The sequence below is a fragment of the Ranitomeya variabilis genome, chromosome 5 (assembly GCF_051348905.1).
Source record: "Ranitomeya variabilis isolate aRanVar5 chromosome 5, aRanVar5.hap1, whole genome shotgun sequence".
Classification (NCBI taxonomy): domain Eukaryota; kingdom Metazoa; phylum Chordata; class Amphibia; order Anura; family Dendrobatidae; genus Ranitomeya; species Ranitomeya variabilis.
Window position 1 is genome coordinate 499,967,685 of NC_135236.1, and position 72,089 is coordinate 500,039,773.

The following is a 72,089-nucleotide window of genomic DNA, read 5'->3' on the forward strand; positions in this document are numbered from 1 at the left end:
AAATGGTTGCATTGGTCCCACACATACATGAAGACTAATTTCCAAACAGTCTTGTTTACTGATAAGTGTTGAGCAACCCTGGATGGTCCAAATGGATGGAGTAATGGATGGTTGGTGGATGGCCACCATGTCCCAACAAGGCTGCAACGTCAGAAGGAGGTGGAGGAGTCATGTCTTGGGCCGGAATCATGGATAAACAGCTGGTAGGGCCCTTTAAGGTTCCTGAAGGTGTGAAGATGACCTCTGCAAAGTATATAGAGTTTCTGACTGACAACTTTCCTCCATGGTATAAAAAGCAGAATTGTGCCTTCAGGAGCAAAATCATCTTCATGCATGACAATGCACCATCTCATGCTGCAAAGAATACCTCTGAGTCATTGGCTGCTATGGGCATAAAAGGAGATAAACTCATGGTGTGGCCACCATCTTCCCCTTACCACCACCCTATAGAGAACCTTTGGAGTATCATCAAGCAAAAGATCTATGAGGGTGGGAGGCAGTTCACATCCTAACAGCAGCTCTGGGAGGCTATTCTGACTTCATGCAAAGAAATAGAAGCAGAAACTCTGCAAAAACTCACAGGTTCAATGGATGCAAGAATTGTGAAGGTGATATCAAAGAAAGGGTCCTATGTTAACATGTAACTTGGCCTGTTAGGATGTTTTGGAGTTAAATAGCTTTTTTGTTCAGTGAATGTGACCTCCTAATGCTGCAAATTCCACAAATGAGCATTTTCAGTTCTTTAAAACATATCAAATGTTTAGAAATTCTACTGTGCCTAATAATTTGGAACAGTGCATTATGAGTTTTTATTCATTTTGGAGATTATACTGTTATCACTGGGAGGTTTCTTCAATAAAATTCGATGTATACTCTAACGGGTGATGACTTTTATTAGACTGACTGCCATTTGCACCGACCATTTAGGAAAATCCGAGAAAAATGTCATTTGCATAATAATTTGGAACATAGTGTACGATTGTTGGGGTGACCGATTCCCTTTAATGGGACTAAGGAGGTAGAAAAAAAAATCAAATGCTCACCTCCTGGTCCAGCATAGCTCTATTCTCAGTGCTACATCCCACACGGGGCTCCTGCCGTCAAAATCTGGCTAGAATAAACACTGTTTCTTCTGGCTCAGACCAAAAGAAAACACTGCATCCAATCAGTGGCCATTGATGCAACTGTCAAGGTACGTGCCCTCCAGATGCTGATCGCAAACCAGCTCAGTACAAAGGAGCGATCCAAGAGATGAGCATAGTTTTTTTTTTTTTTTACCACCCTGGGTCCTTTAAATATTCTGATTTTATAACCTTTTGGACTGACCGACATCACTGTAGTTGTTCAGTAATAAAATTATCAAAAATTCATATTGCCTAACAATTGTTCACACAGTGTATACGTAATATATATCTGGTCTGTCTGATATATATCATATTTGGTATATATCTAGAAGCCCTCTTTGTTTTATGGAGCTGTTCCTATGTCCATTGTTTTTCCTCAGACCGAGCGGGCTACATCAAACCATAGAGAGTTCTCTTAAGATGCCATCCATGTGCAGTCTCTTTTTCACAAACTTTGATATGAGAAACCTACATCATTTTTTTTTATTCGAGAAAAACTGATGAAACTCTAATCAAACTCTAATCAAAAACCCTGAGGAAACTCAGCCCTTTTTTTTTTTTTTTGCATACAAGAAATGTCACTGACATTGGAAGGAGCCATAACAATGGACAAAAGTGTCCTTCTACCTTTCATAGGCTGGTGTGAAGCTCCCCCACAAATAATGGCTTATGGCAGACAACAGCAAAGAGCTTTATGTAACTGACCCTAACCCTTACCCCCGGAGTCTTTCCTATTTGCTTTTTCCCCTCCCCTTCTTTCAAGAGAAGTACATATTTAATTTTTCAGTCTCCATAGCTGTATAATAGCTTGACGAGCTGTAGTGTGAATGACGCCGGTCAATGTATTGGAAAAAAGCTTCCAAGTGTGGTAAAATTGGGATTTTTTTATTATTATTTTTTTTTTTAATAGCCGGCATCTGCTGTGTTTGGAGAAAACTCTACTCCTGAACCCTTCCCATACACGATCACTCCCCACAATCACGTATAGGTATGCCATATTGTTATGGGGTTATAGACACACTCCAGTAGTTTCTGCCTTTATAGTGCAGCATATGCTATTTCTAAACAATAATGTACAGCTGTTTGTATGTCTTGTGTATACATCTCTTATTTGATGTTATGTCTTTGTTGTCAGCCATCTTGATCCTTTTTTTCCCTCTCTAATATGATTGATACATTGTTTTGGTACATATATGTTTCAATGGTTGCAGTTGGAGGATTCACACAATTTCTTGTCAGCCATGTTGTTGCACGCTACGTGGTCTCGTACTCCGTACATTTGACTTCCGGTCTACACATTAGCGCATATACTAGACTGGCTGTCAGACTTGAGATGACGAGACAACTTCTTATTTAACAGACAGTATTAAATAAATTAGGTTAAGTTCCCACCATGTGCTAATGGAGAGCTTCAGCTCCTTAGGTCACGGTCACACATTCAGTATTTGGTCAGTATTTTACCTCAGGATGTGTAAGCCACAACCAGGAGTGGGTGATAATACAGAAATGGTGACGTGGTTCTATTATACTTTTCCTCTGATTGTTCCTCTCCTGGATTTGGCTTACACATACTGAGGTAAAAAAAAAAAAAAAAATCAAATATTGAACTTGTGAACGTGGCCTTACAGTTCCAGCAGAATGCATGAGATTTATAGAAATCTGATCACAGACTATACTTTTTTTTTTCTTCTAATAGTGCACTTCTGAAAATCCACCACACGTCAGTTTCTCTTGTGGATGCACAGTTTTATCTGTGGATTTTCCCCATATAATTGCATTAGAGGCGAAAAAAATCTGCAGTGGAAAAAAAAAACCACGTTTCAGTGCGTTTCCACTGTCGAAACGCACTAAAAACTATTGTAATCCGTATGACTATCGATAAAGTTTTGTCAAAGCCAAATACCAGGAAGTATCAAAAAACAAAGCAGCTTTATGCAAAACATGACAATGACACGCCAAAGAGACAAAAATAAAGCAATAAAATGAAAAAAAAAAAAAAAGCTGCAGGAAATCTCCAACATCAAAACCTCAAATACTTATCGTAGGAACGTTGCCTTAACCCCTCTCTGACCTTAGACGTACTATCCCGTCGAGGTGACCTGGGCCTATCTGACCCTCGACGGGATAGTACGTCATAGTGATCGGCCGCGCTCACGGGGGGAGCGCGGCCGATCGCGGCCGGGTGTCAGCTGACTATCGCAGCTGACATCCGGCACTATGTGCCAGGAGCGGTCACGGACCGCCCCCGGCACATTAACCCCCGACACACTGCGATCAAACATGATCGCAGTGTTCCGGCGGTACAGGGAAGCATCGCGCAGGGAGGGTGCTCCCTGCGTGCTTTCCTGAGACCCCCAAAGCAACGCGATGTGATCGCGTTGCTCCGAGCGTCTCTTACCTCCTATCCCTGCAGGCCCCGGATCCAAAATGGCCACGGGGCTGCATCCGGGTCCTGCAGGGACTACTTCCGGGTCCACAGCAGGCGCTGGTAAGCCTGCACGGCTGTATGTCAGATCGCCGATCTGACAGAGTGCTGTGCAAACTGTCAGATCAGCGATCTGTGATGACCCCCCCGGGACAAAGTAAAAAAAAAAAATTCTACATGTGTAAAAGAAAAAAAATAAATAAATTCCTAAATAAAGAAAAAAATAAATAAAATATTATTCCCATAAATACATTTCTTTATCTAAATAAAAAAACAAACAATAAGTACACATATTTAGTATCGACCCAACCTATAAAACTGTAAAACTAGTTAACCCCTTCGGTGAACACCATAAGAAAAAAAAAAACGAGGCAAAAAACGCTTTATTATCATACCGCCGAACAAAAAGTGGAATAACACGCGATCAAAAAATATAGTTCTTACCGATAACGGTATTTCTCTGAGCCCATGACGGCACCACGGAGAGAGGGGATCCGCCCACCAAGGACAGGAAACCTACGGATAAAAAGGCGGTACCACTCTCCCGCATCAGTTGTTTTACATAGAAAATGATGGGAGACTACTAAAACATTTGTTAGTTTTAACTGTTTAGCATAACGAGATACCGCGTGACTTTAAACTATTAATAAACTATGAATAAATTATGGATAAATTATGGCACTATTTAATGTGAGCACCCATAAGTGAAGGGAGGGAATGTACGGGTGCCGTCATGGGCTCAGAGAAATACCGTTATCGGTAAGAACTATATTTTTCTCTGATCGCCCATGACGGCACCACGGAGAGAATTGCATAGATAGTACATTCAGGGAGGGACCACCGCTTCCAGAACCCTTTTACCGAAGGTAAGGTCCGAAGAGGAGTTTAGGTCCAATCTATAGTGCTTATAGAAAGTAGATGGTGAGGACCAGGTAGCAGCTCTACATATCTGGTCTATAGGAACTCCGGCCTTCTCCGCCCAGGAAGATGCCACTGCCCTTGTTGAGTGCGCCTTAACCTCCCCAGGAACGGACATCCCACTTGCTGAGTATGAAAGACTGATGGCATCCGTAATCCATCTTGCTATGGTGGCTTTCGATGCTTTTTACCCCTTCCGGGGACCCTGGAAACACACAAACAGAGAGGCATCCTCCCTACTCTCCCTAGTGACTTCTAGGTAGCGTAAGAGACATCTTCGTACGTCTAGTGTATGTAATGTTTGTTCCTTCTTGTTTACAGGGTTGGGACAGAAGGAAGGGAGGGAAATCTCCTGAGACCTGTGGAACTTTGATGCCACTTTCGGGAGGTATGCTGGGTCTGTTTTTAAAATGACCCTATCCTCTAGAAATTGTGTGTAAGGGGGGTTAGCCGAAAGAGCCTGTAAGTCGCTGACCCTACGGGCAGAAGTGAGGGCGACTAGCAGAGCGGTTTTGCCCACGTCGATCTGGTAAGTCCATAGGTCTCCCATCAAGGACAGGAAACCAACTGATGCGGGAGAGTGGTACCGCCTTTTTATCCGTAGGTTTCCTGTCCTTGGTGGGCGGATCCCCTCTCTCCGTGGTGCCGTCATGGGCGATCAGAGAAAAGACGGATTTAAATAACCATGGTACCGCTGAAAACGTCATCTTGTCCTGCAAAAAACGAGCCGCCAAACAGCATCATAAGCAATAAATTAAAAAAGTTATAGTCCTCAGAATAAAGCGATGCCAAAATAATTATTTTTTCTATAAAATAGCTTTTATCGTATAAAAGCACCAAAACATAAAAAAATGATATAAATGACATATCGCTGTAATCGTACTGACCCGAAGAATAAAACTGCTTTATCAATTTTACCAAACGTGGAACGGTATAAACGCCTCCCCCAAAAGAAATTCATGAATAGCTGGTTTTTGGTCATTCTGCCTCACAAAAATAGGAATAAAAAGCGATCAAAAACTGTCACGTGTCCGAAAATGTTACCAATAAAAATGTCAACTTGTCCCGCAAAAAACAAGACCTCACATGACTCTGTGGACCAAAATATGGAAAAATTATAGGTCTCAAAATGTGGAGACGCAAAAACTTTTTTGCTATAAAAAGCGTCTTTTAGTGTGTGACAGCTGCCAATCATAAAAATCCGATATAAAAAACGCTATAAAAGTAAATCAAACCCCCCTTCATCACCCCCTTAGTTAGGGAAAAATAATAAAATTAAAAAAATGTATTTATTTCCATTTTCCCATTAGGGTTAGGGCTAGGGTTAGGGTTAGGGCTAGGGTTGGGGCTAAAGTTAGGGTTAGGGTTGGGGCTAAAGTTAGGGTTTGGATTAAATTTACGGTTGGGATTAGGGTTGGGATTAGAGTTAGGGGTGTGTCAGGGTTAGGGGTGTGGTTAGGGTTACCGTTGGGATTAGGGTTAGGGATGTGTTTGGATTAGGGTTTCAGGTAGAATTGGGGAGTTTCCACTGTTCAGACACATCAGGGGCTCTCCAAACGCGACATGGCGTCCGATCTCAATTCCAGCCAATTCTGCGTTGAAAAAGTAAAACAGTGCTCCTTCCCTTCCGAGCTCTCCCGTGCGCCCAAACAGGGGTTTACCCCAACATATGGGGTATCAGCGTACTCGGGACAAATTGGACAACAACTTTTGGGGTCCAAGTTCTCTTGTTATCCTTGGGAAAATAAAAATTTGTGGGCTAAAAATCATTTTTGTGGGAAAAAAAAGATTTTTTATTTTCACGGCTCTGCGTTGTAAACTGTAGTGAAACACTTGGGGGTTCAAAGATCTCACAACACATCTAGATAAGTTCCTTGGGATGTCTAGTTTCCAATATGGGGTCACTTGTGGGGGGTTTCTACTGTTTGGGTACATCAGGGGCTCTGCAAATGCAACGTGACGCCTGCAGACCAATCCATCTAAGTCTGCATTCCAAATGGCGCTCCTTCCCTTCCGAGCTCTGCCATGCGCCCAAACAGTGGTTTCCCCCCCACATATGGGGTATCAGCGTACTCAGGACAAATTGGACAACAACTTTTGGGGTCCAATTTATCCTGTTACCCTTGTGAAAATACAAAACTGGGGGCTAAAAAATCATTTTTGTGAAAAAAATAAATTTATTTTCACAGCTCTGCGTTATAAACTGTAGTGAAACACTTGGGGGTTCAAAGCTCTCAAAACACATCTAGATAAGTTCCTTAGGGGGTCTACTTTCCAAGCTGCTCCACCGCCGTGACACAGGATTGTGTCGGCTTCCTCCACTTCGCCACCAACGCTTGCCCCCTGCCTGCACAGGAGACAGAGACGGACGCTATCCCCAGCTCCACCTGCAGTATACCACATCACACAGGGAGTCCACTTCCGCAACTATATCCCTGAATACGTCTGTGCCCCTGAATGTATAAGTGATACAGCACCACATGTCTATGTTCGCTCCGGGACATTCCAGAGAACGCAGGAAGGACACAGCCTGAAATGCATCTCTGATCTTACTCGCAGGACAGCCACAAGTCTTTTTCCAGCCGGAACCACGGCTATAGAGCATTGGCAAACGTTCTCTACCATTCCAGTTGGGTTATGCAACTACATCTTTTTATCTGACTCACCGAGCATACAGGGTCCTTTCTTTATAAACAACAGAGTTCTAACAGGCGATTTTGTGATCAAGGCCACGGGTTGGCCGAAACGTCAATTCGCCAAGTACCTCTTTTCACTGATCCAAGTCAAATAAACTTTTGATTAATGCAATTTGAAAATATATGAGTGCAGTGATTTCTTCTACTTTATTACTTTCCAAAATGGTGTCACTTGTGGGGGGTTTTAATGTTTAGGCACATCAGGGGCTCTCCAAACGCGACATGGTGTCCCATCTCAATTCCAGTCAATTTTGCATTGAAAAGTCAAACGGCGCTCCTTCCCTTCCGAGCTCTGCCATGTGCCCAAACAGTCGTTTACCCCCACATATGGGGTATCAGTGCAGCGCCCCAGAGTCCTGGTCGTTGCAGTACTGTGGCTCCGCCGCTAAGGGGAGCCATGGTGCGTTCGATGGCACTGAAGGAGTTCCTCCAATCAGGTATCACAGACACCAATATGTTTCACAGCTGGGCCTCCGGGGGGAGCTAAGGGTGCTATTCATTAGGCCACTCCCCACCATAGTGGGTAAACTGGGGGTCAGGCAGGAAGTTAGTAGAGAAAGCTGACTGGATCGAACGAAGCAACACCTAGTGAGAGAGGGTGTTGTGGAGGAAGAGACAGTAGGGTCTCTGCCAGGGGTGGGATCCTGGCAGAGGCTTGGCATTGAAAGAACGTAACGGGACCGTGCCTGCTCAGAATAGCGGCGGTGCCCTAAGAAAGGATTGGAAGCGAGATAGATTGTGCTGAGTGAGAAACGAAATCAAGCAGAAGGAGAATACCAGCAGGGGTTTTGTTGAAAGAGGCAGCACCTTGCTGAGGCGCATTACCGGTGGCCGGAACGCCGAGGGAGTGGAATAAGATACAGCTTTAAGCCATACTCCAAACAGCGGCAGGACAGTCAGTCTCAGGCGGGCTGTCTACCACATATCACCTATGAAGTCTTGGGGGGCAATTGCGGGAGAGGGGCGTCTCTAGGGTCCCGGAAGAACTCCAGGCCTACCTGACAAACGGGTGCCGTTCTTACTGTAACATCAGGAAGGGACGGAAGATTAGCAGAAGATCAGTTAATCGAGTTGTGAGGGAACTTAAGAAACAGACACAACAGTTGTGGGGTACTTTCCGTAAGCACAGCAGGGAAGGACTACAACACAAAGCGCTAAGAAGGAAGGCACTGATTTCCACTTGTGAGGAGAACTCTGGAAGTGCCATTGGACCGGCCGGACTTGCGCAGCCTGGTGGACCGGATTCTGGACTGAGGACCGAGAGATCTCCAGTAAAGAGACTGCAACCTGGTGTCCTCGTTATTTACCGCGACCTGCACCCCAACAACTGCACCGCTATACCACCGTTAACAGTACCTATTTGCAACGGACGTCCCCCACTGACAGACAGGGCCACGGACCGGGTCTAGCCACCGTGACAACCCCAGGACTGCGATCCCCGAGGCCCGGCTCCGGGTACCCCTCGGCCCTGCGGCGGTGTGGGGGCGCTCCATCAGCGTACTCAGGACAAATTGCACAACAACTTTTGGGGTCCAATTTCTTCTCTTACCCTTGGGAAAATAAAAAATTGGGGGCGAAAAGATAATTTTTGTGAAAAAATATGATTTTTTATTTTTACGGCTCTGCATTATAAACTTCTGTGAAGCACTTGGTGGGTCAAAGTGGTCACTACACATCTAGATAAGTTCCTTAGGGGGTCTACTTTCCAAAATGGTGTCACTTGTGGGGGGTTTCAATGTTTAGGCACATCAGGGGCTCTCCAAACGCAACATGGCGTCCCATCTCAATTCCAGTCAATTTTGCATTGAAAAGTAAAATGGCGCTCCTTTCCTTCCGAGCTCTGCCATGCGCCCAAACAGTGGTTTACCCCCACATATGGGGTATCAGCGTACTCAGGACAAATTGTACAACAACTTTTGGGGTCCATTTTCTCCTGTTACCCTTGGTAAAATAACACAAATTGGAGCTTAAATAAATTTTGTGTGAAAAAAAGTTAAATGTTCATTTTTATTTAAACATTCCAAAAATTCCTGTGAAACACCTGAAGGGTTAATAAACTTCTTGAATGTGGTTTTGAGCACCTTGAGGGGTGCAGTTTTTAGAATGGTGTCACACTTGGGCATTTTCTATCATATAGGCCCCTCAAAATGACTTCAAATGAGATGTGGTCCCTAAAAAAAAATGGTATTGTAAAAATGAGAAATTTCTGGTCATCTTTTAACCCTTATAACTCCCTAACAAAAAAAAATGTTGGTTCCAAAATTGTGCTGATGTAAAGTAGACATGTGGGAAATGTTACTTATTAAGTATTTTGCGTGACATATCTCTGTGATTTAAGGGCATAAAAATTCAAAGTTGGAAAATTGCAAAATTCTCAAAATTTTCACCAAATTTCCGTTTTTTTCACAAATAAACGCAAGTTATATCGAAAAATTTTTACCACTATCATGAAGTACAATATGTCACGAGAAAACACTGTCAGAATCGCTAAGATCTGTTGAAGCGTTCCAGAGTTATAACCTCATAAAGAGACAGTGGTCAGAATTGCAAAAATTGGCCCAGTCATTAACGTGCAAACCACCCTTGGGGGTAAAGGGGTTAAACAGCTAGAATAGTGATGGTAAGTATTGTATATGCAACACAATGTCTTTGTTTTTTACTTTACACAGTTTGACAGCACCTTTGCTCCCTTACCTAATGTTACATCAGCCATGAAGAGAGACAGGTAGAATTCTAACAGGAGGAGGCATTCTGGGACTAGGGAACTGTACCGCCCTTCACCATCTTACAGCAGGACTTAACCCTGGATGGTTCTTTTATATCATGGAGCTAGGCATACATAGTAGCAAAGTAAATGGATGCTCCAAACATATTAAGCAGGGCCCCTATTCACTAGACTGCGCCAAAATGACACTTTATGGCCTATGTTTGGAAGGTATACATCAGCAGATGTTTTCAGAATAGAGAATATGCGGCAAATTGCGCTAGGTGTGTTCTGGATGAGATTTTACAGATTTTCTCTAAGTGTAAGTCATGCATGTCACTTTCTACTGTGGATTTCACTGTTTGCAAAACAGAGAAAAAGGAGTGGCAAATCCACATCGTTTTTACATGAATATCTGTATTTTTCTGCTGCAAATGACCCAACTATACATCCTTATAGGGGTTTTCCCACGAACAAAAGTTCATTTTAATCAATAGATCTTAGAATAATAATAAATTCCACAAGTGGAGTTATTAAAATAATAAAAAAAAGTCCCTGTGCCGAGATAATGTTATAACTATACCTGTTATGTACTGTGTAATGGCTGTGTCTGATCGTGCAGGGACATGGTCTGATCTTACCACATCTCCTGGGCAGAGGAGGACGCAAAAGAGGATACAGACGGGACAGCACAAGATCACAACTGATTCTTTTTGTGAGGTAAAACATTTCAATGCCTGTTTTTAAACAATGTTTTACCTCACAGATAGCAGCAGCTGTGATCCACTGCTGTCCTGTCTGTATACTCTTTTACTTCCTTCCCTGCCCAGCAGATGTGGTAAGATCAGACCATGTTCCTGTACGGTCAGACATTGCCATTACACAGTACACAGCAGGGACACAGTTATAAAGGCTATGTGCACACGTTGCGGATTCGTGTGCGGATTTTTCCTCCAGTTTTTAGTTTTTGCAAAATCCGCAGGTTAAACGCAGTGCGTTTTACCTGCGGATTTACTGGGTTTTTTGTGTGGATTCCACCTGCGGTTTTACACCTGTGGATTCCTATTGAGGAGCAGATGTAAGCCGTTGTGGAATCCGCACAAAGAATTGACATGATGCGGAAAAAACAAAGCTGTGTTTCCGCGCGGTATTTTCCGCAGCATGTGCACTGCGGATTTAGTTTTCCATAGGTTTACATGGTACTGTAAACCGCATGGAAAACTGCTGTGAATCCGCAGCAGCCGATCCGCTGCAGATCCGCAGCCAAATCCGCAACATGTACACATAGTCTTAGAATATCCCAGAACAGGAACATTTTATTTAAAGACATCCAATTGTGGAAATTATTATTATTCCAAGAGCAAGTGATTAAAATGATCTTGTTTGTTTGTGGGAAACCCCTAAAAGCAGTGTTCTTCAACTGCAGTCCTCAGGAGCCAACAACAGATCATATTTTCAGGATCTCCTTAGTATTGCACAGGTGATGGAGTTAACACCTATGCAATACCAAGGAAATCCAGTAAAACATGATCTGTTGGTGGGCCTTGAGGAATACAGGGGTTTTCCCATCTTCAGACATAGATGAATAATTGCATACCGCTTTCAAAACAAGCACTTTTACAATTTACTGCGTATTAACCTTTGCAGCTGTCCTTGAGATAAACACTAAATAAAGTGTTCAAGAACGACTGAAAATGTTAATCGATACATTATAAGAGTCTCAGTATTTCCAAGTACTATCCAACAAAACTTATTATGAAGATGGGAATAGACCTTTTAAAATTTCACTTATAAGATATAGCACAATATTGCAAATTTCTATTTAGATATCGTGCAATTTAAGCTGGACACTAACAAAACTGAACTGTGCGCAGAAACTGTAGTATTATATCTGTATGTGCGACTATATAATATAGTGATAGCGCCATGCATCCCCAAGAGTAGGTAGAAAATTACAGAAGTGGGGACGTGTTTCTATTATACTTTTCCTCTGACTGCTCAATTACGGATTTTGGATTACACATACTGATGTAAAGTACTGAACCCATGAACGTGGCTTAATAGTGCAGTTGATTTCTCACTGATATGATCAGACAAGAACGTTTTTGTACCCTGGGTCCTTGGCACAATAATAGAAAATTATGTACAGGGGTATACATCCCATCTCCAAGATTATGTTGGCTTTTTATGTGCCTGTCATGGGGATAGCATATGCATTATGCCAAGAACAATCTTGAAATTTTTTTGCAAGATGAAATCCATGGAAATTCCAGCAGCTGGTTGAAAACAGTGGATGTGAATGCCATGGCAAAATGTGATGTGGCCCTTTGATGGTGCAGTATACCAACAGTTTTATTAAAGCTGATGTATTATATGATGCCCCAGCCTTGACTGTTTAATGAGTCAACACAACTTTTTATTTTCTCTCTTTAATGGGTGGCCAAATATCCGACATACTTACAAGGAAACACCTCCATATTTCTGAAAAACGCAGTAGCAGAAAATCATTCCCATGGATTTATGTGATATGTAGTGCAGACCCAAGGCAAAATTCTTCTTTCTTCATTTCCGATTTTTGTAAACATTTTATATCAGCAAGGCTGATACAGAAATCAAGCTAAGATCAGAGCTCTTTGATTTCAGCGGTGACTGACACTATTTGCATGGAGCAGCTGTTCCAATCCACAGGATTGAGCCCCGAATAGGTGCAACAGATATCAGTGGAAATTGAAGATACTCTGCTAAACATCCCTAGCAAAAGTTTGTAGATTCAGCAATCAAGAAGAGATATATGAAAAACAATGCAGCCATGTACCTTCCCAAAAATATACTTAATGAACACTCCAGTTAAGTCAGACATTTATATTAAAAAAATAAATCAAATCAGACCTTCCCCACAGGAAAAAAAAAAAAAGTGGTCTTTAAAAAGTGATTCTTCCTCTCCCACCCACCTTCTTGATGGCATTCATTCCCATTAACGAAAAATATGAAAATACCACTTAAATTATCTCCTTAACACCCATATAAGAAACATTTGTACAATCCGTGTTTCTTGGGGGGGGAAAAAAAGTTCACATTTTGGCTTTGGGTATATTGCCAGAACATACAGTTAATAGAAACGCTTGTTTCTTTCCTGACGTTTCTGAAAGACAACAGCTCCCACCACAGCACAGACTATGATTCCCAAGAGAGCAGCGAGCAGCAGAAGAAACACCTTCCAACCAGTCAGAGGACCGCTGCGGAAGTTGCCAGTTGGATCGTCGACATTATCTGGAGGACAAGAAGGGAAAAATGTAAGCATCCTGAACAAAAAACAATATACCGTATATACTCGAGTATAAGCCGACCCGAGTATAAGCCGAGACCCCTAATTTTGCCACAAAAAACTGGGAAAACTTATTGACTCGAGTATAAGCCTAGGGTGGAAAATGCAGCAGCTACCGGCACATTTCAAAAATAAAAATAGATACCAATAAAAGTAAAATTAATTGAGACATCAGTAGGTTAAGTATTTTTAAACTTCCATATTGAATCAGGAGCCCCATATAATGCTCCATACAGTTCATGATGGGCCCCATAAGATGCTCCATATTAAAATATGCCACATATAATGTTGCACAAATGCTGATTATGGCCCCATAAGATGCTCCATAGACATATTTGCCCCATATAATGCGGATTATGGCCCCATTAGATGCTCCATACAGACATTTGCCTTATACAATGCTACACAAATGCTGAATATGGCCCCATAAGATGCTCCATAGAGATATTTGCCCCATATAATGCTACACAAATGCTGATTATGGCCCCATAAGATGCTCCATAGAGATATTTGCCCCATATAATGCTGCACAAATGCTGATTATGGCCCCATAAGATGCTCCATACAGACATTTGCCCCATACAATGATACACAAATGCTGATTATGGCCCCATAAGATGCTCCATAAACACATTTGCCCCATATAATGCTGCACAAATGCTGATTATGGCCCCATAAGATGCTCCATAAACACATTTGCCCCATATAATGCTGCACAAATGCTGATTATGGTCCCATAAGATGCTCCATAAACACATTTGCCCCATATAATGCTGCACAAATGCTGATTATGGCCACATAAGATGCTCCATAGAGATATTTGCCCCATATAATGCTGCACAAATGCTGATTATGGGCCCATAAAATGCTCCATAGAGACATTTGCCCCATATGCTATTGCTGCGATTAAAAGAAAAAGTCACATACTCACCTCTCGTTGTTCAGACCCCCAGCACTTGCTATAGTCACCTTTCCGTGTTCCACAGGCGGGCGTTCTCTGACCTGAGAGGACGTGGAAGATGGAGCCCGGCGGTGGAACGCGGACAGGTGAATATCGCGCAATGCCCCCTTTATACTCAACTGCTCCTGGCGTGGTCCCTGCACGTCCCTGGTTCTCCGGGCGCCGGCAGATTCTTCTTGTGTTGAGCGGTCACATTGTACCGCTCATTACAGTAATGAATATACGGCTCCACCCCTATGGGAGTGGAGTCAGGTCCATATTCATTACTGTAATGAGCGGTACCATGTGACTGCTCAATACTGGAAGAAGCTGTCAGCACCCGGAGAACCAGGGACCGCACCAGGAGCAGAGCAGGTGAGTATTATTAGACAGCTGCCGCTCCCCCTCCCCTGCCGACCCCTGGGAATGACTCGAGTATAAGCCGAGAGGGGCAATTTCAGCCTAAAAAAAATGGGCTGAAATTCTCGGCTTATACTCGAGTATACACAGTACGTGTGCTTGTAGAAGTTATACCATATCCTCTGCAGATGTAGGCAGCTACAGAAAAGCATTAAGCTACTTACGGGTAGCGGCATTTTTCGGAGGCCCATGACAGCACCACGAGAGAGGGGATCCGCCCCTTTAGGAACAGGAAACCCACAGATACAAAAGGGCGGCACCTCTCCCATGCATCAGTTGCATTACAGAGCCTGAGAGGACTAACCGCAGTTAATGACAAGCAAACACAATATTGCATACAATTAAACACAATGACTTTAATAAAGTAACACACGTGAGAAGATAACATCTCTTCTTTAAATTATTTAGTTATTAATAACCCCATGTGAAAAAGGGAGGGAACTAAGGGTGCTGTCATGGGCCTCCGAAAAATGCCGCTACCCGTAAGTAGCTTAATGCTTTATTCGGACTCCCATGACAGCACCACGAGAGATTTACAGAGATGTAAGACATTTTTAGGGAGGGACCACAGCCTGTAGCACCCTTAACCCGAAGGTGAGATCTGAGGAGAACCCCAAGTCCAATCTATAGTGTTTGAAAAAGGTGGAAGGGGATGACCATGTGGCCGCCTTACATATCTGGTCGACCGACACTCCAGACCTCTCTGCCCAGGATGACGCCATGGCTCGGGTGGAATGTGCCCTCAGATTCTGCGGAGCCGGACCCCCACCTGTCGTGTAAGCAAGAGAGATAGCCTCCCTAATCCATTTAGCTAGTATGTACTTAGATGCTCTAGCCCCTTTCCTTGGACCTTGGAAGGACAGGAATAGCGCATTGTCCTTCTTCCAATCATTAGTGACCGAGATATATTGAAGAAGGCATCTCCTGACATCTAAGGTATGGAGCTCCCTTTCTTTAGGGTTAGAAGGATTAGGGATAAATGAAGGTAAAATTATTTCCTGCGACCTGTGAAACTGTGATACTACTTTTGGTAAGTAGGCTGGGTCTGGTCTAAGGATGACTCTATCCTGAAGAAATTCTGTATACGGGGGATTTCTAGAGAGCGCCTGGATGTCTCCTATTCTGCGAGCTGATGTTATAGCTATTAGGAAAGCTGTTTTAAGAGACAACATCCTGACTGAGGCTTCATTCAACGGCTCAAAAGGGGGTTTTGTCAAAGAAGAAAGGACAAGGTTTAAATCCCAAGGTACCATTTTGTTTCTATAAAGCGGTGTAATTCTACCGACCGCCTTAATAAATCTCGACACCCAGTAGTTTCCCGCAATATTACATGAGAACAAAGCCCCAAGTGCAGAAATTTGTACTTTTAATGTGCTTGTGGAGAGTTTTAACTCTAACCCTCTTTGCAAAAATTCCAATATTTGAGTTATTGGTACACCGTCATTAATATTGAATTCTGAGGAAGTTAAGAACTTTCTCCAGGTTCTGGAGTAGATTCTTGTTGTTATTGGCTTTCTACTCCTTAAAAGGGTATCGACTAATTTAGGAGAGAAGCCTTTATTTTCTAATAATGACCGCTCAAACTCCAAGCCGTCAAATGAAGCCCCTTCACTTGTGGATGGAGTATCGGCCCCTGGGAGAGCAAATTTGGGATATCTGGAAGTACCCAGGGATCGCCCACTGACATCCTCCTGAGCCATGAAAACCAGGTTCTCCTGGGCCAAAAGGGAGCAATCAGAATGAGTCTCGCACAATCTTCTCTGACCTTCCTCACCACTAGAGGTAGTAGGTTCAGTGGCGGGAAGGCGTAGGCCAGAGAAAAATCCCATTTTATGAGGAATGCGTCCACTGCCAGTGGATTCTCCCTGGGATTTAGGGAACAAAAGTTTTTTACTTTTTTGTTTTCCCTTGTGGCAAATAGGTCCACTACCGGTTGACCCCACAAGCGTACAATCTGTCTGAAGATGTCTCCGTTTAGAGACCATTCTCCTTGCTTTAGCACATTGCGGCTGAGAAAGTCCGCTTTTATGTTGTCTCTTCCTGTGATGTGCAGAGCAGTCAAAGATTGTAAATTCTCTTCTGCCATCCGGAGGAGACGATCTGTGATCTGCATCAGAGCCTCGGAGCGTGTCCCTCCTTGATGATTTATATAGGAGACTGCTACTCGGTTGTCTGAAAGGATCCTGACGTGGTGGCCCTGCAGATACATGAGGAGGTTTTTAACTGACAATTCGATTGCTAACAATTCTCTCTGATTGGAAGAGGACGATGAGTATGGTTCCCATTGGCCTTGCACTACGATGTCATCCATGTGAGCCCCCCAACCTGAGGAGCTGGCATCCGTAGTCACAACCCGGGATACGTCTATCATCCAGGGAACACCCGCTGACAAATTATCCCTATCCAGCCACCAACTTAGGGATTTGAGAGTTGCTGGTTCCAGCGTTATTTTTTCTTCTAATACACCCCTCAATATCCTATCCTTAACCAAAATCTCTTTTTGGAGGGATCTAGTGTGAAAGTGTGCCCACCTTACCGCTGGTATGCACGATGTGAGGGACCCCAACAGGGACATAGCTTGTCGCAGGGTCATAGAGGGTGTATTTACTGCTTTTAGTACCTGATGCTGAATCTGAGATAGTTTGTTTTCCGGGAGATAACACTGCTGTGTAGTTGAATCTAGCAATAAGCCCAGAAACTTCTGAATTTTTTGAGGCTGTAATCGAGATTTTTCAAAATTAATTATCCAGCCTAGGTGTTCCAGCGTAACCTTAGTTAGATTTAGTTGGGACAAACAGTGTTCTACCGAGTTACCTATTATGAGGAAATCGTCAAGGTATGGGACAATAAGGACATTAGATTCTCGTAAGTGGGCCATCACCTCTGCCACTATTTTTGTGAATACTCTAGGGGCTGATGTTATACCAAAAGGAAGAGCTCTATACTGAAAGTGATGAATAACTCCTCCCATTAATACTGCTACCCTCAAGAACTGCTGGAAATCCACATGAATAGGTACGTGGTAATAGGCATCCTTTAAGTCGACTACCACCATGAAGCAGTTTTTGAATAGTATCTTTATTGTCGAGCTGATGGATTCCATCTTAAAGGTATGCTTAACCAAAAAACTATTAAGATGTCTGAGATTTATAATGGTCCTATATGAGTTATCCGGTTTCTGAATAAGAAACAAGGGAGAATAGAATCCTTTCCCTCTATCAGCCTCTGGAACCTGTGTGAGAACATTTTTGGAACAGAGAGACCAAACTTCTTCTTCTAGAGCAGATTGCTCTAGGGGATTAGAACGTAAGGGCGTTAACATAAATTTATCCCGTGGGGTATGGCAAAACTCAAGAGTAAGGCCTCGAGAAATAGTATCTTGCACCCAGACACTATTCGTGATCTCTGACCATTCTGAACCAAAATGTAAAAGTCTGCCCCCCACCGGGGTTCCTAGTCATTTGTCCTCCTTCTTCCTTTCTTTTGAGGAACGACGGAACATATATCCTGTACCTCGTCTACGTCTGTCGTCCCACCTAGACCGATCCCTCGAAGGTGAAAAGGTACGCTTCCCTCCGCGACCGAACCTTCTTTTATTAAAGGGACGACGGTAGGACCCCAGCAGGTTGGGGAACTTCTTTTTGTCATCTCCCGCTTTCTCTAGGAGATCGTCTAAGGTGGGCCCGAATAGGTACTCTCCTTTACATGGAATGATACAGAGTTTTGATTTTGACTGTATGTCGCCTGGCCAGCATTTCAGCCAAAGAGACCTTCTGGCCGCATTCGAGAGACCAGCTGCCCTAGCAGCCATTTTGACAGAGTCAATAGACGCATCAGATAAGAAAGCGGCTGCTTCTTGGATCAGTGGTAAGGCAGTTAGGATAGAATCCCTTGATGCACCCTCTTTTAATTGAGTCTCCAATTGTTCCAACCAGACCATCATTGATCTGGCTGTACAGGTTGAAGCCACCGCAGGCCTTAAAGAACCGGCCGCCATCTCCCAGGTACTTTTCAGAAAAGTATCCGCTTTTCTATCAAGGGGGTCCTTAAGGGTCCCCATGTCCTCAAAGGGGAGAGAGGCGCGTTTGGCCACCTTGGCTATTGCCGCATCTAACTTAGGGGCTTTCTCCCAGTTGGTGACCGCAGGATCATCAAACGGATATCTGCGCTTCTGCGCTGGGGGCAAGGAACCCTTCCTTTCAGGTTTTTTCCACTCTTTATTGATAAGAGCTTGGATTTTTTCATTGAGCGGGAAGACTCGGCGTTTTTTCTGCTCCAACCCACTGAACATTATTTCCTCCTTGGAAAGTTGGGGTCTCGGTTCCGTTATGCCCATCGTTCCTCTGACCGCCTTGACTAATTTATCCACTCGTTCGAGGGGTAGACAGAAGCGGGCGGTGTCCTCATCTGAAGAAGAGGATGACGCAGCCGAATCCGAAAAAACTTCCTCCTTATCCTCTTCTACTGAAGAATCGGAGGGTACTGACCTCCATCCTGATCATCTCCTTTAAGCTGGTGGTCATAGTAAGGGATTCCTCCGCCACCTGAGGGGGGTAAGTAAAGCAATCTAATCCCTGTAGATATAATGCTCTCCCCCTCTCCCCTTTACTGAGACCTCACCGTCTGCTGTATACAGGGGCCACATAACTTTTTAGGGCACGAATCAGGTAGGGGAACCCCGCAGATTCCACATTCCCTGTGTTTCGCCTTCCCGGCACATTTCTTCCCCTATAATGGAACATATGAGGGGAATCATGTTACTGAGTGAACTTTCACGAAGATCACTTACCAGCGCTGCCCAAGAAAAAGTACCGGAATACGAGGGGGATTTCTCCTGGCTGATGCTCCAGACCCCTGTCTGGAGGAGCTTTTGTGGCCAGACTCACTACTCCTTTTGTCGCGATCCTTCTCTTTGGGCTTCTGGGATACCTCTTCCAGCACCTGCACGTGCTCGTCCTCCATCTTCTCCAAATATGAGGCCAGAAGCAAGGGATCACGATCCGGAGTTCTCTTTATAGCCCCTCCTCCGGTCAGCAGCTGTACTCAGCGCTCCCCTGCTTGATTATACAGGCCTCCTTCTGGTGCAGGCGGTAAACCGTGGGGCTCAGAACGCCGGCGACGCTACACCGGTGGGCGCCGCCATCTTGGATGCACTGCGCATGCGCAGGACCCTGGAAACCCGGAAGTGACTGCCGGCTCCTCCCCCCGACGTCACCCGGTCTCCCAGCGCTTTCCATCAGCGCTCAGAGCGGCGAGGACGCCGGACAGAGCCGCAGCACCCCCCGGGTGGCGTCCCCAAGCGCCGCCGCAAACCGAGACCCCGGCCACCACAGAAGGACAGGGGACATACTCACCTAGCGCTGCCTTGGAGACAGGACACCACTGGTGACCGCTCCCTGCTGAAATGCCGCCGGCATGCAGTCCTGCCAGGACCATCGCGACATCTTCCAGGAACACCGCACCGGCCGAGGTAGGAGACCCCCTCGCTACCTGAGTCGGCCGGCCGGCCTGGGATCCTTTTGTAAAATCTGCAGGATCCCGTCCCATTAGGAACAGGAAACCAACTGATGCATGCATGGGAGAGGTGCCGCCCTTTTGTATCTGTGGGTTTCCTGTTCCTAAAGGGGCGGATCCCCTCTCTCGTGGTGCTGTCATGGGAGTCCGAATAAAAGGATCATGCCTGAATACACTCACACAATGTCCTGTTTGCATTTGGTTAGAAACCAGATCATATTGCCATTGTCAAAATTGTAGCGAATCCTGTTAACCTCCTCATGACAGGGTGATATTCCACTTTAGTGTTTCCCTCCCCTTCTTCCAAGAGCCATAGCTTTTTATTTTTGCATCCACGTAGCCGTATGAGGGTTTCTCTTTTGCAGGACAAGTTTTACTTTTGAATGACCCAATTAATTTTATCATGTGATGCACTGTAAAGCGGGGAAAAAAAATCCAAGTACATTGAAATTGCAAAAAAAAAAAAAATGCAATTACACAATTTACCATGTTCACTATAAAACACACCTGGCAATATGATTCTCCAGGTCAGTACGAGTGCGCAGATACCAAACATGCATTTTTTTTTTTTTTTTTTTTTAAAGTGGTGAAAAACAATGCAGAAATTTGTAAAAAAAAAAACCAAAACAAACAAACAAAAAAAAACAGGATCTTTGGTTGCTTACCGTAAAATCTGTTTCTCGGAGCCTCCATTGGGGGACACAGGAACCATGGGTGTATGCTGCTGCCACTAGGAGGCTGACACTATGCACAGAAAAAGTTAGCTCCTCCCCTGCAGTGTACACCGCACCGACTGGCATTATGCACTTCAGTTGGTGAGAAAGCAGTAGGAGAAAAACAAAAAGGTTGAAACATAACCACAAACATGAGAACTGTAAACGTAAGAACAGTTATAGAATATAACACAACAGAAACTGAATAACATGGGAGGGTGCTGTGTCCCCCAATGGAGGCTCCGAGAAACAGATTTTACGGTAAGCAACCAAAAATCCTGTTTTCTCTATCGCCTCTCATTGGGGACACAGGAACCATGGGACGTCCAAAAGCAGTCCCTGGGGTGGGAAAAACAGACTTCCATCAGGTCAAAGGACTCACCACTGCCGCCTGCAGGATCCTTCTGCCTAGGCTGACATCCGCCGAAGCGTAGGTATGGACCTTGTAAAATTTGGCGAACGTGTGGATGGAAGACCAGGTTGCCGCATTGCAGAGACGTAGGGCGGAAGCCCTGTGGTGCACCGCCCAGGAGGCGCAGACTGCCCAGGTCGAGTGAACCTTTATCCCCGGAGGGGGCACTCTGTTCTTGACCTGGTAAGCCTCCAAAATTGCCGTTATGATCCAGCGAGCAATAGTCGCCTTGGAAGCCGGCAGGCCTCTGCGCGTGCCACCAGGAATGACGAAAAGAGAATCCGTCTTCCGGAAAGCGGATGTTCTATCCAGGTACATCCTCACTGCCCTGACGAGGTTCAGCTTGGTCCAGAGGATGAGTTGGAGCTGAGCAAAAGGAAGGTAGAATGATGCCCTCGTTGAGGTGGAAGGTGGAAACCACCTTAGTAAGGAAGGAAGGCGGAGGCCTGAGGACCACCTTGTCCTGGTGGATGACCAAGAAAGGAGGTCGGCAAGAGAGGGCCGCCAACTCAGAAACGCGGCGGATAGAAGTGATGGCCACAAGAAAGGCCACCTTCCAAGATAGAAGTGACAGGGGAACCTCCCTGAGAGGCTCAAAGGGGGGAAACCCTCAGAACGTCCAGTACCAGATTTAAATCCCATGAATCCACAGGGGCCCTGTACGGAGGGACAGCATGGACCACTCCTTGAAGGAAGGTCTTAACCTGTGGCCGAGAAGATACAGTCTTCTGAAAAAGGATGGAGAGCGCAGAAACCTGGCCCTTCAGGGAACTAAGAGCAAGGCCCGAATCCAGTCCTGCCCGAAGGAAGGCCAAAATGGAAGGCAAGGAAAGGGACCTAGGTAAAACGCAGTTGGACTCGCACCAACGGAAATAAGCCTTCCAGGTACGATAGTTAATCCTGGAAGACGAAGGCTTCCTAGCCTGGATCATGGTGTGAATCACCCGGTCCGAAAGGCCGGACGCTCTTAGAACTGCGGTTTTAACAGCCACGCCGTTAAACTGAGCGACCAAGAATTCGGGTGGCAAATCGTACCCTGAGACAGCAGGTCGGGCCTGTCTGGAAGGTGCCAAGGGGCGTCCGCAAGAAGATTGACAATCTCCACAAGCCAAGCTCTCCTGGGCCAGTCCGGGGCAATCAGAATAACCGGCACCCCTTCCGCTTTGAACTTTTTCAACAGCTTGGGAAGTTAGGGCAGGAGTGGGAATAGATAGGGCAGCACGAACTGCGACAAAGGAATGGCCACAGCGTCGACGCCCCCTGCGAGGGGGTCGCGAGACCTGGAGACGAACCGAGGAACCTTCCTGTTCATTCGGGAAGCCGTGAGGTCCACGTCCGGAGTCCCCCATCGAAGACAAATCTGATGGAAAACCTCTGGATGCAAGGGCCATTCCCCTGCCACGAGACCCTCGCGGCTGAGGAAGCCGGCGGCCCAATTGTCCACGCCGGGGATATGCACCGCGGATATCACCGGAACCGTTGCCTCTGCCCAGAGGAGGATCTTGGATACCTCGGCCAAGGAGCTCCGAGTCCCCCCTTGATGGTTGACACATGCCACCGCCGTGGCATTGTCCGCTGGATTTGGATAGGAAGACCCCTGAGAATCCTTTACCAGTGACGAAGGGAGAGAAAGATGGCCCGAATCTCGAGGACTTTGATCGGTAGAGAAGACTCCTGCGCCGACCACCGACCCTGAACAGTCAAGTGGCGAAACACCGCACCCCAGCTGAGCAGGCTTGCATCCCTCATCACCACCCGCCAGTGAACTGGAAGGAAGGACCTGCCCTGGGGCATGAGAGGTGACGTCGGCCACCAGTTGAGGGACCGCTTGACCCGGGAAGAGAGTCGGATCGGACGATCCAGAGAGAAGACAGACCTGTCCCACTGTGACGGAATGGCCTGCTGAAGAGGTCGAGAGTGAAATTGGGCGAAGGGAATCGCTTCCAATGTTGCTACCATCCTCCCCAGAACCTTCATGGCCGATCGAAAGGAGAGAAGCCGAGGACCCTGGAGCAAGCGTACGCCCCGACGAAGGATGGATCTCTTATCTTCGGGGAGGAAGACTTTGGTCTGACGAGTGTCGAAGAGCATGCCCAGAAAGACGAGGCGCTCGGAGGGAACAAGACAGGATTTCTTCCTGTTGACAAGCCACCTGAAACGGGCTAGAGTGTCGAGGACGATGGACGGGCTCTCGGGAGCCTGAGAAAAGGACGGAGCCTTGATGAGGATGTCGTCGAGTTACGGAAAAGATGGCTATCAGCGCCGCCGTGATCTTTGTGAAAACCCTGGGAGCGGTTGCGAGACCAAAAGGCAGGGCGACAAACTGGGAATGCTCCTGATGTACCGCAAAGCGCAGGAATCTGTGATGTCCTGGAAATGTAGGGACATGAAATTAGGCGTCCAGAACGTCTATGGAGTACAGAAATTCCTATGCCTCCATGGAAGTGATTACTGAACGAAGGGACTCCATTCCGAAAGATGCAGACGAACCCTTTTATTCAGTAACTTGAGAACTGGGATTGGTTCAAGTAGAAGCCTGTGAATCCTTCTCTTTCTGGAACGGGAACGATTAGCTCCACGCTGAGGAGAGAGGCGATGGCTGCAAGGAAACCCGGAACCAAAGTCGGGTCTTTTGGAGGGCGAGATTCGAAGAAACGATCCAAGGGATGAGAAGCTAAATCGATTTTGTATCCCGAGAATATCACTTCCCTGACCCATGCATCCTCCATCGCCATAAGCCAAACGTCTTTGAAGAAAGGAAAGCGACGGCCTAGCTTGGGATATGCGCTGGGATTTCAGTGAGAATCATGCCGAGGTACATCTTCCAGGTCTAGACCTGGTGGATCTTCCTTGGGAATAGCAGGAGAGCCAGGAAGAAGTGGACCTAAAGGAAAACTTCTTCCTATCTTGGCGCGCTTGCGACCTCTGCTGTAGAGGAAGAGGTCGACGAGGTTTGGATTGGGGGAGAAGGGAACTTGTCCCCCCCCCCGGTCGTGTCCTTAATAATTCGGACCAGTCTGGAACCAAAAGACGTGATCCCTGAAAGGGCAAGGTGGTAAGTGCCTCCTTAGAAAACAGGTCCGCTTGCCAGGCCTTAAGCCAAACTGTCGGGCGGATGGCCACGACATTGCTGGATGCCTGAGCGGTACGAGATGCGGCATCCAGCGAGGTAGAGACCAAATACTCACTCGCATGAGAAATCTGGTTGGTAAGCTCTGCTAGCTGTTCTGGTTTGGCCCAGCCAGAGTGCCTTGACGGAGTTGCTTTGCTCATTTGGCCACAGACTTTGAAACCCATGAGGAGGCAAAAGCCGGGCAAAGAGTGGACGCAGCCGCTTTGAAGGCTGACTTCGCAAAGGATTCTAAATGTCTACCATTAGATTCCTTCAAAGATGCTGCACCAGGAAAAGGGCCCGACTGTGTAGTCTGGAGACTGGCGGGCCCACGGAGGGAGAAGCTGTCCAGTTGGCGGTGCTACGGGGAAAAAGGATATAACACGCCGAGGCGCTGTCCTCTTTGAAAGCGTCTGGCCGGATTCTATCTTTCTCTGGCCATCAGCTCCTCGAACTCAGAATGAGGGGCGAAAACTTTGGAAGGTGGTTTGGACCGTCTAAACGAAACCGCCTGATCTGCGGGTTCCATAGCAGAGTCTTTGATGCCACAGGTCTGGTTAACTGCAGCAATGAGGTTCTGAACCATATCCCTCATGCTAGCGATTTGGTTAGAATCCAGCTTCAACACATCTTCCGAAGGTGCATCCGAGAACGCTTCGCCTGACTCAGGGGAGGAAGACCGGGAAAAAAACCCTCAGACCAGCATTCCTGTCTAGATCCTTTGCGGCCAATCTTGGTAGACTCGGACAGAGCCTCCTGTGACCCGCTGGCCACAGCGGAAGTCGTCAGGGGCAACCTATCAAGCACAGACACTAGGGTCTGAGACACTTGGGTGAGATCGCAGGGATTGGGACAGAGAGGAGACCCACCCTGGGATAGGGAACTCACTCTCTCGGACAGCAGGGGTGTCCAGGGCGGTGGGCACCGTGGAGCTGTTGCAGTCCTGACAGAGGGAGGGAAATCTGCATATGTAGGGCGAACATACAAAGTGACGGACCAAAATAGCAGAAGAAGCAGGAGGACAGGAGCGTTCTCCCTTAGAATTAGACATGGTGCCAGAGGTTGCCAGAGGTTAGGGGACGGAGGCAGAGGGAAGTGTCAGTCTGCTGTGTAGAGATACTCACAGCACATGTCCTGTAGCTTCCAGGCTGTAGAGGAGCAGGTCCTGCAGACAGATGCACCGCTGGATGCGATGACCCATGGCGACGCCAGAGGAACCATAAAAGACGTGCTGGATGCTGCACCAGGAAAAGGAGAGCAAAAGGCCCGCTATAAAAACCGGAAGAGGAGCGGGGCCGACAGCGCAAGCCTGGGACAGGAAGATGGCGCCGGCTGTAGAGCGGTGGCTGGTTAGAAGTGGGCGGAGACAAGCGCACACACCAGGGTAACCAATATGGCGCTAGTTGTGGGCACTGCTATGGGGGGCGGAGCTAGGCGCCCTGCAGGAAGAAGGTACGGGCGGGAGAAAGCCCGCACGAAGGAGAGCAAATGGAGGCCGGAGTTACTGCGCTAGAGTAGGCCCGAGAAGCCGGGGCCTAGATTAGAAACCGGCGGCCGTCGCGCCTGAGTAGGCCAGAGAAGCCGGGGCCTAGGTTAGACGCCAGCGACCGCCTGAATGAGAGGAGGAGGCGAATAAGCAATGGCCGCAGCGAACATCTCGCCTGTGCCTCTGAAAAAGGTAGCCCCTCAAATAGCGTCGGAGCCCGCGTCCAGGCTTGGGGGGGGTATTGAGGGGGCCTGAGCAGGGCTAAAAGTGCTGCTGAAAGCCCTGGTATTTCCCCTAGGAAAAGGCTCCCCACCTCCCTAAAGGGAATCCCCTAACTTAAAGGTCCTGAAGGAAATAGATGGGACACCTTCTAAATACTCACCTTCTTCATCTGTATATCTTCTTCCGGAAAAAAACCTGAGGAAAAGGAGAAATATACCTCATTATTCCAGATGCAAAAAGACATCCTGAACTTGCTGGTGGATGTCCTCGTCTCCTCCAACCGACAGGCTCTGGTGGGCGAGGGGGGGGGGACGAAGCTAGGACCGGACTTCTGAGCACGCTTGTGTGCTAGGATCTTGGTCCTGCTGGGGGGATCTATGAGGATACGGGGTGGCAGTACATGCCGTACTCATAGTCCGCATTGTGGGATTACAGGTGTGACTGTTCACACTGTATCCCTCCAGAAAACCTGAAAGAAAACTACGCACATTGAGGTAGATAAGGGTCTAATGAAAGACCCGTGTCCACCTCCTACTGACACTAAGCTAAACTGAAGTGGGGTGTACACTGCAGGGGAGGAGCTAACTTTTTCTGTGCATAGTGTCAGCCTCCTAGTGCCAGCAGCATACACCCATGGTTCCTGTGTCCCCCAATGAGAGGCGATAGAGGAAAAAAAAATTAAATAATTTTGCTTGTGTAGCAATTTTCCAAGACCCGTAAAGTTTTCATTTTTTCAGGATATGCGGCTGTGTAAGACCTTATTTTTTGCACTAAGCTTACGTTTCTACCGAAACCATTTTGGAGGTAGATATGATGTTTTGATCTTCTCTTATTGCAAAAAAAAAAAAAGGAAAAAAAAAAAAAGAAAAAGCCAATAAATGCAATTCTGCAGTTTTGATTTTTTTCTTATTATGCCATTTTACCAATAGGATTAATGTTATATTTTGAAAGATTGCACTTTTACGAAAGCAGCAAAACCAAATATGTTAAACCAAAAAGTAGAAGTAAAAACGGCCAGGTAGCTGAAAAAATATGCAAACTTTCTTAAGTGGATCAGAGCAATAAAAACATATAACATAGGAGAATAAGGCACAGAAAAAACTCCCCCTGCCCAAAAGAGACAGAGTCAAATAGGATTACCGTAGCTCTGAGTCATGCATACACAATGGTAATAAATCCATCTATGTATTTAAAATGTTAAGGGACAGAATACATGTAATACCTCAGAACAGACATGGGTGGATCAAAGCTGAAGTGCATGTGCAATTACGGTTAAGCCATATTACATCAGTAAACAATAGATGGCATCACATAACGTAAATCACCTGATAGGAATTGGAGGGAAGATCAGGTTATTTACATTATGTGATGCCATCTATTGCTTACTGATGTAATTATGATTTGATTGCACTGTTACCTCTGTTGTCCAGTTGGACTTATACCCTTCACGACCTACGACATATACACACACACACACACACCATAAGTCGTGTATCCCCCTTTGATGTGAGCTTGCCGAAGCACGCATGTTTTCTGGCACATGACACCTGACTTAATCAGCTGTAATGTGCCCAAAAGAGCCCCGGCAGAATCGCGATCCACCAGTGGCTGGTAACTAGTTAAATACTCGCGCTTACTGGAAGTGCATCATAAGACCCGGCCCATCAGAGCCCGTTACATGATCGCGGGGTGCCAATAAGTTGCCCTGACAGTCAGGGGTCTGCAGAAGACCCCTGTTCTTGTCACCGCTGAAATGCTAAGGATAGTGTTCATAGCAGATGATTTTTGCTACACATAGCAAGGTTGAATGACACCTGGGCAATGCATGCGACTAGTTTCTCCATACAGAAGGCGTCTTAAAGCGGTCATCACCAAAAAAGGCTTTTGTAGCAAGTATTTACTAGATTTCAGTAAGTGTGTTCAATACTTTTTCCCTGTGTCATTTCTCATTATTACACATAACTGAATTTATGGACATCTTTAGTTTGATTTATTTGCCTGTGTGGATTGGATGGGTTGTTACAGACATATGGTGAGAATTTCATGTCAATAGCTCCTGTAGAAATCTATTTACTTAGAAAATTGGTGACGTGTTTCAATACTTATTTCAGCCACTGTATGTCCAATATGGTTTAATTGCACACACACTTGGAGCTGCGATCATCTGATTGCTTGTGCTATACATACCAGTTCATTTTCGTTGCTATGTATAGTGAAAATCACAATGTATAAATGCCAGCTACAGGCTGTCTATCACAGTCAAATAGTCATGACAAGCACAGAGGTCATCAGCAGATCCCCGGGCTGTCATGGCAACCTATGGGTGCTCAGTGATCACGTCACAAGCGCGTTGATAGGCATGTAAAATGATGTGCCCCCCTGCCGGTGAACGTTAAATGCTGCTGTCGAAGAAAGCAGCATTTAACAGGTTAACAGCCGCAGGTGGAGTGCTGATTAAGGCTACTTTCACACTTCCGTCGGTACGGGGTCATCGCAAACCGTCGGCCCGACAGACGTTGTGCTAAATTTAGCACAACGTGGGCAGCGGATGCAGTCTTACGACGCATCCGCTGCCCAGTGTGATGAGTGGGGAGGAGGGGGCGGAGTTCCGGCTGCGCATGCGCGGTCGGAAAAAGCGGAACTGACGGACAAAAAAAGTTGAATGGAACTTTTTTTTTGTCCCGACGGACCGCAAAAATACGAAGCATCCGTCGCACGACGGATGCGACGTGTGTACATCCGTCGCAATCCGTCGTCCATTGAAGTGTATGGCAAAAAAAATGGATCCTGCGGGCACATTTGCAGGATCCGTTTTTTTGCCGTAACGAAAGATTGCGACGGACCACAGAAGACGGAAGTGTGAAAGTACCTTAAATCAGCCATCATTTGCAGGGAAAGATGCAGGCTCGATGTGCGAGCCTGCATCAAAGTCAAAAACATGTTATAGGACATGTATGTCAAGTAGGGGTTAAAGAGGAACTTTCACCACTTTTTACAAGATAAACTGGCAGCATCATTGGAAAATGGCTTAAAAGCTCAATTTGTCTTTTCCTTTATTTCTTATTTCCTTTAAGGAGCGATTAGCTTGTAATGTCGAGATGCTAATTTCCCCTTCAACTAAGGAGACATTAACAGAGATTCTTCTCTGGAACAGTTTACTTTATTTTGTATGATGGTGCCCAGTCATAAAAAGGTAAAAAATAGCGAACACCCCCAGAAATGTTCAGAACTGGCAAGACTAATCTCAGTGCCAGCATTTAGTGTCATTACAAGTGCCAGGGGAGGACAATTGCACTGTGTCATTACATTCAACACTGTGGATCTATGCCAGGCTTCAGGGAATAGTGCTTTAGTACCTGGGATAAGAAAAAAAATACGTTAAAAATCAAGGTACTTGGCGCACAAATTGACCAATTGGTGACAGCCCAACAGCCAGAAACAAGGTGTACCCCTTTGTTGGGACCCTAGCATGCCTCTATCAGGCTAAAAGCCTACAATTTTAAGAGCAAGTAGGATCCAGCTCTAATTAAAAAATACCTTAGGCTGATGGGAGGAGTGTCAGTCTGTGGGAGTGTAATGGCTGTTGGGCTCTCATGATTTGGACAATTTGTGCGCTAAGTACCTTCATTTTTAACTTATTTTCTATAGCAAAAATGCAGTTCCAATTTCATATATTCAATGTTCGCATATTATAGCATTTCAGAGTGCAGATGTTTTTTTTTTTCCAGCTTCATTGACTTGGTCGTCTCAGCTTGCACCTGTTCACACTTGTCCTGTTCTGCTTGGAGGTGCTGGTCAGTCTTTTTGATATTTGCAGTACCTGGTACAGATGCAGAGTGGGATACGTGACACACTGCTCACCCTCCAGTCTCCTTTCCCTGCACGGATATGACATTACATTGTAAATGACATGACAGTGCTGTGAGATAAGAGCTGCAGCATGTAAGCAGTGTATCACATACCAGGGATAGATGTAAAGTTTGGTATGGGGGTATTATTCTCGGATACCTGAAATAGTTCCAGAGCTTTGTAAGCAAAGATACACAACACCACTGTCCTCCTCTGGTGCTTGTAATTACATTAAATGTCAGCAGTGAGATCTTAGTGAGACATAAAAGTCTTACCAGATCACCTTCTCTGAGAGCATTTTTTTCCTTGTATGAAGCTGCCTACTTATGATTGAGCACCATCATACTGGGTAAAAAAGCAAATACCCTCAAAAGAATCTCTGCTAATGCTCCCTTAATTGAAGTGAAAATTACCCTCTAAAAACTTTATGAGCCAATATCTCCGCAATGGAGGTGAAAAAAAAAACAAAACAAAACTGCATTTTATCATGATGTAGCCAGATTATCATGCAAAAAGTGGTTCTAGGTCCTCAAACACCATATCACGAAGACCTAAGTTTTCAAAGTATGCCATTTATTCTTTGCCAATGCATTTAGAGGCGTTCTAAGAACACAGACTGAGCGATATGGTATAAAGAATAATTGGACAGTATGACCTACACCACAGAATTGCTTGTCTGCACTCTGGGGAGTACTTGCGGTAAATGTCAATTTTTTTCACATTTACACGTTTTCATGCCAAGATTATAGCGTTTCCAGCTCAAATTGATATGCAGTCCCATAGTGTAGGTCAATCTAATAATAATAATAATAATAATAATAATAAACAATCAGAAGTGATAACCAGTCCTGAATAAAAGGTGAAATGTAACCTGCAGTCAAGTGACAAATGGCCACATGTGCAGTCACTTTGCAATGAACATTAGAAAATGGAGACAGTCAAGCCATTCAGCCACGTGCCATGAACGTCAGAAGCCTGGTATTGACTTCCTTGCGATGCACTAAATATAAAAATATTGAAACCTGAAAAAGTATATTTTATTGTACTGTTCTTGGATCCATGCATATGCTTTGTGTGCCATGTATACCTTTCTTGTATGGCCACACACACAATCACGCATTAGAATATTATATATTCTGATATAATAACCCACCTTTAGGAGACTTCAGGAGGCTAACACTGGGCTCTATTTTTGTCCAGTCGATATTTTCATCATCTGGTGAATGCTCTACCATAAGCTGGTATAACTTCATGGAAATAATATCATGATTATCTAGAAGAAATAAGATAAGATTTAAGGTACATCTGTCAGCGTTTATGCACAAAAATTTTACATTACTAAATAGACTTCTTAGGCATGATGTGACTTGTTATTTACTTTGACAATATATTTCAGAATGGTTGTATAATCCTGATAAGAGATTTATCCTAACATTTATGAGTATTATGGACAGCTGCAGCTTGCACTGAACAATGTGAGGTCAGCAGCAGGGAGGGGGGGCACTGAGGAACAGTCAATTAAGGTACCGTCACACTAAGCGACGCTGCAGCGATAGCGACAACGATGCCGATCGCTGCAGCGTCGCTGTTTGGTCGCTGGAGAGCTGTCACACAGACCGCTCTCCAGCGACCAACGATGCCGAGGTCCCCGGGTAACCAGGGTAAACATCGGGTTGCTAAGCGCAGGGCCGCGCTTAGTAACCCGATGTTTACCCTGGTTACCAGCGTAAAATGTAAAAAAAACAAACAGTACATACTTACATGCGTCCCCCGGCGTCCGCTTCCTGCAATGACTGAGCGCCGGCAGTAGCAGGGCACAGCGGTGACGTCACCGCTGTGCTATGCTTTCACTTTCACTTTGCGGCGCTCAGTCAGTGTGGGAAGCGGACGCCGGGGGACGCATGTAAGTATGTACTGTTTGTTTTTTTTACATTTTACGCTGGTAACCAGGGTAAACATCGGGTTACTAAGCGCGGCCCTGCGCTTTGTAACCCGATGTTTACCCTGGTTACCAGTGTAAAATATCGCTGGTATCGTTGCTTTTGCTGTCAAACACAATGATACACGGCGATCGGACGACCAAATAAAGTTCTGAACTTTATTCAGCGACCAGCGACATCACAGCAGGATCCTGATCGCTGCGTGGTGTCAAACTAAACGATATCGCTATCCAGGACGCTGCAACGTCACGGATCGCTAGCGATATCGTTTAGTGTGACGGTACCTTTAGGCTAGGTGGGCAGAGAATGGTAAAAGATTGTACAGACATTCTGACAGGGATAAATGCAAAATGCAGTAAATGCAGCAGTTTTATCAGGTCTAAGAGATTTAACTTAAATGCTTCCTTCTTGCAGAGTTCTAACCTGATAAGTCTCCAGTTGCTGCAGTTGCTCCAAAATAGTACCCTGTTGGCAACCGCACACCCGATATATCAACACAATTCTTCCATTCATTTTTCCCTTCAACGTCAATCATGATCTTCAGCAAAATAAAACAAGTTAACACATAGGATTACCATCATCTACTTGTCTTTACACATAGCAACACACAAGCAATGCCATGATACTATATATCTTCACTGGCAAGTAAAGGATTTGTAATCCAAATATTACACTTTTCTTACCGTAAGACGTCCACGAGAGTATCGAATGGCTAGAAATGTGTCATGGTTGCTATTCCGAACATCGGCAGTGCAGCCTGCTAGTTCTACTGTGCGCCCATCTTTGCCATGGTCATACTCCAAGGAGCCATTGTTTACCATGGCTGAGATATATGGAAAGACACGCTGAAAAAAAAAAAAAGTAGAATATTTTAGAGACCAGTTTCCTGAAATTAGTTGGAAAAAAACAAAACTGTTTAATAAGTGTAGTGACTAGAATACATAATACAATTATATAGCCCCATGCACTCAGTGGCACTTTGTATCTGGAAATATTTAGATACCTGCTGGTGACTGGTTTGAGCATCAATGCCCTTATTACCCTGGTATGATTTTGGTGCCAAGGATGTCTGAATGGTTTTATATTAAGTTTATGGTGCTGATTAAAAATAGGACTTCACTTTTGCCAGATTGGATTTAGTTTCTGAGATATTTAATTGTTAATTACAGTAGAATTCTGGCTTCAAAAAGTCACTTTTAAAGCATTATAAGCCTACAAATTCATGGGGGGGAGGGGGGAACGTTTCTCCTTGCAGAGAGTGACATGTCATGACGTACCAAGGTGAGGAGACTTAAGCCTTGCAATGCTCCTCTGGGAAAATATGCAAATTGTCTCTTCAGAGAGGAAGAGGATTATAACTCTAGTACCACCTTTTGGAAGTGACAATCCTACAAATCAATGTGGACCCTTTAACAAGCCTTGTTACATGACTTGGGATAAAAGCTGGAGTTCTAGTCCTCTCCCTCTCCTGTGTGCGCAGGCTGATAGCATTTCTTATGGACATGCAATACTCCTTTAACCAGGTGGCCTAAAAGAAGGTCACCTGCGTGCAACAGACAAGGGCTGAACGTGTTTCAGAAGATAGCCATTTTCCACTGCTGAATAAAACACATATGCTGTTTTTTTCATTGGGCAAGGGTAAAGAAACAGCGGTCAGACAATCAACACCTTTTTGGAAATATCTCGCATGTGACATTTATTTGAGGGCATATGCTGGAAATAAACATCCTTTGCTTTACTGCCCTTGCTTTGTTGTCGTGAGGCAAGAAATGGTGTATATGCAAGATTTCTGTAGGAATTGGGAGGACATCCTTATTCTCGGGAACATAAACCTGGCTGGCATTATGGCGCAACCACCTTGACTTTTCAGGACGTCTCCACCTGCTTGACTGCACTTATAGTGTGAGTTTTGGAAAAACTAGGCTACTGGTGGAAGCTATAGAAAGCACTGGACATGACTGTAGGATAGTGGTAACAGTTAGTGCAAAGGACATAAAACAACACACTGATTCTACTTAAAGCAATGATTTGATTTATGCATCAAAATATTTACCAACTCCACACTCACCTCTGTTGTTTCATCATTGGGGTAGGTATCTACAAAGACTGCCAAACCATGAAACTTGTCGTGGTTTCCAAACACGGGTCCTTAAGACATATAATACAATCATTAAGCGTGAAATCATTAATGAACAACATGAACAGAAAACCATCCCCAACAGAAACGTCACCTGGCTGTAGACGATCCTTTGCATACCACAGGGCAAAGCCATCTCCATGAAGGTTCTTTTTTCCTGTCCCATGGATCCGGAAATGTATATGCAACTCCCAGTCCTTCAAGAAGCATGGCTGTGGAGGAAAACATTATTTATACTAGCTAATACAATTTACCATACCAGTGTTACAATCAGCTATTAAAAAAAGACAACACAACTTACCATACTATTCCAAATGGAACCCTCCTTGCTCCGCTCATCTGGTGTCAAGCGCACATACTGACTTGTTAGCATTGTGCTGCCCATAAAATCCCATAGTGGCATAGAGCTGGAACCCACCCCTACAAAACAATGACATTATTGAAGCAGGTCTGTAATTTCAGGTGACTTTTCAGAGTAAGCATTCATGTGTATACATTAGGAGTAACACCATTTCTGACCATTATGACTTCTATCCTGCATTTTCCACCAGCTTCAACCCTACAGACTCTCTAATTTTGAGTGTCTTCCATACAAAATACACATAAAAAGAGCTCTGTGGTTCTACAGTGTCTGGGTAGCATATATTCAGAAGAAGCAGCATGTAGGACATTATTCAATAGTACTCAGCAGTGTAGCTGGGTATCCAGCAATGGGATGAGATTAAACAACACTTGGTAGAAAGCAGCACAGTCTCTCTGTTTTTCAATCCCACTGCTCCTTCCTCTCCTTTCTCCACCGGCTAACAGCTGGCTATAATCTGCACCTGTTTGACGACCGCCTGTCCTGTTATGGCCAAGATGAATTTAAGCTGATTTTCAGAGTGAATAATGAGTTTAACAGACAGTGAGAAGAAAGAGGTTCATAAGTGGAGAGAGAAACAGATTTCCCTAAAGAAATATACTACTAATATTAGTAATTTTGAATGCTATGATTCACATTACCATATTATGACCTTACCAAACTATTCTTCAGGACAGCATGATTGCAGTGATACCAAACTTGTATAGTTTTTATATTTTTGTGTTTTTTAAAAAAAAGTTCTGAACTTTTCTATTTTTCCCCTTCATTCTACTCTGTACGAGGGCTTAGTTTTTTGGTTGACGAGTTGTCGTTTTTTTACTGGTCTCGATTTGAGGACCATACAATGCTTTGATTACTTTTTAATGCATTTTAACGGGTTCTGTAGAGGCCAAAAAAACAGCAATTATGAAAATACGTGCAGGTTCAATAACTTTAGATTGTGATAAATTGTACAGATGTGATTATACCAATTATTTATTTTTTTACAGCGCTGCAGTCACTGAGCTCAGCAGCTTTGACTTTGTAGACCAAGGAAGGTTGAGTAAAAAGCAGTTTGTTTTTTTTCATAACACAACTATACTAAAACCAGAAAAACCCTTTAACTTCTTTACATTTGTATTTAAAAAATGGGGCAATTTAAACTTTTTATTTCACATTTTATTTCATGTTTTACTTTTAGTCTATAAGGACGGAGGTTGGTTGATTGCTCGCACACTATAATGCAGTAATGCATAACATAATAAAAGTAATGATTTCCTATGGAGACTAGCCACCTAAGATCATTTATGTTGCTGCTTTCTCCTTTTCCCGACTTTGTGGCCTGTTTTGTTCCCCAAAATGATGACTTCAGTCGCATGCGGAGCGCACAGGATTGTGTGAACATGTCTCCTACCTTTCCTCTGCAGTAGGTTGGACTAACACAGGTGACATCGAGAAAAGGTAGGGCACCAAGTATGGCATACGTCAGAAAAAGTCAGACAAATGTAATGTTGGGTGTGGTGCGTCACTTTAAAGAACATACTCCACCTCCCCACTGGAGCACACAATAGGATGGTATTTGCAGCTCACCTTAGAGGCCCAGTGATTGATGACGGCTCTATTGTACTACTGAAGACCTCCATAAAGCAGAGTAGTAACACTATGTATCCTGATAAGACTGCCTGCACTTCCCCTGACACTCCATCTTTGGGGTAGGGGGCCATACTTCATTACTGCCAACTAATAACCGATTTCTTTGTCAATTGACTTTCTCAGCTGACAAAGTGCTCCACCTTGCTGTACTGTGTATGACTGTAAGGAACTGTGCTCCTACAATATATATGCCCTCTGCAAACATTTTTAATAGTAAAAATGACTAGAACATGAAAAAAAAAAAAAGATTTATTCGGTTCTATATGCCTACAATTAATTAAAAGTCAGCAACAGCCCAACTTAAAATGCAGTACCCAGGGCAATAAGTCAATAGCCACGTGAACCCAGGGAGTTCAAGCCTCTAAAATATCCAGTTTACTGGTGGGGCAAAACTTTAAAATACTCAAATTATACATTTGCTTTAAAAGCATTTTTATTCTTATGCAAATTTCTTATTTAGCCCCCATGACAGGTGTACGAGTGAAAGATGAGGAATATTTAAAGAGGACCATTCACCAAATGTTTCATATTGAGCAGGACAGACGATGTAATAGTGGCTGCAGAGCAGAATTAAATAGTTTTTTTCTTTATTTTGCCTCTCCATTTGCAGAGATATTATCAAAGTATTTGGCACCTAACGAATTAAGAAAAAAAAAAATAATTGAGTACAAGTGGGCCTAAGAGTTTTCACTGGGGGCGTGTACTTCTTCCCCGTGTATGATGCTGACCAATCATAAGCAGGTACCAACACAAAGGAAAGAACACGCCCCACCATAGCTTAAAACAGATTCTCAGTGTGTGAGATGTATTGCTATAGCTCTGATCTCCTGGTCTAACCTCCTGCATGAGTCAGTGTGCTGGGAGGGGCTGTGCAGCTGAGATTAGCTGTGTCATATTCCAAACCCTTCTACCTGCTCTCCTGATTTCAAGTGTCAGTAATCACACATCTGTATGCTGTGCTCATGCAACTTGTAACTGCTCTGCAGTGAAATCAGGGGAGGCAGTTATTACACGTCACAAAGGAGTAATCTGCCTGCTCTGAACTATTCCTGTGTGAGATATAATGAGGGGTAGTACAGCAGAGGTGACGGTGCTAGGAGAGCTGACAGAAGGGCTTGCAATGTGGCACATCTAGACTCAGCTGCACTGTCACCCCACACTGACTCATGCAGAAGGTTAAAACAAGGGATTTAGTGCCCTCTTATTACATCTCATACAGTGAAATCTGCTCTTAACTATGGTGATGACGTGTCCCTCTTTCCTTTGAGTGTTAATGCTTGTTAATGATTGGTCGTCATCATCATGAAGGAAGACCTACACTCCCCAAGGGAAAACACTGATACCACCCACTTGGCCTTCAAACTCATAAAGCAGTTCTCAGTTATCTGGTGTAAAATTACTTGAAATATTGCACAATTTTGAGCACTTGTAGCTATGAAAAGAAATGTGCAACTTTTGTCATTATTACTCGTCATGGCTAGTTTCAACACCTTATTAAAAAATGGACAAAGCTTTGCCTGAGAGAGAGAGTAAGGGTACCGTTACACTAAACGACTTACCAACGATCACGACCAGCGATACGACCTGGCCGTTATCGTTGGTAAGTCATTGTGTGGTCGCTGGGGAGCTGTCACACAGACAGCTCTCACCAGCGACCAACGATCAGGGGAACGACTTCGGCATCGTTGAAACTGTCTTCAACGATGCCGAAGTCCCCGGGTAACCAGGGTAAACATCGGGTTACTAAGGGCAGGGCCGCGCTTAGTAACCCGATATTTACCCTGGTTACCATTGTAAAAGTAAAAAAAAAAAAAAAAAAAAAAAAAAACAGTACATACTCACATTCCGATGTCTGTCACGTCCCCCGCCATCAGCTTCCCGAACTGACTGTGTCAGCGCCGGCCGTAAAGCAGAGCACAGCGGTGACGTCACCGCTGTGCTTTGCTTTACGGCCGGCGCTGACAGTCAGTGCGGGAAGCTGACTGCGGGGGACGTGACAGACATCGGAATGTGAGTATGTACTGTTTTTTTTTTTTTTAACTTTTACAATGGTAACCAGGGTAAATATCGGGTTACTAAGCGCGGCCCTGCGCTTAGTAACCCGATATTTACCCTGGTTACAAGTGAACACATCCCTGGATCGGCGTCAAACACGCCGATCCAGCAATGACAGCGGGTGATCAGCGACCAAAAAAAGGTCCTGATCATTCCCTACGACCAACGATCTCCCAGCAGGGGCCTGATCGTTGGTCGCTGTCACACATGAGATCGTTAACCCCTTCACCCCGGAGCTTTTTCCGTTTTCGTTTTTCGCTCCCCTCCTTCCCAGAGCCATAACTTTTTTATTTTTCCGTCAATATGGCCATGTGAGGGCTTATTTTTTGCGGGACGAGATGTACTTTAGAACGACATCATTGGTTTTACCATGCCGTGTAACAGAAAACGGGAAAAAAATTCCAAGTGTGATGAAATTGCAAAAAAAGTGCAATCTCACACTTGTTTTTTGCTTGGATTTTTTGCTAGGTTCACCAAATGCTAAAACTAACCTGCCATTAAGATTCTCCAGGTCATTACGAGTTCTTAGACACCTAACATGTCTAGGTTATTTTTTATCTAAGTGGTGAAAAAAAATTCCAAAGTTTGCTAAAAAAAAAAATAAAAAAATAAAAAAATAAATTGCGCGATTTTCCGATACCCGTAGCGTCTCCAATTTTCATGATCTGGGGTCGGGTGAGGGCTTATTTTTTGCGTGCCGAGCTGGCGTTATTAATGATACCATTTTGGTGTAGATACATTCTTTTGATCGCCCGTTATTGCATTTTAATGCAATGTCGAGGCGACCAAAAAAAGTAATTTTGGCGTTTTGATTTTTTTTCTCGCTACGCCATTTAGCGGTCAGGTTAATCCTTTGTTTTTATTGATAGATCGGGCGATTCTGAACGTGGCGATACCAAATATGTGTATGTTTAATTTTTTTTTAATTGTTTTATTTTGATTGGGGCGAAAGGGGGGTGATTTGAACTTTTATATATTTTTTTAATATTTTTAAACAAATTTTTTTTTTAATTTTGGCATGCTTCAATAGCCTCCATAGGAGGCTAGAAGCATGCACTACACGATCGGCTCTGCTACATAGAGGTGAAGTACAGATCACCTCTATGTAGCAGAAAGGCAGGTGTACTTTGAGCGCCGACCACAGGGTGGCGCTCAAAGCAATCGGCCATCAACAACCATAGAGGTCTCAAGGAGACCTCTGGTTGTTATGGCAATGCACCGCTGACCCCCGATCATGTGACGGGGGTCAGCAGTGCGAGCACTGCCGGCCGCTCGGCCGGGAGCGCTAGTTAAATGCCGCTGTCAGCGCTTGACGGCGGCATTTAACTAGTTAATGGGGGCGGGCGGATCGCGATTCCACTCGCGCTCATTGCGCGCACATGTCAGCTGTACAAAACAGCTGACATGATGCGGCTTTAAGGTGGGCTCACCGCCAGAGCCCACCTTAAAGCAGGGGATCTGCCAGCTGACGTGCTATTCCGTCAGCTGGCAGAAAGGGGTTAAGCGGGATCGTTGCTACGTCACCAAAAGCGTGACGTTGCAACGATATCGTTAACGAAATCGTTATGTGTGAAGGTACCTTTAGGAGTTGTGGCCAATTACACACAGTAGGGTAATATCAATTTACGTCACAAAAGCTGCGTAAATTACAACAGAAAAGCATTCAGTCCTTTGGTCTTGGGACTGCAGGGGGTCCCAGAAGTCAAACCCCAGGCATTCAGCAAGTTAATTGCTATTGATGGGGGTTACTTCTAATATAGTAAGCTTCCCCTAATGCCACAAGGAGAAGCAAGGTCCCTGAAATCTTGTATGAGATACGTGCAAAGACTTCCAATTTAGGAGTCCCTGTGCTTAACCATCCTCCAAACTTTCACCAAGTGAATAGGACCCATAATAGAATTAGACTTATTTACTCCGACCAATTATCAGGAAAGAGCGTTTCCCAATAAACATCTGTGTAAACAAGCTGCCAATCACCTGCAAACAATCAGTACATGGTTCTCTGTGCATAGGCTGACCGCCTCTGCACAGAGAACCATGTACTGATTGTTTGCAGGTGATTGGCAGCTTGTTTACACAGATGTTTATTGGGAAACGCTCTTTCCTGAACTGTTCTCAGCAGCACGTTCAGTCTGCACAATACTATATATGCAGAGAATGACGATATCTAAGCAATATTTAACGCCTTAATGCCCCGCAGCTTTTTTCAGTTTGGTGTTTGTTTTTCACTACCCTTCTTCCCAGAGCCATAACTTTTTTTATTTTTCCATCAATATGGCCATGTGAGGGCTTGTTTTTTGCAGGACGGGTTGTACTCTTGAACAACACCATTGGTTTTACCATATCGTGTAACAGAAAACGGGAAACAAATTCCAAGTTCGGTGAAATTGCAAAAAAAGGGCAATCCCACAATTGTTTTTTGTTTGGCTTTTTTGCTAGGTTCACTAAATGCTAAAACTGACTAGCCATTATGATTTTCCAGGTCATTACGAGTTCTTAAGGGGGTGATTTAAACTTTTAAAAACCTTTTTTTTTTTTTTTTACTTTTTGCATGTTTCAATAGTCCCCATGGGAGACTAAAAGCTGCCATAACCCGATCGGCTCAGCTACATATAGGCGATGATCAGATCACCTACATGTAGCTGAATTACTTGTTATGAGCGCCAACCACTGGGTGGTGCTCCCAGCAAGCCAGCACTGACAACCATAGAGGTCTCCATGAGACCTCAGGTTGTCATGCCAACACACCGGTGATCCGCGATCACGAGATGGGGGTCACCGGTGTGCGTATTTCTGGCCCGATGGCCGGAAGCGCGATTTAACTGCTGCTGTCAGAGTTTGACAGAGGCATTTAACTGGTTAATAGTGGCAGGTGGAACGCAATTCTGTTCAAAACAGCTGACATGTTACCGGAAAGATGTCGGCTCACCGCTGGAGCCCACATCGGCGTACTATTTCACCCGATAAGTATGCCTGATGTCGGTAGTGGGTTAAGAGACCCTGTCAGCACAGAATAACTGTTCAAACCAAGTGCAGGCACTCTGTGCATCATGGAGGGGCCAATGATTTATATACACCTTCCCACCTGCTTGCTTTCCATCTCTCTTGACCATCCTCTAAGTTTATAAAGCCAGAGGTGTCAATCAAAGAGGGGAGGGGGGGATTGTTGGAAATCAAGCAGGTAGGACGGTGTAAAGAGGTTGTCCACTACTTTTACACTGATGGCCTATCATTAGGCTAAGTCATCAATGTCTGTTTGGCTGGGATCCGGCACCCCGGCCAATCTGCTGTTATCGGTGGCCACAATTACTTCCTTGCGGAGCTGGCTGTCTATTTGTGTCCGGGGATTGTTACTACACTTCTGCCTCCTCCTATAGTTTTGAATAGGAGGCGGATGTGCAGTACCCTACTGCGGTCACTACACTACCAGGGGATGGAGCCGCAGCCGAGTATTTCCATGTGGAGGCCGCCACCGATAACAGCTGATTGACAGGTCCCAGCCAGACATTGCTGACCTATCCTAAGGATCAATGTAAAAGTAATGGACAACCTCTTTAAATGATTGGCTCCACCATGATGCACCGAGCGCCTGTACTTGGTCATTCTGTGCCGACAGTACCTTTAAATGTCTTTACACCTAACAAATGCGCATCTGGATCATTCATCAGGTGATTGGCAGCCTGTTAACACTGGCCAATAATTAGCCGACAATCGCTACGGTAACCTTACTGCCATACCTACAATTCCAGGTTGGACACTGGTGTGAGAGCCTCATGCACACAGCAGTGCAGTTACCATGACTACCACGCACCAGAGAATCTGACTGTTCATGAGAATTTATGTTTAACTTTGGTTCCAAACTTGTTAAAAAGTGATGTTAGGGGCCACTGCAGCCAATCGGGTCACTGCTTTCATTGTCTAACCTTTGGTAGAACAATAAGCCCTGCAGTGTGATAGGCCACAGGAGGGGAGACCGGAGCCATACACTCTGCCCCAGAGGAGGACTATGTGGCGCACAGCTAGTGGCGCTTACCCTGGTACGGCTTAATAAGAGAATGCTCCCTCTTCATGTGCTCACTGTTACCGTCCGTGAGATCGGCACTGGCCCTATGTGACAGGAAGCCCAGGAGCAGTGAGTGCAGGAGAACAGGCTTCCACACCGCCGCCATCATCGCCAGCTCTCGGCAGCACGGCGCTTCCGTGTACGTCACTTCCGGCGGTTCCTTTGCCCACCCCAGGACTTCTCTGAACGCGACATGCGGCCACGTTATAAATCTGGGACCGTGCCTGACACTGGGGGCTGTACACTTTGCGTGCTGCGGGCGGCTGAGCGCCAGTCAGACAGCGCCAGCTTAGTTTCAGACCGTCAGCGATAATTTGCCCTTTATAAAAATGGCGCGTAACGTAACTGAGGGCTTGTTCAGCAAGTAGCTGCATGTGATCGCCAGGGAGTGATTCTGCTGGATTACAGGGCTGGCAGTAGGAAGCCATTTTGTTGCGGATATTCGTCGCAGTCTTTCGACGGATTTGGTCGCCATAAAAATGGCGCCATCAGCAAATATCTCTGGCATCGCTTGTCCTTGATTGTAAGACGAACACTTTGCTCTCTAGTGTCTGGAACTTTTTTTTTCTGTCATGTCGCTAGCCAATCAGTGAAGCGCAAGTAATCACTTCCAACCAATTGGAATCTTAATCTTTGCTGTGGGCTAAAGCAGCCGCCAGTGCTTCTGTGGCTCAGTATGTGGCGCATTCTATGGCAGTGGGTCACAGAGTTCTTGCTTTAGCTGCACTCTCATTATTAGTCTCCCACATGATACCAGTCACGTTGTACAATAATTATTTCTGTATTGCTAAATTCTGTCGTGCTGGAAACTGTTTCTATAATAAAGGGAACCTGTAAGCAGGTTTGTGCACAGTGTCAGGTTGGCACCGTTAGGCCAGGCTCACACTGCTGCCAGCACCTGGGACCAGAGTGTGCGGCTATATAGAAATACATGCAGCTGAACACTTTGGTCCTGAGTGCCTGGACTTGATGCGAGAAACTAGTGCGATTTTCTCGCATTGAACTCGCAAGTGTGACACCGGCCTTAGGTTACTGAGCAAAATCCTGCTGACAGGTGTCGAGTTCCTGCCTCTGCACAGGAGGAATCTTGAACCACCTCCGCTGCTGTCTCCCATTCTTCTCCAGCTGCAGTGGAGACTGCTCAGCAGAGATGTCAGTCCCAGTGCCTGGCTCAGACAGATACTGCACGTTTGGTTACTGCTGCCCTTCCAGGCTCAGCCATTATAACCAGTACTGTTGGGCGGCGAGCAGGCGCTCCTGGGACTAAGTCCTGCTTTTCTCCTTCTGAGCATGCCCAAGGGAAGACCTCTCATTGGAGGTCGAGGGTCACATGCTCACGTCCTGTAGCAGCTCCTATTGTTCCACTAGGAAGGTCCTGGAGACCTACAAGTATAAAAGGTTCGCATGGCTGCACGGCCATACACTAGTATCATTTGTGTTTGGCTGTTGCCAGTGGATACTCTGCCACTCAGTATATAAGTGGTATATAAGAGTCAGGATATAAGAGTCTGTTTAGCTCTGGGGCTGTACACTCAGGCAGGCAGCTAGCACCAGTGGGGGCAATTAGCCTTGGGCGGTTAGCACAGAAGAGTTCCAGAGCAAGCACAACCCTAGTTAGGGTATTATTCTCTGTGTACAGCGCGACTCTGTGAGGTAACAGAGCTCACTTTCATTTCAAACGCGGTGTCAGGACTCTGAACATTTTTTACCTTTTGTGCATTACTGCCCTTTTCCAACATGGCGTCTTTGGTCTCATGTGCACTTGTCTTCCTGCTATAAAACTCCACCCCAGCCTTCAGTCTGTGCTAGAGTATTCTGCTTTGCATCCAGCTCCTGATTACTCCATGGCCTTGCACCTGCACCTGCTCCTGTGAACCTGTGTTGGAGATCCTGCCACTCTGCTCTGAGTTCCTGCTGCATACACCAGTGTTCAGTAATCCTCCTTCATCTGCTGCTCATGTTACTTCCATCTGCATTTGTTGGACATGTAAGCTGTTTCTGCTCTGCAAAACCTGAGACTAATAACCAGGCCTCCCTGGTGGGGCTAAGATATGATTTGAACTTCCTTATAGCATATCTATCTGTGCCTGGACTAAGTCAAGGATCTATTCGTGTCAAGTTTCCTCAAGAATAACTGTGCTTCATAGACTTTCTGCTTGTTTGCATTTTCCTCTGAAGTTTCCTATTGACTGCTAAGCTGCGTTTATTATTTGCACTAAGTGTTGTGGACTTGAGTTTCTTTCTGCACCTGTTTGAATCACCGTGTGATAATATAACCTTTACCACTTATAAAACGGTGTCCTGTTGTCTTGTTCCATGCAAAGAGTCTCCTGAATTATCCCCTATAATTATTACACGGGGTGAAGTTTAACCCATGTGTGAGCTCAGTGTCCATCCGCCATTACTTTGCAGCAAGTATCTCTGCATGGTGGACCCCGGGCTGCGAACGCACCTGGTATATTTCTCTCTATCACTTGGTGCGTTCCGCTAGCCCTAACAACAGGTTCCCTTTAATAGAGTGCAATGTATTCCACAACACCTCAATCTGTGAGCGCGCCTCAGCTCCTGCAGCCAATCACTGAGTGCCATCTACATCAGTACTGCCGCCGAGCACAGTAATTGGCTGCAGCAGTCATGCGCACTGTACTTGTGTCATCAGCGCTGCAGCCTGTCAACAAGGGCTGGAGCAACAGCGGAGACGCAACAATGGACCGGGGGTGAATTAGTTTTACTGTGTTTATTTTTATCAGGTTATATACATTATTCTCAGACAATTCCTATCAAGTATTTGGAAGGCAAAGTCACATGCAACTTGCAGCCTGCAATAAAAACCAACAGTGTTGGATTTTTTGCAACAGTCAAAGGTTGTAATATAATTATACGCTGTGATGTTGCGCGACCTTGACGTTATTACAAGAAGAGGCCAGGACAGGGGAAATTATTACAGGTAGGGGCCAGGCTGGAGGGCATTATTACAGGATAATGGAAAATATTACTGGAAAAAGCCAGGATGGGGGACATTATTCCAGGTGGGAGCCAGGATGGCGGAAAATATTAGAGAAAGGAGCCAGGATGGGCGACATTACAAGAAGGGGCCTAGGATGATAGACTATAATAAAGGGGCCAATCTAATATATAATTGCCTAGAATACTACTTCCTGCAATTTGTGCCAACTTCCGTGGCTTTGTCCGGAGCTAATGTCCTGAGATAATGTCCGGAGCTAATGTCCGGAGATAAGTGACGTCACCAGTGTCCTACACCCAGGCAGAGCACAGGGGCCCCAGGCAGAGCACAGTGGCCCCAGGCAGAGCACAGGGGCCCCAGGCAGCATATGGGGCCCCAGGCAGAGCACAGTGGTCCCAGGCAGAGCACAGGGGCCCCAGGCAGCCTATGGGGCCCCAGGCAGAGCACAGTGGCCCCAGGCAGCATTTGGCGCCCCAGGCAGAGCACAGGGGCCCCAGGCAGCATATGGGGCCCCAGGCAGAGCACAGTGGCCCCAGGCAGAGCACAGTGGCCCCAGGCAGAACATGGGGCCCCAGGCAGAGCACAGGGGCCCCAGGCAGAGCACAGGGGCCCCAGGCAGCATATGGGGCCCCAGGCAGAGCACAGGGGCCCCAGGCAGCATATGGGGCCTCAGGCAGAGCACAGGGGCCCCAGGCAGCATATGGGGCCCCAGGCAGAGCACAGGGGCCCCAGGCAGCATATGGGGCCCCAGGCAGAGCACAGTGGCCCCAGGCAGAGCACAGGGGCCCCAGGCAGCATATGGGGCCCCAGGCAGAGCACAGTGGTCCCAGGCAGAGCACAGGGGCCCCAGGCAGCCTATGGGGCCCCAGGCAGAGCACAGTGGCCCCAGGCAGAGCACAGGGGCCCCAGGCAGCATATGGGGCCCCAGGCAGAGCACAGGGGCCCCAGGCAGCATATGGGGCCCCAGGCAGAGCACAGCGGCCCCAGGCAGAGCACAGGGGCCCCAGGCAGAGCACAGGGGCCCCAGGCAGAGCACAGGGGCCCCAGGCAGCATATGGGGCCCCAGGCAGAGCACAGGGGCCCCAGGCAGCATATGGGGCCCCAGGCAGAGCACAGTGGCCCCAGGCAGAGCACAGGGGCCCCAGGTAGAACATGGGGCCCCAGGCAGAGCACAGGGGCCCCAGGCAGCATATGGGGCCCCAGGCAGAGCACAGGGGCCCCAGGCAGCATATGGGGCCCCAGGCAGAGCACAGTGGCCCCAGGCAGCATATGGGGCCCCAGGCAGAGCACAGTGGCCCCAGGCTGAGCACAGGGGCCCCTGGCAGCATATGGGGCCCCAGGCAGAGCACAGTGGTCCCAGGCAGAGCACAGGGGCCCCAGGCAGCTTATGGGGCCCCAGGCAGAGCACAGGGGCCCCAGGCAGAGCACAGGGGCCCCAGGCAGCATATGGGGCCCCAGGCAGAGCACAGGGGCCCCAGGCAGCATATGGGGCCCCAGGCAGAGCACAGTGGCCCCAGGTAGAGCACACACCAAATTGGAGGCACAGGGCCCCAGGCAGCATATGGGGCCCCAGGCAGAGCACAGGGGCCCCAGGCAGAGCACAGGGGCCCCAGGCAGCATATGGGGCCCCAGGCAGAGCACAGGGGCCCCAGGCAGCATATGGGGCCCCAGGCAGAGCACAGTGGCCCCAGGCAGAGCACAGGGGCCCCAGGCAGAACATGGGGCCCCAGGCAGAGCACAGGGGCCCCAGGCAGAGCACAGGGGCCCCAGGCAGAGCACAGGGGTCCCAGGCAGCATATGGGGCCCCAGGCAGAGCACAGGGGCCCCAGGCAGCATATGGGGCCCCAGGCAGAGCACAGTGGTCCCAGGCAGAGCACAGGGGCCCCAGGCAGCCTATGGGGCCCCAGGCAGAGCACAGTGGCCCCAGGCAGAGCACAGGGGCCCCAGGCAGCATATGGGGCCCCAGGCAGCATATGGGGCCCCAGGCAGAGCACAGTGGCCCCAGGCAGAGCACAGGGGCCCCAGGCAGAACATGGGGCCCAGGCAGAGCACAGGGGCCCCAGGCAGCATATGGGGCCCCAGGCAGAGCACAGTGGTCCCAGGCAGAGCACAGGGGCCCCAGGCAGCCTATGGGGCCCCAGGCAGAGCACAGTGGCCCCAGGCAGAGCACAGGGGCCCCAGGCAGCATATGGGGCCCCAGGCAGAGCACAGGGGCCCCAGGCAGAACATGGGGCCCCAGGCAGAGCACAGCGGCCCCAGGCAGAGCACAGGGGCCCCAGGCAGCATATGGGGCCCCAGGCAGAGCACAGGGGCCCCAGGCAGAGCACAGGGGCCCCAGGCAGCATATGGGGCCCCAGGCAGAGCACAGGGGCCCCAGGCAGCATATGGGGCCCCAGGCAGAGCACAGGGGCCCCAGGCAGCATATGGGGCCCCAGGCAGAGCACAGTGGCCCCAGGCAGAGCACAGGGGCCCCAGGTAGAACATGGGGCCCCAGGCAGAGCACAGCGGCCCCAGGCAGAACATGGGGCCCCAGGCAGAGCACAGCGGCCCCAGGCAGAGCACAGGGGCCCCAGGCAGCATATGGGGCCCCAGGCAGAGCACAGGGGCCCCAGGCAGAACATGGGGCCCCAGGCAGAGCACAGCGGCCCCAGGCAGAGCACAGGGGCCCCAGGCAGCATATGGGGCCCCAGGCAGAGCACAGTGGCCCCAGGCAGCATATGGGGCCCCAGGCAGAGCACAGTGGCCCCAGGCTGAGCACAGGGGCCCCTGGCAGCATATGGGGCCCCAGGCAGAGCACAGTGGTCCCAGGCAGAGCACAGGGGCCACAGGCAGCTTATGGGGCCCCAGGCAGAGCACAGGGGCCCCAGGCAGCATATGGGGCCCCAGGCAGAGCACAGGGGCCCCAGGCAGCATATGGGGCCCCAGGCAGAGCACAGTGGCCCCAGGTAGAGCACACACCAAATTGGAGGCCGAGGGGCCCCGCCAACCAAATCGGAGACCGATGGGCCCCGCCAACCAAATCGGAGGCCGAGGAGCCCCGCCCACCAAATCGAAGACCGAGCGGCCCCGCCCACCAAAGCGGAGGCCGAGGGGCCCGGCCCCGCCCACCAAAACGGAGGCCGAGGGGCCCCGACCACCACATCGGAGGCCGAGGGGCCCCGCCCACCAAATCGGAGGCCGAGGAGCCCCGCCCACCAAATCGAAGGCCGAGCGGCCCCGCCCACCAAAGCGGAGGCCGAGGGGCCTGGCCCCGCCCACCAAAGCGGAGGCTGTGGGGCCCCGCCCACCACATCGGAGGCCGAGGGGCCCCGCCCACTAAATCAGAGGCCGAGGGGCCCCGCCCACTAAATCAGAGGCCGAGGGTCCCCGCCCACCAAATCGGAGGCCGAGGAGCCCCGCCCACCAAATCGAAGGCCGAGCGGCCCCGCCCACCAAAGCGGAGGCCGAGGGGCCTGGCCCCGCCCACCAAAGCGGAGGCTGTGGGGCCCCGCCCACCACATCGGAGGCCGAGGGGCCCCGCCCACTAAATCAGAGGCCGAGGGGCCCCGCCCACTAAATCAGAGGCCGAGGGTCCCCGCCCACCAAATTGGAGGCCGAGGGTCCCCGCCCACCAAATCGGAGGCCGAGGGGCCCCACCAACCAAATCGGAGGCCGAGGGTCCCCGCCCAACAAATCGGAGGCCGAGGGTCCACACCAACCAAATCGGAGGCCGAGGGGCCCCGCCCACCAAATCGAAGGCCGAGGGGCCCCGCCCACCAAATCGGAGGCCGAGGGTCCCCGCCCACCAAATTGGAGGCCGAGGGTCCCCGCCCACCAAATCGGAGGCCGAGGGTCCCCGCCCACCAAATTGGAGGCCGAGGGTCCCCGCCCAACAAATCGGAGGCCGAGGGTCCACACCAACCAAATCGGAGGCCGAGGGGCCCCGCCCACCAAATCGAAGGCCGAGGGGCCCCGCCCACCAAATCGGAGGCCGAGGGTCCAAGCCCACCAAATTGGAGGCAGAGGGACACCGCCCACCAAATCGGAGGCCGAAGGGCCCCGCCCACCAAAGCGGAGGCCGAGTGTTATGACCCCAGTGGACAGGGTCTCAGAGGAACGTGTAAGTCTGCAAGATACAAAAATCCAGCTCATAGGGCTGTGGTAACTGGGTTGACCAAATAGCTACTCCTAACGCCAACACTAGAAGTAGCCGGGGATCATGCCTACGGTGATCGCTAGATGACTCGCGCCAGCCGGAGAATCTAACTACCCCTAGGAGAAGAAAACAAAGACCTCTCTTGCCTCCAGAGAAAGGGACCCCAAAGCAAGATACAAGCCCCCCACAAATAATAACGGTGAGGTAAGAGGAAATGACAAACACAGAAATGAACCAGGTTCAGCAAAGAGAGGCCAGCTTACTAATAGCAGAATATAGCAAGATAACTTATCTGGTCAACAAAAACCCTATAAAAATCCACGCTGGAGATTCAAGAACCCCCGAACCGTCTAACGGTCCGGGGGGAGAACACCAGCCCCCTAGAGCTTCCAGCAAAGGTCAGGATACAGATAGGAACAAGCTGGACAAAAATACCAAACAAAACAAAAGCAAAAAGCAAAGAAGCAGACTTAGCTTGAAAAACAGGAACCAGGATCAGAGGACAAGAGCACAGCAGATTAGCTCTGATTTCAACGATGCCAGGCATTGAACTGAAGGTCCAGGGAGCTTATATAGCAACGCCCCTGAACTAACGGCCCAGGTGAGGATATAGGAAAAGACAGACGCTCCAGAGTCAAATCACTAATGACCACTAGAGGGAGCAAAAAGCAAAATCACAACAGTACCCCCCCCTTAGTGAGGGGTCACCGAACCCTCACCACGACCACCAGGGCGATCAGGATGAGCGGCATGAAAGGCACGAACTAAATCGGCCGCATGAACATCAGAGGCGACCACCCAGGAATTATCTTCCTGACCATAGCCCTTCCACTTGACCAGGTACTGAAGCCTCCGCCTGGAGAGACAAGAATCCAAGATCTTCTCCACCACGTACTCCAACTCGCCCTCAACCAACACCGGAGCAGGAGGCTCAGCAGAAGGAACCACAGGCACAACGTACCGCTGCAACAAGGACCTATGAAACACGTTGTGGATAGCAAACGACACAGGTAGATCCAGGCGAAAGGATACAGGATTAAGAATTTCCAATATCTTGTAAGGACCAATAAAACGAGGTTTAAATTTGGGAGAGGAAACCTTCATAGGAACAAAGCGGGAAGAAAGCCACACCAAATCCCCAACACGTAGTCGGGGACCCACACCGCGGCGGCGGTTGGCAAAGCGCTGAGCCCTCTCCTGTGACAACTTCAAGTTGTCCACCACAAGATTCCAGATCCGCTGCAACCTATCCACCACAGAATACACCCCAGGGCAGTCAGAAGGTTCCACATGACCCGAAGAAAAACGAGGGTGGAAACCAGAGTTGCAGAAAAACGGCGAAACCAAGGTGGCGGAACTAGCCCGATTATTAAGGGCAAACTCAGCTAACGGCAAGAAGGTCACCCAATCGTCCTGATCAGCAGAGACAAAACACCTCAAATAAGCCTCCAAAGTCTGATTAGTTCGCTCCGTCTGTCCATTAGTCTGAGGATGGAAAGCAGACGAAAACGACAAGTCAATGCCCATCCTACTACAAAAGGATCGCCAGAATCTGGAAACGAACTGGGATCCTCTGTCTGACACAATATTCTCAGGGATGCCGTGCAAACGAACCACGTTCTGGAAAAACACAGGAACCAGATCGGAAGAGGAAGGCAGTTTAGGCAAAGGAACCAAATGGACCATCTTGGAGAAGCGATCACATATCACCCAGATAACAGACATGCCCTGAGACACCGGAAGATCAGAAATGAAATCCATGGAGATATGTGTCCAAGGTCTCTTAGGGACAGGCAAGGGCAAGAGCAACCCGCTGGCACGAGAACAGCAAGGCTTAGCTCGAGCACAAGTCCCACAGGACTGTACAAATGACCGCACATCCCTAGACAAGGAAGGCCACCAAAAGGATCTGGCCACCAGATCTCTGGTGCCAAAAATTCCTGGGTGACCTGCCAACACCGAGGAATGAACCTCGGAAATGACTCTGCTGGTCCACTTATCAGGCACAAACAGTCTGTCAGGTGGACAAGAATCAGGCCTATCAGCCTGAAATCTCTGCAACACACGTCGCAGATCAGGAGAAATAGCTGACAAGATAATACCATCCTTAAAAATACCAACAGGTTCAGCGACTCCAGGAGCATCAGGCACAAAGCTCCTGGAAAGAGCATCGGCCTTCACATTCTTTGAACCTGGTAAATACGAGACAACAAAGTCAAAACGGGAGAAAAACAATGACCAGCGGGCCTGTCTAGGATTCAGGCGTTTAGCAGACTCGAGATACATCAGATTTTTGTGATCAGTCAAGACCACCACACGATGCTTAGCACCCTTGAGCCAATGACGCCACTCCTCAAATGCCCATTTCATGGCCAACAACTCCCGATTGCCCACATCATAATTTCGCTCCGCAGGCGAAAACTTCCTAGAGAAAAAGGCGCAAGGTCTCATAACAGAGCAACCAGGGCCTCTCTGCGACAAAACGGCCCCTGCTCCAATCTCTGAAGCATCCACCTCAACTTGAAAGGGAAGCGAGACATCAGGCTGGCACAAAACAGGCGCCGAAGTAAACCGACGTTTCAACTCCTGGAAAGCCTCCACGGCAGCAGGAGCCCAATTAACCACATCGGAGCCCTTCTTGGTCATATCCGTCAAAGGTTTCACAATGCTAGAAAAGTTAGCGATAAAACGACGGTAGAAGTTAGCGAAACCCAAGAACTTCTGAAGACTCTTAACTGACGAGGGCTGAGTCCAATCAAGAATAGCTCGGACCTTGACTGGGTCCATCTCCACAGCAGAAGGGGAAAAAATGAACCCCAAAAAGGGAACCTTCTGTACACCAAAAAGACACTTTGAGCCCTTGACAAACAAAGAATTTTCACGCAAAATTTTAAAGACCATCCTGACCTGCTCCACATGCGAGTCCCAATTATCAGAAAAAAACAGAATATCATCCAGATAAACGATCAGAAATTTATCCAGATAGTTCCGGAAAATGTCATGCATAAAGGACTGAAAAACTGAAGGGGCATTAGAGAGCCCAAAAGGCATCACCAAGTACTCAAAATGACCTTCGGGCGTATTGAATGCGGTTTTCCATTCATCCCCTTGCTTAATGCGCACAAGGTTGTACGCACCACGAAGGTCTATCTTGGTAAACCACTTGGCACCTTTAATCCGGGCAAACAAGTCAGACAACAGCGGCAAAGGATACTGAAATTTGACAGTGATCTTATTTAAAAGCCGATAGTCAATACAAGGCCTCAAAGATCCGTCCTTTTTAGCCACAAAAAAGAATCCCGCACCAAGAGGGGAAGAAGACGGACGGATGTGTCCTTTCTCCAGAGACTCCTTGATATATGAACGCATAGCGGTATGTTCAGGTATCGACAGATTAAACAGTCTTCCCTTAGGAAATTTACTGCCTGGAATCAAATCTATTGCACAGTCACATTCCCTATGAGGAGGCAATGCACTGGACCTGGACTCGCTAAAGACATCCTGATAATCAGACAAGTACTCCGGAACTTCCGAAGGCGTAGAAGAAGCAATAGACACAGGCAGGGAATCCTCATGAATACCACGACAGCCCCAACTAGACACTGACATAGCCTTCCAGTCAAGGACTGGATTATGGGTCTGTAACCATGGCAGCCCCAAAACAACCAAATCATGCATTTTATGTAGAACGAGAAAACGTATCACCTCGCGGTGTTCAGGAGTCATGCACATGGTAACCTGTGTCCAATACTGCGGCTTATTTTCTGCCAATGGCGTAGCATCAATACCCCTAAGAGGGATAGGATTTTCTAATGGTTCAAGAATAAAACCACAGCGCTTAGCAAATGAGAGATCCATAAGACTCAGGGCAGCACCTGAATCTACAAACGCCATGACAGGATAAGATGACAGTGAGCAGATCAAAGTTACAGACAGAATAAACTTAGGATGCAAATTACCAACGGTGACAGGACTAACAACCTTAGATATACGTTTAGAGCATGCTGAGATAACATGTGTAGAATCACCACAGTAGTAGCACAAGCCATTCCGGCGTCTATGAATTTTCCTCTCATTTCTAGTCAGGATTCTATCACATTGCATCAAATCAGGTGTCCGTTCAGACAACACCATGAGGGAATTTGCGGTTTTTCTATCACATTGCATCACATCAGGTGTCTGTTCAGACAACAACATGAGGGAATTTGCGGTTTTGCGCTCCCGCAACCGCCGGTCAATTTGAATAGCCAGGGACATGGTATCATTCAGACCTGTGGGAATGGGAAAACCCACCATAACATTCTTAATGGCCTCAGAAAGGCCATTTCTAAAATTAGCGGCCAGTGCACACTCGTTCCAATGTGTCAGCACGGACCATTTCCGAAATTTTTGGCAATACACCTCAGCCTCGTCCTGGCCCTGAGACATAGCCAGCTAGGCTTTCTCTGCCTGAATCTCAAGATTGGGTTCCTCATAAAGTAAACCGAGCGCCAGAAAAAACGCATCAATATCAGCCAATGCCGGATCTCCTGGCGCCAACGAAAAAGCCCAATCCTGAGGGTCACCCCGTAAGAATGAAATAACAATTTTTACTTGTTGAGCAGAGTCTCCAGACGAACAAGGTTTCAGGGACAAAAATAATTTACAATTATTCCTGAAATTCCTAAACTTAAATCGGTCTCCTGAAAACAGTTCAGGAATCGGAATCTTGGGTTCAGACCTAGGATTTCTGGTAACATAATCTTGTATACCCTGCACACGAGCGGCAAGCTGGTCCACACTTGTAATCAAGGTCTGGACATTCATGTCTGCAGCAAGCTTAAGCCACTCTGAGGTAAAGGGGAAAAGAAAAAAAAAAATGAGAGAGGGAAAAAAAAAACTCAAAATTTTCTTTCTTATAATCCCACTTCTGCAATGCATTAAACATTTAATACTGGCCTGGCATACTGTTATGACCCCAGTGGACAGGGTCTCAGAGGAACGTGTAAGTCTGCAAGATACAAAAATCCAGCTCATAGGGCTGTGGTAACTGGGTTGACCAAATAGCTACTCCTAACGCCAACACTAGAAGTAGCCGGGGATCATGCCTACGGTGATCGCTAGATGACTCGCGCCAGCCGGAGAATCTAACTACCCCTAGGAGAAGAAAACAAAGACCTCTCTTGCCTCCAGAGAAAGGGACCCCAAAGCAAGATACAAGCCCCCCACAAATAATAACGGTGAGGTAAGAGGAAATGACAAACACAGAAATGAACCAGGTTCAGCAAAGAGAGGCCAGCTTACTAATAGCAGAATATAGCAAGATAACTTATCTGGTCAACAAAAACCCTATAAAAATCCACGCTGGAGATTCAAGAACCCCCGAACCGTCTAACGGTCCGGGGGGAGAACACCAGCCCCCTAGAGCTTCCAGCAAAGGTCAGGATACAGATAGGAACAAGCTGGACAAAAATACCAAACAAAACAAAAGCAAAAAGCAAAGAAGCAGACTTAGCTTGAAAAACAGGAACCAGGATCAGAGGACAAGAGCACAGCAGATTAGCTCTGATTTCAACGATGCCAGGCATTGAACTGAAGGTCCAGGGAGCTTATATAGCAATGCCCCTGAACTAACGGCCCAGGTGAGGATATAGGAAAAGATAGACGCTCCAGAGTCAAATCACTAATGACCACTAGAGGGAGCAAAAAGCAAAATCACAACAGCCGAGGGTCCCCGCCCACCAAATCGGAGACCGAGGGTCCCCGCCCACCAAATCGGAGGCCGAGGGGCTTCGCCAACCAAATCGGAGGCCGAGGAGCCCCACCCACCAAATCGAAGGCCGAGCGGCCCCGCCCACCAAAGCGGAGGCCGAGGGTCCCCGCCCACCAAATCGGAGGCCGAGGGTCCCCGCCCACCAAATCGGAGGCCGAGGGTCCACACCAACCAAATCGGAGGCCGAGGGGCCCCGCCCACCAAATCGAAGGCCGAGGGGCCCCGCCCACCAAATCGGAGGCCGAGGGTCCAAGCCCACCAAATTGGAGGCAGAGGGACCCCGCCCACCAAATCGGAGGCCGAAGGGCCCCGCCCACCAAAGCGGAGGCCGAGGGTCCCCGCCCACCAAATCGGAGACCGAGGGTCCCCGCCCACCAAATCGGAGGCCGAGGGGCTTCGTCAACCAAATCGGAGGCCGAGGAGCCCCACCCACCAAATCGAAGGCCGAGCGGCCCCGCCCACCAAAGCGGAGGCCGAGGGGCCTGGCCCCGCCCACCAAAGCGGAGGCCGAGGGGCCCCGCCCACCAAATCGGAGGCCGAGGGGCCCCGCCCACCAAATCGGAGGCCGAGGGGCCCCGCCAACCAAATCGGAGGCCGAGGAGCCCCGCCCACCAAATCGAAGGCCGAGCGGCCCCGCCCACCAAAGCAGAGGCCGAGGGGCCCGGCCCCGCCCACCAAAGCGGAGGCCGAGGGGCCCCGCCCACCACATCGGAGGCCGAGGGGCCCCGCCCACCAAATCGGAGGCCGAGGGTCCCCACCCACCAAATTGGAGGCCGAGGGTCCCCGCCCACCAAATTGGAGGCCGAGGGTCCCCGCCCACCAAATCGGAGGCCGAGGGTCCCCGCCCACCAAATCGGAGGCCGAGGGTCCCCGCCCACCAAATCGGAGGCCGAGGGGCCCCGCCCACCAAATCGGAGGCCGAGGGGCCCCGCCCACCAAATCGGAGGCCGAGGATGCCCCCCCACCAAATCGGAGGATAAGGGGCCCCGCCTACCAAATCGGAGGGCGAGGGGCCCCACCAACCAAATCGGAGGCCGAGGAGCCCCACCCACCAAATCGAAGGCCGAGCGGCCCCGCCCACCAAAGCGGAGGCAGAGGGACCCCGCCCACCAAATCGGAGGCCGTGGGGCCCCGCCAACCAAATCGGAGGCCGAGGGTCCCCGCCCACCAAATTATTCTTACATTTGAATAAATAAAGTATATATGGATTCTAGACTCCCTATTCTTTAGAATCGGGCTGCCATCTAGTAAAGAAATAAAAACTTAACAGTCTACTGCCAGCCTTCCGCACTCTTGCCAGCTTCCTGTAATGGCAGGGCGCATCGTGCCATGGCTGCAGCCAGTTAACAGCGATGGATTGACTGAACCTTTAAATTCTCTTCAAGTATGAAGAAACATTGTTCCAAAAACTGCAAATAGGACAAAAATAATTTTGTCAATGTTGAAAAATATATATCCTCATGTCCCCCTTGAATGCTTTCACACAGATACATAGTTTCTTTTCTTAACGGTATTTACCAGACAGGCTAATTATATTATAATTTTATAGGGTGGGCTTTAACAGATGCAGTGATACCAAATATGTTCAGTTTTTCACATTTCATTATTTTTAGATTGGGAAAAGGTGAGGGTAATTCAAACTTTTATATTTTAAAAAATTTGGAGAATAGTTTTTATGAAAGTTGCAAATCATAAGATCAAGTTAAATACTTTCACAAAGGAAGCCAGTCCTACTCACATGACAAACAGGATTACAAAAAAAAACCTCTGTAAAATACAATTAACACATAAACATTGGAAATACACGTGAAAGTTTATAGAACGATATCCTATGTGTAAAACATCTACATAGAAACATATACAGGTGCTTCTCACAAAATTAGAATATCATCAAAAAGTTAATTTATTTCAGTTCTTCAATATAAAAAGTGAATCTCATATATTATATAGAGTCATTACAGACAGAGTGATCTACTTCAAGTGTTTATTTCTGTTAACCCCCAAGGGTGGTTTGCACGTTAATGACCGGGCCAATTTTTACAATTCTGACCACTGTCCCTTTATGAGGTTTTAACTCTGGAACGCTTGCATGGATCCCGGTGATTCTGACATTGTTTTCGCGAGACATATTGTACTTCATGATAGTGGTAAAATTTCCTTGACATTACTTGCGTTTATTTGTGGAAAAAAAAAAAGAAATTAGGCGAAAAGATTAAAATTTCGCAATTTTCCAACTTTGAATTTTCATGCCCTTAAATCACAGAGATACACACAAAATACTTAGTAAGTAACATTTCCCACATGGCTACTTTACATCAGCACAATTTTGGAACCAAAATTTTTTTTTGTTAGGGAGTTATAATGGTTAAAAGTTGACCAGCAATTTCTCATTTTTGCAACACCATTTTTTTAGGGACCACATCACATTTGAACTCACTTTGAGGGGTCTATATGATAGAAAATACCCAAGTGACTTCCGGGAGGCGGAGCTAGTGAATGGCCGCTTTTTAACAGAGCTCCTGGGTCAAGGGCGCTAATTTTATTTAAAGCATAGCTTTCTATCACCCAGAAACCAGGATAAGCACCGGACAAGGGACACTGACGGTAGTCCCAGCTCTCCGGATCTCCCTGGGAGTCAAAAGGCGCATTCAGCGCCACACACAGTGCAGTGCTCTGCACCGTTCCAGGTCAGCAGGGTCGGCGGCGGTGGAGGAGGCTAGGAGACCGAAGGAAGAAAGAGAGCGGCACACAGAGGCACTGACCTGGGCTGGTGAGGGGGACGGGAGCCGCTGAGAAGGACCGGAGGCGTGCAGGAGCGGTGAGAAGCTCCGGAGAGGCGCAGAAGATCAGCGCGGGAAAAGGAGGTGAGCCGACGCCATCTTGCTTGAAAGCACGCCAGCCCTCACAACCCGCTGCGCACAGCTAGAGGGGAGAGGTGAGCAGAACCGCAGCTATAACAGCTGCCAAAAGGACAAGGTGAGCAGCGCAGGAGACATAATTATTATCTCGGCACAAGGCAGCGCGACCTGACGTCCCCAGGAGGAAGGTGCACTAGACCCCCCCTCATATTGTGGGCTCGGACCGGTGGAGACTGGTAGCAAGTAGCAGCGCCGCTGTGGAGGAGTGGATGCAGCGCCCCTGATCTGAGTCAGGCACAAGGAGAGAAACATTTCTGCAGCACATTTGTTATAGGGTGATTTACAATCTGCATAGCAAAAGTCCAGTATTGGCTTTCTTCATAATTCTACAGTAACCACAGTGTCAGTGCAACATATCTGGAGGTCACAGAGTTTTAGGTGAAAACTCACCTGAAGTGATAATGTAAAGGACATTTAGATTCATCCTCAAATGTAGCTATCAAGCACAAAGATATCACTAACAACTTAACAAATATCTCAGGCTCTCATCTCACCATGGACAAATATATGGGCAAGGGTACCAAGGCCGGCAGAAGCTCTACACGTAACCAGGCTGGTACATCTCCGGTATCATTTATTGCGGACACCAACACAGACAACCCTCAGTCAATAGCAACCGCTATCATAGAACGGCTAATGCCTGAGATAGACAATCGTTTGGCAGCTTTTCAAACTTCATTGGACACAATAGTCTCACAAGTTAATACCCAGGGAGCACGCATAACGGATGCAGAACAAAGAATATCAGATCTGGAGGACTCTGCCATAACTCTCACAAATAAACTAGATGATAAAGAAAAGATTATTTCGGATTTGATAGACAAAGTAGATGACCTCGAAAATAGGTCCCGTCGTAACAATCTACGACTTATAGGCCTCCCAGAGTCAATCCCTTCCTCAGAACTAATAAAAATCACATCTGAATGGCTGCCTAGAGCTCTTGGAGTGTTGCCAACATCAGGCGTCGTGGCCATTGAAAGAGCACATAGACTAGGACCCCCAAGAGGAGGAGAAGGAGTAAGACCGCGTCCGGTCATTTTCAAAATCCTGGATTTCCAGGATAAAATTCGTATCTTGGCAGCATTCAGGAAACAACGTACTCTGTTGTATGAAAACCACAAACTATTACTATTCCAGGATTACTCGGCCGCCATGGCAGCTAAACGCAAAGCCTTTAATCCTGCCTGTAAAATTTTGGTGGATAAAAATATTCGCTTCAATCTACAATACCCTTCGATTCTGCGCTTTGTTATGGAGGGGAAAAACTGGTCCTTCAGTGATCCAGGAAAGGCTCTGGAATTCCTTCATAAAACATCCCCGGGTTCACTCTAATTCTGTTAAATCCTGATAAGAAAGCTACTTTAATATGTCATTATTAAGTGATATCTTGCTAGTGCTAACATTTTTGTGCCCTTAAGTGGCATGTTTACTTTTTATGTTATGTTCACTTTAAGGTTGAATGTATCTGTTATCGTTATAGAGTTAAATTGGGAAGAGAAATTGGGAGGGGGGGATGGGCTCTGCTTGTGTACACTTAAATCTTGGATCCAGGGATATCTTACGCTCACTCGCTGGGATGGGTGGGGATCTCATTTACATCTTACACTGGTGGGTCTGATGGTCGCCCGAAAAGGGATAGGTTAATGACTGATCAGACAGGCACCAAAGATACCACTATCCGCTCTCTGCAGTGGTGCTCATGGAATGTCAACGGACTTAACTCCCCGGTCAAAAGGAAGAAAGTTTTACATTTCCTGCAAAAACAGAATTTCCACATTATTTTTCTCCAAGAGACACATTGGGTTAAGGGCAAACTCCCTTCTATGTTTAACAGAAAATATACACTTTGTGCTGAGGCCTCATTTACAAAAAAACAACGAGGAGTAGCCATATTGATATATAATGGCCTCAACTATGAGATACTAGACACTTTAGAAGATCCTCAAGGCAGATTTCTGCTAGTTAAAATCATGATTGAGGGATCGTGTTTTAGTCTAGTCAATATTTACGCCCCAAATGCACCTGAAGTCCAATTTCAAGTTAAACTACGAGAGAGACTGGCGGGCTGGGATACATCACGGGTGGTCATGGGAGGTGACTTTAATGAAGTGGCAGACATATCTATGGATAGATCTAACCCTAGGGATACTCATCGTTCAATGCAGGGTAGTGGCATTCAATCACTAATAGACCACTTTGATTTGATTGACATATGGAGGCTACAACATCCTTTGGAGAGGGACTACTCTCATTACTCCCATGTACACGACACACATGCCAGGATTGACTGTTGGTTATTACACGAATCTTTGTTACCCTTAGTAACACGCTCAAACATACAAAATATCCATATTTCGGATCATGCCCCGGTAACGTTTCAATCCAAATTAGTATCCCCAATCCACCAGGAACGGAGGTGGCGCTTTCCGTCATACCTATACCAATCAGACGATTTTAGAAAATACCTACAAATGTCATGGGAAGTATATAAAAATGATAACCAGATCCACTGTGATAGCCCTCATCTGTTCTGGATGGCCTCTAAGGCCGTGATGAGAGGTCAAATCATTTCTTATGTCAGTCATAAAAAAAAAGACATTATGAATAAAGCCAGAGATACACAAAGATCACTAACTCAAGCATACAAAGATTTCAAACTAAATAACACTCCATTAACAAAGGAAAAATATTTGAGGGCAAAAGAGGAGGCAGACACTTTGGCCCATGAGTTAGCTTTATTTAACTTAGACTATCAAAAACAAAAATATTTTAAATGGGGTAACAAGCCGGGGAAAGTGTTGGCTTCTCTCACAAGACCATATAGGAAACAGACGAGAATACACAAAATACAACAACGCAGCGGTCACACCCTGATTAAAAATGAAGAGATAGTGGATGAGTTTCGTTCTTTTTTCAGTGAGTTGTATAGCTCAGAACCAGGGGGAGGGAGTGGGGAATTCCTCACAGACAGCCTTGCCCCAGCGCTTACAGAGGAAGAGAGAGAGACCATTAATTCCCCAATAACACCTTCAGAAATTGTACAGACCATAACTAAACTTAAAATATCTAAAGCACCCGGCCCAGATGGGTTCAGTAACGAACACTATAAGATCTTGGGTTCATGTATAGCTCCCTATTTGAGTGAATTATTTAATAAGATAGTTGAACTTGGTCAAATACCGGACTATTTTAATGAGGCGGTGGTTATTGTTCTCCCTAAACCGGGTAAAGACCATGCTCAGGTCGAAGGTTATAGACCTATTTCATTATTAAATTCAGATTTTAAAATCTTTACAAAAATTCTGGCAGACAGATTACAGAAAATAATGCCAAAATTGATATCACCACAACAAACTGGTTTTATTCACGGGAAATCCATTACATTCAACATTAGGACAGCGGTGGGTGCAATATCTTATAGTAGAGCAAATAAACATATGAAAACCATTGTGGTAAGCCTAGACGCGGACAAGGCGTTTGATAGAGTAGCCTGGAACTATTTGTATGATTTGTTATCATTCCGAGAGTTTGGTCCGTGGTTTAGTGAAGCGGTCAAAACAATTTATAGGAAACCACTGTCCAGGATGTCCGTGAACAATGTTCTATCCAGACCCTTTGAGATTCAGAGGGGAACCCGACAGGGCTGCCCCTTGTCTCCACTATTATTCAATATAGCATTAGACCCATTTCTAAGAAGGTTACAAAACGAGACGGCATTTGAAGGGGTGAGGGTGGGAACTGAGTCGGTAAAGATCTCGGCCTTTGCTGATGATGTTCTTTTATTTATCGCCAACCCAGTTAAGGCAATCCCGGCCATTATGTTTATTTTGGAGAGTTTTGGTAAATGCTCTGGTTTCAAAGTCAATTACAGTAAATCTGAAGCCCTAGCAGTTTTCAGATCCGGGAGATTGAGTGACCCCACATTCCCATTCCATTGGTGTCAGGAATCTATTAAATACCTGGGGATAAAGTTGCCTGCAGACCCTTCTATTTTGTATAGAGCGAATTATAGGCCACTGGTCTCCTCCATAATTGATCTTCTCCACTCCTGGAAACACTTTTCACTGTCTTTCTCTGGTAGATGCTATTTAATCAAAATGATAGTTTTTCCCAAACTGCTTTATGCCTTCCAGACTCTGCCACTACTGCTGACTCAGTCGGATCAAGATTTGTTGAATTTAAACTTCCGAAGATTCATTTGGGGGATTGGAGGTAGATCACGCATTAGTCTTGCAAAACTACAGGCATCTAAACTGGAGGGTGGTGTTAATTTTCCTGATTTGGGAAGATATAATTTAGCAGCTAACCTTAGATATGCAATCGATTGGATTAGGGGTCTTTCTCATTTTGCAAACGTTAGATTGGAGCAGCAGTTTTATCCACACATTTCACTACCATCTTTATTACATCTAGGTGGGGAGGAACTTCCAGTGGGAATACATGACCACCCATCACTTTGGCAAACGATACAGACTTGGAGACGTTGTAGGAAGATTGGTGGTTTAAGATATAATTTATCTCCATTCCAGACCTTTTTGGGAAACCCGAAATTCATGGAGGGCTCCACACCGTCTTTTTATAAGATTTTGGCTTCTCAGGGTTGCAGGCAGGTGGTAGATCTCTTAGATCTTAATTTCTCAATAATATCTTTTGAAAAGGCATCACAACAATACCCATTATTTAATAATAAACCGTTTCTATTTCTTCAAGCACGTAGCCTGGTTCGAAAATGTCAGACACTGGGGGAGACAACAGAGGGAAAGGCCAACTTAGATAGGTTTATTCGGAATGCAAAATCTAACCCGGCTTCTATAAGTAACATTTACTCAATATTGCGTAGAAAATGGGTGGGGGAAGGGAAAACCACTGGTGTGGCGAGATGGCTGAAGGATATGCCTGACTTGGAGGTGAATGACCTTTTTGAGGCTACCATGACACAAAGGAAAATTTTACCATATAGCAGTTATACTGACATGGCACTTCTAATATTACATAGAGCCTATATCACACCATGTATGCAATCTAAAATGTCCCCTTCCATCGTCTACTCATGCTCCAAATGCAAAGCCCGTAATACTGACATATACCATCACTTATGGAGTTGCCCGCAAATTCGGGAACTTTGGGGAGAGGTACACAAAGAACTGCAAAAAATTTGTGGCACGGGTTTTGCACTTACCCCACAATGGGCTATTTTCAATATCCTAGATGAAACATCTCGAAAATTACCTAAACATATCAAGGCAACACTCACGATATGGGCTTCAGCAACTAGAAAGAGTATTTTGCATCAGTGGTTGAATCCTTTAGTTCCTTCACTCTCTTTCATTCGCACAAAAATACAGTATATATTTAAAATGGAGTGGTTGGAGGCACTGACTAACAAAGAAAAACAAGTATGCAAATTCTTTTCTACATGGGTTACTTTTATTCCATCGCTCCCTATGGAGACTAGGGAGAAACTGAGAGCACAATTTGAAAACACCCAGTGGTATTTACTGCAGCGGATAGGTGGTGACTCACCAATTCCTTGAGGTACCTTTATGGTTGGAGGTATGCAGAGTCCAGAGGTTTATGTTTTTGGTTTAGGGAGGGGTGGGAGGGTTTGGGGATCCATTATTGTTAAAATTGTCACATTTCTGTATCATCATCATTGGCAATGTATGTTGTGTATTATATTGTATTTTAAACTCCAATAAAAAGATTTTCAAAAAAAAAAAAGAAAATACCCAAGTGTAACACCATTCTAAAAACTGCACCTCTCAAGGTGCTCAAAACCACATTCAAGAAGTTTATTAACCCTTCAGATGTTTCACAGGAATTTTTGGAATGTTTAAAAAAAAATGAACATTTAACTTTTTTTCACACAATATTTATTTCAGATCCCATTTGTTTTATTTTACCAAGGGTAACAGGAGAAATTGGACCCCAAAAGTTGTTGTACAATTTGTCCTGAGTACGCAGATACCCCAGATGTGGGGGGGGGGACCACAGTTTGGGCGCACGGGGGAGCTCGGAAGGGAAGGAGCAACGTTTTGGAATGCAGACTTAGATGGAATGGTCTGCAGGCGTCACGTTGCGTTTGCAGAGCCACTGATGTACCTAAAGAGTAGAAACCCCCCACAAGTGACCATATTGGAAACTAGACCTCCCAAGGAACTTATCTAGATGTGTTGTGAGAACTTTGAACCCCCAAGTGTTTCACTACAGTTTATAACGCAGAGCAGTGAAAATAAAAAATCTTTTTTCCACAAAAAATTATTTTTATAATAATGCGCAAAACCACATTCAAGAAGTTTATTAACCCTTCAGGTGTTTCACAGGAATTTTTGGAATGTTTAAAAAAAAATGAACATTTAACTTTTTTTCACACAAAATTTACTTCAGAGCCAATTTGTTTTATTTCACCAAGGGTAACTGGAGAAATTGGACCCCAAAAGTTGTTGTGCAATTTGTCATAAGTACGCTGATACCCCATATGTGGGGAGGAACCACCGTTTGGGTGCATGGCAGAACTCGGAAGGGAAGGAGCACCGTTTGGAATGAAGACTTAGATGGAACGCTCTGTGGGCATCTCATTGCGTTTGCAGAGCCCCTGATATACCTAAAGAGTAGAAACGCAAAAGAGGGGCAAAAGAGGGGAGAAGCCAGCACTGCTTATGGTCAGAACGCAATATATAAAGTGCACATGCACATATTGATTTCTAACTGTATTTCAAAATGAGACATTTAGAAAACAATTGATCAGTTCTTTGAGCCACCCTGCCACGTCACGGCATTCTCATAATGGGGCAGTCCTACTCTACGTTTTTTATATTCATTGTGCCATAAAGGCCTCCTAAATGTTTTAAAAGCAAGACCACATTTAAAGCAAGCTGTACCTGAAGTGTTTCTGAATCACTCCCATGGCGCCAGAAAGGGCAAGCGCAGATAAAGGTTGACCAGGTCCAGACATAGACATTTCAGGTCCAACCTCCACACTGCCCGACCAGCACCATAGATAAAGGTTGAGACAGGCTGAGACACAGGTGCACAATTAAACAGCACCACGGGCAGGGCAGGGCTGCTGTATGTGTGTACAGCAGCCTATTAATCACAGTGAACACAGAAAGAATGGCGTACATAACCCAGGTACAGCTTGCATTTAATGTGGTCTTGCTTTTAATACAATTATGGCACAGTGAATATAAAAAACGTAGAGTAGGACAGAAGAACGAGGGCTTCGCTTGGATTGAGAGTGTAATAAAGATGTGACATGGTGGGGTGGCTCAAAGAATTGATCAATTGTTTGCTAAATGTCTCATTTTGAAATGCAGTTAGAAGTCAATATGTGCATGTGTACTTTATGTATTGTGTTCTGTTCATAAGCAGCGCTGGCTTCTCCCCTCTTTTGCTTTAAACAGTAGAACCCCCCCACAAGTGACCCCATATTAGAAACTAGACCCCCCAAGGAACTTATCTAGATGTGTTGTGAGAACTTTGAACCCCCAAGTGTTTCACTACAGTTTGTAACGTAGAGCTGTGAAAATAAAAAACCTTTTTTTTCCCACAAAAATGATTTTTTAGCCCCCAAATTTTTATTTTCCCAAGGATAACAAGAGAAATTGGACCCCAAAAGTTGTTGTCCTGAGTACGCTAATACCCCAAATGTTGGGGTACACCCCTGTTTGGGCGTACGGGAGAGCTCGGAAGGGAAAGAGCACTGTTTTACTTTTTCAATGCAGAATTGGCTGGAATTGAGTTCGGACGCCATGTCGCGTTTGGAGAGCCCCTGATGTGCCTAAACAGTGGAAACCCCCCAATTCTAACTCCAACCCTTACCGCAACACACCCCTAACCCTAAGCCCAACCATAACCCTAACCACACCCCTAACCCCAACACACCCCTAATCCTAATCCCAACTCCAACACACCCCTAACCCTAATCCCAATCATAACCCTAACCACACCCTTAACCCTAATCCCCACCCTAATCCCAACTGTAAATGTAATCCAAACCCTAATCCTAACTTTAGCCTCAACCCTAACTTTAGCCCTAACCTTAACTGTAGCCCTAAACCTAATGGGAAAAGAGAAATACATTTTATTATTTTTCCCTAACTAAAGCGGTGATAAAGGGGGGTTTGTTTTCCTATTTATAGTGGGTTTTTATAGCTGGTATTTATGTTTGGCAGCTGTCACACACTAAAAGACGCTTTTTATTGCAAAAAATAGTTTTTGCGTTACCACATTTTGAGAGATATAATTTTTCTATATTTTGGTCCACAGAGTCATGTGAGGTCTTGTTTTTATTGGTACCATTTTTTGAGCACAAGACATTTTTTGATAGCTTTTTATTCCGATTTTTGTTAGGCAGAATGAACAAAAACCAGCTATTCATGAATTTCTTTTTGGGGGGCGTTTATACTGTTCTACGTTTGGTAAAATTGATAAAGCAGTTTTATTCTTCGGTTCAGTACGATTACAGCGATAACTCATTCATATAATCACTGGCGTAGCTAGAGCTTTTGCCGCCCGGGGCTGTTTCCGAGTTTGGCGCCCCCCCCCCCCCCATTGCCGTCACTCAACGCCGGGCACCGCCCCCACAGCACTGTTTACCCATGAAATCCAGTGCCTGCGCTGTGTATCGGTGTTTGGTGCAGGCGCAGAGAGCTCTAGCCGTCTGACTTCACAGCCAGACTTGCAGACTGCGCCTGTGCGGCCACCCACCTTGGTAATCCCAGCCCCGCAGTGTGTTATGCATTATGCAGAGTGCGGGGCTGGGATTCACAAGCAGGGCGGCCGCACAGGCGCAGTGTCCAGCATGTTGCCCCCAGTCTGTCTCCAGCATGTTGCCCCCAGTCTGTCTCCAGCATGTTGCCCCCAGTCTGTCTCCAGCATGTTGCCCCCAGTCTGTCTCCAGCATGTTGCCCCCAGTCTGTCTCCAGCATGTTGCCCCCAGTCTGTCTCCAGCATGTTGCCCCCAGTCTGTCTCCAGCAATCTGCCCCCAGTCTGTCTCCAGCAATCTGCCCCCAGTCTGTCTCCAGCAATCTGCCCCCAGTCTGTCTCCAGCAATCTGCCCCCAGTCTGTCTCCAGCAATCTGCCCCCAGTCTGTCTCCAGCAATCTGCCCCCAGTCTGTCTCCAGCAATCTGCCCCCAGTCTGTCTCCAGCATGTTGCCCCCAGTCTGTCTCCAGCATGTTGCCCCCAGTCTGTCTCCAGCATGTTGCCCCCAGTCTGTCTCCAGCATATTGCCCCAAGTCTGTCTGAGTCAGACATAAAGGAAAAAAAAAAAAAAGTAAAATCCTCACCTCTCCCGTTCCCAGCACAGGTCCCGTGCACTCAGCGTCTCTCCGGCTCTGCAACGCTCAGGACAGAGAGGCTGAGCGCGCAGTGATGACGTCATCGCACCCTCTGCCCTGAGACGTCGCAGAGTCAGAGGGCGCCGAAGACGCTGCAGCTGCCGCAGGAACCAGGAAAGGTGAGTATTAGAAGGGGGGGGCCCAATGCCAACGCTCAGAGGCGTAGCTAGGGTTTCAGCTTAGGGGGGCAAAAAATCTGAGTGGGCCCCTAACCAGGTACACCTGACTACAGCGACGTGGTGCACCCTAATTGTGAGCCTGGGGGAACATCAGCAGATGACCGCACTGTGACTGAAAATAAATCTATATACAAAACCGAACAATGATATTACTATATGAGGACCATATATTGGTAGATACCAGTCGTGCAGACCATATAAGAGATCGCAGCACAGTTATAGACAATAATTTACAGAGGACATTCTTTCTGATGGAGTCATTCATTTTTCTCATCTTTTCCATCTGGCCCAGACCGACATGACATCTTCTCCACCCAGGACTCGTCTGCAGATATTATGAGGACACATTAGACTTCTCACATTTCCAGCCCCGTCCCCATCTATCCCCAACCTGCACAAACTCCTCATTCTGCTGATACCCCAATACTGAGCCGCTGCTTCCATATGTGTCCTACAGCACCTGCAGTATGGTACAATAATGGTGCCGCCCCACATAGTAATGCCACCACTGTGTCCCTTACATAGTAATAATGACTCCTTTGTGCTCTCTAGATGATAAAATTCACCCCTAGAAAACATTAATGCCCTGTGCTAGTGCCCTTCACATTTTGTCCCTAAAAAGTAATAATACCACATATGAAATTTTGATGGTCTCAGTACTCTGAGTGCCCCTATAGCAATGTTTAAGTGCCCACTTAACATTTAATTATGTCCCCTAAGTAGCCTCCATGAACAGCTTGACTATACACAGTATGGTGGGCCCACAGCTTTCCTATACACAGTACAATGCCCCCACAGCTCCCCAATACACAATATGATGATCCCACAGCTCCCCTATACACAGTATGATGTCCCCACTGCTCCCCTATACACAGTATGATGTCCCCACTGCTCCCCTATACACAGTATGATGTCCCCACTGCTCCCCTATACACAGTATGATGTCCCCACTGCTCCCCTATACACAGTATGATATCAGCACTGCCCCCTATACACAGTATGATGAACCCACAGCTCCCTTATACACAGTATGATTGGCCCACAGCTCCCGTACATACAGTATGATGTCCAATAGAGCTCCCTTATACATAGAATGATGTTCCCATTGGTCCCTCAAAACACAGTATAATAGTTAATAGTGTCCTGACACTGTCGCCTGCACTGAAAGTCACACTGCCAGGAGGAAATTAACTTTATTCCTCACTGCAGCCAGGGGGGCGGCGCCGGCATGGTTTCAGTCACCGCTCTGTGTATAGAGCGCAGCAGCTGTAACTGCACCTCTTAGGCTATGTGCACACGTTGTGGATTCCATTGTGGATTTTTCCATGCAGATCCTGCAAGATCCGCAGGTAAAATGCCCTGCGTTTTACCTGCGGATTTACTGCGGATTTTGTGCAGTTTTTGTACGGATTTCACCTGTGGTTTTACACCTGCGGATTCCTATTAAGGAATAGGTGTAAAACATTGTGGAATCCGCACAGAGAATTGACATGCTGCGGAAAATATAACGCAGCATTTCCACGTGGAATTTTCCGCAGCATGTGCATTGCGGATTTGGTTTTCCATAGGTTTACATGGTACTGTACAACACATGGAAAACTGCTGCAGATCCGCAGCCAAATCCGCAATGCGTGCACATACCCTTACTTCGACTGACAGCCGGCACAGCAGCCTCTACCACCCAGTAGTTGCGCACTGATGCCCCTATAAATAATAATGCTTCTTAAGTGCCCACTTGACATTTAATAATGTCCCCTGAGTCCCCCCATGTACAGTGATAGTGGCCCCAGCATCACAGAGGTTAGCAGGCGGTCAAGTGACGACTTTTTCGGCTTCTCTCAATTCTCTTCTATTGAAAGAAACCAAACCTTTCTAGTCGACACAAGCACATAGTAAACATGTGGTCGCATGACCGCCTGATGACGCCAGTGATATTGGGGCTCATGGCAGCAGGAGCTCCGTGTCATGATTTGGCAGTCTGCTTATTATTAAATTATTAAAGCACCACTCTATCAGGGGTTTTTTTTCACTGTTGGAGGTGCTTTAAGCACAAGTCCCCTGCCCCGGCCATATACTCATCTTCCGCCATATTGACCGCTTTTTGGCATCGCTCCAGTCCCGCAGCTCCATCTTGTAAGCACAGCTTCTGATTGGCCAGAAGTTAGAAGCTGCATCACAAGCGCTCAATGTAAGTCTATGAGGGCCAGGAAGAGGCAAGAAAGAGGCCAGAACGAGGCTCTCATAGACTCACATTGATACCGTACCGCTCCATGAAACGCTAGGGCAGAGGACAGGTCACAAACTGCAGGAGACGAACCCAAACGGTGCGGTGGCGAAAACTGATAAAAACGCCGGAAGGTGAGTATCAGACAGTTGGTCTTAGATTGAGACTATGTGCCCACGTTGCGGATTTGTGTGAGGATTTTTCCACGCAGATTTTGAAAAATCCGCATGTAAAACGCACTGCGTTTTACAAGCGGATTTCCAGCATTTTTTGTGCGGATTTCCCCTGCGGTGTTACACCTACGGATTCCTATTAAGTAACAGGTGTAAAACGCTGCGGAATCCGCACAAAGAACTGACATGCTGCGGAAAATACAGTGCAGCGTTTCCGTGTGGTATTTTCCACAGCATGTGCACTGTGAATTTTGTTTTCTATAGGTTTACATGGTAGAGTCAAATCCGCAACGTGTGCATACCCTTAAAGTGCCACTCCAGAGGTGAAATAAAAAAAATGCTGGAATGATGCTTTAAGGGTATGTGCACACGCTGTGGATTTCGCTGCGGAACTGCAACGCTTCCGCAGCTGCGGGTCTGCAGCGGTTTCCCATAAGTTTACAGTACAATGTAAACCTATGGGAAACGAAATCCGCAGGGCACATGCTGCGGAAAAAAACACGCGGAAACACAGCGGTTTATATTCCACAGCATGTCAATTCTTTGTGCGGATTCCGCTGCGGGTTTACACCTGCTCCAATAGAAAACTGCAGGTGTAAACCCGCAGCAGAAACCGCGATAAATCTGCAGTAAAAACCGCAGCGTGTGCACATGCCCTAAATGTGATGCAGCTCATGGCTTACCCAGCTGGTAAGTATAATAAGCCCCCTACCTCCCCATCCCAGAGAACAACTATTACATGTGATGGAGTGCATAAAATCTCATAACAAAACCGTATAATAATCAGCCCCCCAGTGCCGTCGCCCTTCACCCACCTCAGCCCTCACAATACCCTTATCTTCTCACATTCACCTCCTCAGTGCCCTGTCCCCCTCCCCCACAACACCCCCATCCTTTCACATTCACCCCCCAGTGCCCTGTCCCCCTCCCCCACAACACCCCCATAATTTCAGATTCACCCCCCAGTGCCCTGTCCCCCTCCCCCACAACACCCCATCCTCTCACATTTACCCCCCAGTGACTATGACATGCATATCAATCTAATGTATCTTATCCCCACTTACCGATGAAGTTTGCAGCAGGACCAGGAAGTATCTGAGTGATATGGAGGTAGGCATTAGGACCCAGCGTGCCTGCCCTGGGCCAATTCCAGCACAGGGAGAGGGAGGGAACAAACCTGCAGCCTGGAGAAGCTCCTGAGGTCGGTCAGCACAATCATACAGTTCAGGAGGGACGAGCGTGCAGAATCGCCGTCTGACAGGGAAGCAGGCATTTTGCTGCGCTCCTCCTGTATTGTGCCTCATCACGGAAGTGGCAGTGCCGGCTCCCAGTCGGCCCCTTCATGTGGCAGGGCCCGGGGAGAAGGCCCCCTCTGCCCCCCCAGTAGCTAAGCTACTGCCAACGCCGGTATGGCGGCCCTGGTCCTGGCGGCGGCGTCAGCGCCGCCCGAAGATTTAAAGGGCCCGCGTCTCAAATTTTTTTTTTTTTCTTCCTCCTCTCTGGGTCGGAGCCGCCCCCGGCATTGTGCCGCCCGGGGCGGCCCGCCCCCCCCGCACCCCCCTTCCTACGCCACTGCATATAATTTTTTTATGTTTTGGCGCTTTTATACAATAAAAACTATTTTATAGAAAAAATAATTATTTTTGTATCGCTTTATTCTGAGGGCTATAACTTGTTTATTTTTTTGCTGATGACGCTGTATTGCGGCTCATTTTTTGCGGGACAAGATGACGTTTTCAGCGGTACCATGTCTATTTGTATCCGTCTTTTTGATCACGTGTTATTCCACTTTTTGTTATGATGATAAAGCATTGTTTTCTGCCTCGTTTTTTTTACGGTGTTCACTGAAGGGGTTAACTAGTGGGACAGTTTTATAGGTCGGGTCGTTACGGACGCGGCAATACTAAATATGTATACTTTTATTGTTTTGTTTTTTATTTACATAAAGAAATGTATTTATTGGAACAATATTTTTTTTCTTTATTTTGGATTTTTTTACACGTTAATACTTTTTTTTTTTTTAACTTTTTTATTTTGTCCCAGGGTGGGACATCATTGTATAGTGTCAGATCGCTGATCTGACACTTTGCAAAGCACTGTGTCAGATCAGCGATCTGACAGGCAGTGCAGGAGGCTTGCCGGGACCTGCTCTTAGCAGGCGCTTGCAAATCCACCTCCCTGCAGGACTCGGAAGGACCCCTGCGGCCATCTTGGATCCGGGGCCTGCAGGGAGGAGGACAGAGGAGACGCTCGGAACAACGCGATCACATTGCGTTGTTCCGAGGGTCTCAGGGAAGCACGCATGGAGCCCACTCTCTGCACGATGCTTCCCTATGCCGCCGGAATGCTGCGA

General features: G+C 47.0%; 1 protein-coding gene across 1 annotated transcript; it reads right to left on the minus strand.

Moving 5' to 3' along the window:
* Positions 1-12,280: 12,280 nt before the first annotated feature.
* LMAN2 (lectin, mannose binding 2) lies at positions 12,281-42,359 on the minus strand. The gene is made up of 8 exons (XM_077265682.1): positions 42,019-42,359; positions 34,239-34,357; positions 34,032-34,149; positions 33,869-33,948; positions 32,484-32,645; positions 32,224-32,338; positions 31,014-31,133; positions 12,281-13,137 (listed from the first exon to the last, which is right to left on the minus strand). Exons 1-8 carry the CDS (start codon positions 42,155-42,157, stop codon positions 12,977-12,979), a joined length of 1,014 nt encoding a protein of 337 aa, XP_077121797.1. The 5' UTR covers positions 42,158-42,359; the 3' UTR covers positions 12,281-12,976.
* Between the last annotated feature and the right edge of the window lie 29,730 nt (positions 42,360-72,089).

Coding starts and splice junctions, on each gene's coding strand:
- LMAN2 (XM_077265682.1), bottom strand. CDS start 42,157: ATGATGGCGGCGGTGTGGAAGCCTGTTCTCCTGCACTCACTGCTCCTG. Junction 34,358..42,018: donor TCTTATTAAGCCGTACCAGG/GTAAGCGCCACT, acceptor ATTGTTTTGTAG/GGGTGGGTTCCAGCTCTATG. Junction 32,646..33,868: donor CCAATGATGAAACAACAGAG/GTGAGTGTGGAG, acceptor TTTTTTTTTCAG/CGTGTCTTTCCATATATCTC.